We start from the raw sequence: 72,089 nt of genomic DNA on the forward strand, positions 1-72,089 counted from the left end.
TCCTCCAAACTAAAGGAGTTGCCATGGGCACCCGCATGGGCCCCAGCTATGCCTGCCTCTTTGTAGGATATGTGGAACAGTCCATCTTCCGCAACTACACTGGCACCACCCCCCACCTTTTCCTCCGCTACATCGATGACTTTATCGGCGCTGCCTCGTGCTCCCATGAGGAGGTTGAACAGTTCATCAACTTTACTAACACCTTCCATCCCGACCTGAAATTCACCTGGACTGTCTCAGACTCCTCCCTCCCCTTCCTAGACCTTTCCATTTCTATCTCGGGCGACCGACTCAACACAGACATCTATTATAAACCGACTGACTCCCACAGCTACCTGGACTACACCTCCTCCCACTCTGCCCCCTGTAAAAACGCCATCCCATATTCCCAATTCCTTCGTCTCCGCCGCATCTGCTCCCAGGAGGACCAATTCCAACACCGCACAGCCCAGATGGCCTCCTTCTTCAAGGACCGCAGATTCCCCCCAGACGTGATCGACGATGCCCTCCACCGCATCTCCTCCACTTCCCGCTCCTCCGCCCTTGAGCCCCGCTCCTCCAACCGCCACCAAGACAGAACCCCACTGGTTCTCACCTACCACCCCACCAACCTCCGCATACAACGTATCATCCGCCGCCATTTCCGCCACCTCCAAACAGACCCCACCACCAAGGATATATTTCCCTCCCCTCCCCTATCAGCGTTCCGCAAGGACCACTCCCTTCGTGACTCCCTCGTCAGATCCACACCCCCCACCAACCCAACCTCCACCCCCGGCACCTTCCCCTGCAACCGCAGGAAATGTAAAACTTGCGCCCACACCTCTACACTCACTTCCCTCCAAGGCCCCAAGGGATCCTTCCATATCCGCCACAAGTTCACCTGTACCTCCACACACATCATCTATTGCATCCGCTGCACCCGATGTGGCCTCCTCTATATTGGTGAGACGGGCCGCTTACTTGCGGAACGCTTCAGAGAACACCTCCGGGCCGCCCGAACCAACCAGCCCAATCACCCCGTGGCTCAACACTTTAACTCTCCCTCCCACTCCACCGAGGACATGCAGGTCCTTGGACTCCTCCACCGGCAGAACACAACTACACGACGGCTGGAGGAGGAGCGCCTCATCTTCCGCCTGGGAACCCTCCAACCACAAGGTATGAATTCAGATTTCTCCAGTTTCCTCATTTCCCCTCCCCCCACCTTGTCTCAGTCAAATCCCTCGAACTCAGCACCGCCCTCCTAACCTGCAATCCTCTTCCTGACCTCTCCGCCCCCACCCCACTCCGGCCTATCACCCTCACCTGGACCTCCTTCCACCTATCCCACCTCCATCGCCCCTCCCCCTAGTCCCTCCTCCCTACCTTTTATCTTAGCCTGCTTGGCTACTCTCTCTCTTATTCCTGATGAAGGGCTTATGCTCGAAACGTCGAATTCTCTATTCCTGAGATGCTGCCTGGCCTGCTGTGCTTTGACCAGCAACACATTTGCAGCTGTGATCTCCAGCATCTGCAGACCTCATTTTTCACTCCTGTTCCAAGGATGCCTACCTTGAAGAAGTTCTCCTCCTCTCTCTACAAAGATCTCAGTGAGTCCTTATATTCCCTGTACTCCCCAAGCCCTCTCCTCTGCCTTGAAGCTCTTCACCCATGTCCTCAAGCAGACTCGTTACCACAGCCACATCTCCTTCCTCAGTAACTGCCTGCAGAACAGTTTGACTCCACCTGGACTCCGGACCACATTCAGACCCACCCAGTCTGGACCTGAACAGGATACCCAGTACAGGGAGAAAGTGAGGACTGCAGATGCTGGAGACCAGAGTTGGAAAATGTGGTGCAGGCCAGGCAGCATCCGAGGAGCAGCAGAATCGACATTTCGGGCATAAGCCCTTCTTCAGGAATGAGGCTGGGGTCCCATCGGGCTGAGAGAAAGGGTAGGGGGGAGGGAATTTGGGGGAGGGGCGCTGGTAATACAATAGGTGGAAGGAGGTGAGGGTGATAGGCCTAAGAGGGGGTGGGGGCGGAGAGGTCAGGCGAGCGACTCAACACGGACATTTACTACAAACCAACCAACTCCCACAGCTACCTAGATTACACCTCCTCCCACCCTGCCCCCTGTAAAAACGCCATCCCATATTCCCAATTCCTTCGCCTCCACTGCATCTGCTCCCATGAGGACCAGTTCCATTACCAAACAACCCAAATGGCCTCCTTCTTCAAAGACCACAATTTCCCCTCAGACATGGTTGACAATGCTCTCCACCGCATCTCCTCCACTTCCCGCACCTCCGCCCTTGAATCCCGCCCCTCCAATCGCCACCAGGACAGAACCCCACTGGTCCTCACCTTCCACCCCACCAACCTCCAGATACGTCATATCATCCTCCATCATTTCCGCCACCTCCAAACGAACCCCACCACCAGGGATACATTTCCCTCCCCTCCCCTATCAGCGTTCCAGAGAGATCACTCCCTCTGCAACTCCCTCATCAGGTCCACACCCCCCACCAACCCAACCTCCACTCCCGGCACCTTCTCCTGCAACCGCAAGAAATGCAAAACTTACGCCCACACTTCACCCCTCACTTCCCTCCAAGGCCCCAAGGGATCCTTCCATATCCGCCACAAATTCACCTGCACCTCCACACACATCATTTACTGCATCTGCTGCACCCGATGTGGCCTCCTCTACATTGGGGAGACAGGCCGCCTACTTGCAGAACGTTTCAGGGAACACCTCTGGGACACCCGGACCAACCAACCCAACCACCCCGTGGCTGAACACTTTAACTCCTCCTCCCACTCCACCGAGGACATGCAGGTCCTTGGACTCCTCCACCGGCAGACCCTGACCACACAACGGCTGGAGGAAGAGCGCCTCATCTTCCGCCTAGGAACCCTCCAACTACACGGGATGAATGTAGATTTCTCCAGCTTCCTCATTTCCCCTCCCCCCCAACCTTATCTCAGTCCCAACCCCCGGATTCAGCACCGCCCTCTTGACCTGCAATCTTCTTCCTGACCTCTCAGCCCCACCCCCTCTCCAGCCTATCACCCTCACCCTCACCTCCTTCCACCTATCGTATTCCCAGCGCCCCTTCCCCAAATTCCCTACCCCCTACCCTTTATCTCAGCCCGCTTGGCACACCAGCCTCATTCCTGAAGAAGGACTTATGCCCGAAACCTGGATTCTCCTGCTCCTCGGAGGATACCCAGTACACACTACAAACCCGAAACATTCAACAACGATTCTCATTCCGGATCCTCCGCTCCATGCTATCAGCCATGCGCTGCCATCTACTCTACATGCAGTCAGTTCTGCCCCAGCTCAGAGCCACACTTTCCCAGACCTGCAGTGGTCCTCTGTATTTCTACATCCTCAGAAGGATACATGCGCTCAACAAATAGTGTTTCTCCACTGCATCGGACATAAAAGAATGTATGTTAAACAAACTTTCATGTACTTCCCTCCATACATGGGTTTCCTCAAACCTTCTACAACCTTCCCCCACCTTCTGGAACCGCCCAGATGCCATTAGCAACGGGGCTGCTCCTTCTATGGCGCTGGGGCAATCGGTGACGTCACTTCCACCCCTGACACCTCCACATGGCCCACAGCCACTGCCGACCACATCACCTCCGAGATTGCCATCCACCCAACTACCTCCGTGATTGCCGAGAAGACTACAGGATCCACCGGCACTGCTAGATTCACCAGCACAGACGTGATACCTACCTTGCACATCATTTCCGCCCCCACAGTTGCCATTGCGGCAGCCACTTGCGCCCCACTGGAAGGTTCTATCACTGACATCACTTCTGCCGCCAGTGACATCACCAGCCAAGTACCCAACATAAACCTTGCCCTCATCGCCAGTGACACCACTTCTGCCTCCATTAACACAGCCATAAGCACCACTTCCACCCAGTTTGTGAGCATCACTTCTGTTGGTAATGTCAGTACTGACCCTATAACCACGCCCACTCAAGCAACTGTCTCCACCCCCACCTCGAGCTACTCCAGGTCCTAGCTCCTATCACTGCTGTGTCTTCACCATTCCCCTAGACCTCCCCCTCACTGAGGACAAATGTTTAGTCCTCAGTAAAGCCCTCACCTTTCTCACTCTACAGTCCCAGATTAATGAGTTCGACACACGTTGCGACACTGAACAATTCTTCCGCTGCCTCCACCTCCGTGCCCATCTATTTAACCAAGACACTTGCCCTCCCACCAAGGATCCCTTCTCCCACCTCCAACATGCCCTATCCACATGGACACCCTGTGCAGGCCTGTGCCCGCCCTTGACCTCTTCATTTCAAACTGCCGCTGTGACATTGACCGCCTCAACCTGTCCACCCCCCTCAACCAATCCAATCTCTCAACCTCACAATGTGCAGCCCTCCACTCGCTCTGCTTCAACCCCAAATCCCCAATCAAACCCACAGACAAGGGGAGGGGGGTGCAGTAGTAGTGTAGCACACCAATCTCTACACTGCTGAAGTCCAGCGCCAACTCACAGACACCTCCTCCTACTGCCCCCTTGATCATCCAGACCACCCACAACCTCATCACCTCTGGGGATCTCCCATCCACAACCTTCAACCTCGTTGTCCGTGAACCCCATACTGCCCAATTCTACCTCCTTCCTAAGACTCACAAACCTGACTACCCCGGTTAACCCATTGTCTCAGCCTGTGCCTGTCCCAGCGAACTCATATCTTCCTACCTCAGCACTGTCCTGTCACCCTTAATGCAGGAACTCCCCACCTACATTCGTGACACCACCCATGCCCTTCACCTCCTCCAAGAGTTTTGTTTCCCCAGCCCCCAACGCCTCATCTTCACCATGGACATAAATCAGCCACAACAAAGATCTCCATACCGACCAGATATCCTAAGTTAGTCTTGTTCCATTTGCCAGCACTTGGCCCATATCTCTCTAAACCTTTCCTATTCATATACCCATCCAGATGACTTGTCAGTGTTCTAATTGTACTCGCCTCCACCACTTCCTCTGACAACACACCACACTCTGCATGTAAAAGTTGCTTTTTAGGTCCCCTTTTAAATCTTTCTCCTCTCAACTTAAACCTATGTCCTCTAATGTTGGAAGCCCCACCGCAGGGAAAATACCTCGCCTATTTATCCTATCCATGCCCCTCATAATTTTACGAACCTCAGCAAGGTCATCCCTTTGCCTCCAATGCTCCAGGGAAAACAGTCCCAGCCTATTCAGCCTCTCCCTATAGCTCAAAGCCTCCAACCCTGGCCACATTCTTATTAATTTTTTCTGAACACTTCTAAGTTTTACAACATCCTTCCCAAAGGAGGGAGATCAGAACTGCGCACAGTAATCCAAAAGTGTCCTGCACAGCTCCTGAACTTTAATTTCAAAGAATCTGACATCTGTGTTTTCACAAATCATCAGAGTTAATTTAAAATAAACTAGTATACAAAGAAGGACACCATCAAATGTGAAGTATCTTGAGAATATCACAGTGTTACATATGAAGTCATCATGAAATCACTATGGAATCTTTTATCTTTTAGACAGCGAGTCAGATATTCAACCATGGCTGAACAGCCTAAGGGTTGTCCATTGATCTAACATCAATAAAACAAAATAAAGGAAAATTATACTCTTGACCATGTCGACCAATCATCATTGGTAGTGCAACTTAAAATGCTTGCAGTCAGTGTATATGCTGCCATCTTACTGAAGGACCCTAGTCTTTTGCTGTATTCTCTTCCTTCAGATTCCTATTTCATTCTTCCTCCTCATGACGCATTCAGGTAATTCCCCTTTGTATAAAAAGATTGTGATGCACGGAGAAAACTCTGGAGTTGGCCTTAGCTTTAGCTGTGGTTTTTTAAAAGCTATATTTCCTTGATAAGTTTGCAAAGGTCTTCTTGCTAAAAAGCTTTCAGTCTCTGTTTTAATCAGGCATATCCAGTCTTTTTAAATGAAGGATTTAATTAATTTATTTTGTTTGGTGTCTGTTTATTCTATTGTAGCTCTATCACTATGATTAAAATTTTGTATCTAGCGTTCAAGTTAAATTTCTGTTTAAATTTACATTATTGATTTGCTCCTATTTGTTTAATGGAAAGCCGTAAGTTGACTTTGATGTAAAAAGAGCAATGGCACTACTAATCAGATTGAGATGTAGTGAGGCTGCTGTTAAAGAACACAGTAGACAGATTGTAAATTCAGTTGCTCACTTGTTTGGTGTTATATTGTGTTTGTGTATTGACTGTTTATATGCTCTGACTCACGCCTGTAGATACAGTTACAGAGAAGCAGAACTTAAACAGTAAGAATGGGAAAGCAAATGTTTTAAAAGCATTGTGTGAGCAAGGTCTTTATTCATGTAACTGGTGTGTATTATCTTAGATATCTCTGAGGCATATGCACAATAACAGGAAACAAAGATATTGTCTCTAGCATCTTTCCTTTCTTTACTTGAACATCCATCCAACACATTTATATCATCACAAATGATAAAGCACCAAGTCATTCTAAGGAATATTCCATCAAGATCATGGGGATCACACTCCATCAATGTTGATGCAAAAGTATCAATATAGTGACCAGCTACACCATCATTATTTTTCACAACCCTTTCTTGAACCCATAACAAGCACTGTTCAAACTTGTGATGACTCTATTATTCTAGTTTAGGGAACAAATTCAGAACAGCTCATGTTTTAAGTAGCCAGAGGAGAAGCCTTAAAGTGGCAAATCAATTTTATTCTTGGGGAAGACAAGGTTGAGAGTAGAGGTATTCAAAATCAGAAAGGATATAGATGAGAAAGAGAAAATCTTTTGCTATGGGTGATCAAAACGCCAACGACACAGGTTTTGATACGATTGACAAATACATCAATTGCAACTTCTTGCATGCAGCAAAGTGTTGGAGAACAGCTGCATCAGAGGCAGGACAGGCTCAGCAGGCTGACTGCCCTCCTGGGTAAAAACAATGCCTGCAGATGCTGGAAACCAGATTCTGGATCAGTGGTGCTGGAAGAGCATAGCAGTTCAGGCAGCATCCAACGAGCAGCGAAATTGACGTTTCGGGCAAAAGCCCTTCATCAGGAATAAAGGGAGTGAGCTGGAAGTATGGTTCTAACAGTTTGATTCTCTGAAGTTATTTTGCCATCTGTCAAAGCTGTTTTCAGGTATCACTGACAGAGCAAAGTCACACCGTTCAGGTTTACATACTTATGCTCACATAATGATCTATGGACTAATTTCAGAACCAACACATTCCAGTAGATTGTTTTTTTCTGACTTCTCAAATGTTTAGGGACACTAAACCTGCTTCATGCATTAATCCTTAGAAGGACAAAGCAGAACAGAATTGATGTATTCACTCGACTTACATAATACAACTTGACGGTCAAGGAGGCAAATTCACGTTCTGTACTCCCAAGAGTGACTTTCTAAGGTACAGTGTGACAAAATGTGGTATAAAAACAATATGTGAAAACATCAAAGCTATTTGTGCACCTCCTGTCCTATCTAATATGGAAATATTGCTATTTTTTTCCTTTCTGTTATGTGCTTTTTATCACAAGTTCATTCCTAAAGATGGAGAAATCCTGAATGTTCTTCAGCAGCAATTGTGTGAATATGAACAACTCGGATGGACAAGAATACAGCAAACAACTTTTGGTATGCTTTAGGTGAAGATAGAATCTCTGCTGTCCTCACAGTTTCCCATCCAATGTACATATCTGGCAGCATATATGACAACAGAAGTTTCAGCAAATGTGCTTGGTGCTGTAGTCTCACTTTACATTGAAGGAACTTAATGAGAAATTGTTTAGAGTCCATATCCATTGTTGGAAACTAAACACAACTTTTCAACGTGGAGTGTGAGAAGTATTATCCTGCACCTACACTTGTGAACATTGGCATATGTATTTCTATCAATATGGAACATTGGAGCAGGAGTAGTCCATTTGGCTCTTAGTCCCTGCTCTTAGTCATGGCTGATCATCAATTTAATACTCAAAATCCTTCTTGAAAACATTCTTTGGTTTTGCCTAAACTGCTTTCTCTGGCAGGGAGTTTCTCAAGTTCACCACTCACTGGTTGAAGAAATTTCTCCTTATCTCAGTCCTAAATGGCCTGCCCCATATCCTTAAGCTGTTTTTCAATTCTCCAGTTATTGGGAACATCCTTCCTGTGTTTAGCCCTGTTAGAAATTTTATAGGTTTCTATGAGATTCCCCCTCATTATTCTAAGCTCCAGTGAATATGTGTCATACTTCAGGCAATATATGTCTTTATATGTCAGTCCTGCCATCCCACAAATCAGTTCAGGAAACTTTCATTGCACTCCTTCAATAGCCAGAAAATCCTTCCTCAGATGAGGAGGCTAAAACTGCACATAATAATCCAGGTTAGTCTCACTGAGGTCCTGTACAATTACAGCAAGACATACCTGCGCCTGTATTCATTCTCTCACTATGAAGGCCAACATATCATTTGCCTTCCTCACCACCTGTTGCACTTGCAAGCTTAGTTTCACTGACTGGTATACAAGCACACCCAGATCTTGTTACACCATCCCCTTTCCCAATTCTTTCACAAATCAGATAATAATCTGCCTTCTTATTTTGCTTCCAAAGTGGATAACACCACACTGATCCACATTATACTTCATCTGCCACTGAATAATGAAGCATTTTTGCACCCTCCTCACAGCTCACCCTCAGACCCTATGGTTGAAAGCTTACCAATCACCGCAGACTGACTACATTGTTGGTTATGACAGGATCAGGTCATATATATCCACAAATGGTCAAATTGTCTTCATCAGTATAATTATCAATTGAGTGTCCTACAGATTCACACCACTGAGTGATAGGTTTGCAGTTGGAATCATGACCACAAGCTACCTCATCTCAATCCACATCACCAGAAACACTAGAATACTCAACTAATATGGACTCTTGAAATTATTTTGCATGCATACATTTTACATATTGCATATTTGTATTTTTAATATTGAAATTCAAAGAAAGTGTAGAATGTACATGCTGCTTTTGAAAGAAAATTAAATTGCATGGCCAGGTGGCATTTTTCACTTTTCTGTAATATACAGAAACTACGCAACACCCTTGAAGCTAACATGCAATTTCAGACATTAAAATGCTCACAACCTTCAGAAACATTACAATGAGAAGGTTTTAAAATGGAACAGACCTTGGATTAATGGGTTGCCATTATGAAATTATTCACAAACTAGTTCACAGTGTAGTTGCAGAATTTTGAAAGTGGAGTAAAATTCTAAAGAATGAGAGTGAGAAGAATCCCATTTTTTTTCTCATTCAGAAGACGTTATGGTGTAGAAGCATTGTCATTGGACTGGCAATCTGAGACTATAGCCTAATGCTGACAGAGATGTGTTTAAACCTTACTCTAGCAGATGGTGATATTTGAATAAAATCTGGAGTATAAAGCTAAACTAATGGTGACCATGTAACCATTTTTGAATAAAAACCCAGGTGGTTCATGAACTTCCTTACCTGGTCTGAGAACATGGGTAACAGCAATGAAAGCAGGATACTATGGTTACCTGACAAAAGCTAAGTTTCTGACAAAGCCACATTTTGGGAGCAGCGGGGAGAAGGAAAGAAAGAGTTCCAGAACAGCAAAAGAATAGGACAGTGCCAAAAATCCTTCCAGAGGCATTTCCTACCTGTTCTTTCCTGTTCTTAGGACTTGAGGCACTCAGGATGAGTTTAGCAAGTTTTTGTTTTAAACCCCATTTGTCTTTGTTCAGTGGAGAGGTGGAAAAAGTGGGAACCATCTTATTATCTGTCTTCAAGGTTTGTGCGATGATTTGTAGCTCGGGTGCTCGTTGTTGTGGTTCTGTTCGCCGAGCTGGAAGTTTTTGTTGCAAACGTTTCGTCCCCTGGCTAGGCGACATCATCAGTGCTTTGGAGCCTCCTGTGAAGCGCTTCTTTGATGTTTCTTCCGGTATTTATAGTGGTCTGTCCTCGCCACTTCCGGGTGTCAGTTTTTGCTGTCCGCTGTAGTGGTTGGTATATTGGGTCCAGGTCGATGTGTTTGTTGATGGAGTTTGTGGATGAATGCCATGCCTCTAGGAATTCCCTGGCTGTTCTCTGTCTGGCTTGCCCTATGATAGTAGTGTTTTCCCAGTCGAATTCATGTTGCTTGTTGTCTGCGTGTGTGGCTACTAGGGATAGCTAGTCATATTATCTGTCTTCCCTCTCAATAACAGGTGAATATAAAATTATGGAATATGAAATACTTGATAGGAAGCAAATCACAATGTTTTGAAGATTAAAATTAAGAGGAGACAGCTTCTTTTCCAATGAATGACTGTAATTTGATGCTGCCTCATCAAGAAGACCACGTGGAATTAAAATCTCATGTATGTAAATCTTGGCAGGGTCAAGAGCAATCATGCTAATGTCATACCATATGTCTCTACTTAGGGGAAATGGACATTCTAGACTCTAAGAAATCACTTGATGTACATATGCTTGTCTTTTAGGATGTTTTAACTAAAATAACGTCTTTTAGTTTTATGAAGGAGGTAAAGATGCTGTGTCAGTTCCATGTTTGCTTGTGTGTGTCTATTGACTGCTCACTGTGATGTAAGTCAGGCCTGTGCATATAATCTCAGGAAAATTAAAATGAAGCAATAATGCCTAGGTTTTAGCCACGACAGAAAGCCCCCAAAATATTTTCATGTCTTTAGGACTGTGAGAGGTTTGGTCAGGATTTGCTCAGGCTTGGCTCATGGAGACAGATGACTGTGTAAATAAATACTGCCTCATCTACAGTGTGATGTTGGTAACCTTGGAGTATGAAAATAAAAGTGTGTGGATAAGACCTGGAAAGAGCAGGTCTGAACTTTATGGATTCATTTGGACCACAAAGGAAAGGTAAGGTGGTGCCCCTTTGGATGTAATTCTGGGGCACCATTGAGAGAGCTAAGCTGTCCTTCAGTAAAGGTCATGTGCTTTTGGGAGTGCTAAGGTGACCATTGGAATTGTTAGCTGTGGTATAAATGTGCATAAAAAGTGAATCAACACATTGGTAGGTGGAGGGATATAAGTTGGCATGTTTTGTACAAAGTTGACATAGAAACTATAAAGGGTCACAGGATGGATGAACAGCCATAGGGTTGGTATGGAGGGTGCGTGAGGAATCCTGGTGGTGGAAATAGTTTGGTATTGAGGGAACGGTTGGCATGGCTAGGTAGGCTGAGGGCTAGAGGGGTTATCTTTTGTCTTTTTTTATTAAACTTCAGTGCTGATACACTGAGGCAAGCATTCTGTGCAGCCCACCTGCACATCTAATATCTTTTGCACTCTTTCTGCTGTTTCCATGTCCATCTTTCAGATATTCCATCTGCCATTGTCCATGCCACGTTTTATCAGGTTGGGTTTGTGAAACCAGGAAATGTTCCAACTAGGCACAACCCCTACCAAGTTAAAAGGGAAATCAGATGGAATGCTGAATTCTGCACCTCACTGACAAGTCAGTGCAACAGGGAACAAAACAACAAAAATGATATCAGTGAGGTTGGTGAATGAAAATTAGGAATGAAGTGGCATTAACATCATGACCCCATCCTCCACATTTTCCCTTGCCACCCTGCCTGAAGTTCACCAATACTCACCAGTCACAATACAGTAAAGAGACTGAATTGAAAACACAAAAAAAATGCATTAGGAAAATGGATAACATTTGCAGGCCTACTTTCTATGATTTGTAGATTATAACACAATCAATACAAACCTAAAGCTCAATATGGTTAGACGAGTCACTGGACAACATGGTGGCTGAATGTAAGCTGGTTAAACAGATTCACAAATGAAAATGAGAAATGATATGCAATTCACAAATTCTTCATTGTGACATTGTTATTATAGAACCATTAAAAAATCATTTATACCTATCATTGAATAATTCCCAATTATTCAGGTATACAATGAAATAAAAATGATATTAATACATTTTTATTAATGTATTAATAAATACATATTAATACATATGTATTATTATGTATATAATAATACATATGTATTCATATGTATTTATTATAATATAATATAATATTATATTGAAAAAGTTTTCCAATCTCTGGATCCTCAGAGACAATCAAATGAGGATGCATGTCAAAAAACAGTGGAAGTCCTTGCAATCAGAACGACATGAGAATTGCCCAGAAAACTTAAACTTCCATTAAGCAATTCCCTGGCTACCGGAGTCTTTAAGTTTGAGTTCAAGTCAGACAGATCTGCAGCATTTATTTGGATGATTACTCATGAAATATTTGATTAAAATTTAGAGTAATATCCGAGTAATTCCCTCATCACCTCTCAATCTTCGGATTATCCCTCTGACAATTCAACTATTCCCCAAACTCAACCTGGTTTGACAACCCCATCTGATGCAACTACCTTTTATCTCATCACAATTAGATTAGATTCCCTGCAGTGTGGAAACAGGCCCTTCGGCCCAACAAGTCCACACCGACCCTATGCAACCTAATGACCCCCAACCAACTAACTACTCGTGACTTGACTTCACTCTCAACTATCTTCCCTGACCCAACCATTCAACTTTAAATTACAGCATAGCAGCTAATGCAATTTTAGAAATGGTGTATTCTGTCTTCTCCAGCTCTACTGTGCTCCAAAGAATTCACTATGTACTTTTTTGACAGCTGAATCCCGATAGTGAAGATTGAGGTATTTGGTTCATTAGGTCTGCATTGACTTTCAAAGAGCATCCTATTCTATCATCCCACTTCTACCATGGCTAATCTGCCTGGCATGCACATTCCTAGACAATTAAGATGGCCAATCCACCAAACCTGCATATCTTTGGACGGCAGGAGGAAACTAAAGCACTCAGCAGAAACCCAGGCGGACACAGGGCGAACATGCAAACTTTACACAGTCACCCAAGGCTGAGATTGAACCCAGGTCCCTGATGCTGTGTGGCAACATTGCTGACCACTGAGCCCCCAGGCTTAAGTATTTCCTGGGGAAACAAAGTAACTGGGCTACTACTTGTATGGTCACATGCAATTCTTCAATTAAACCATTGTAGCAATTCTGCAGGTTCACATTTCTCCCTTTTGAAATCTGAAGCAAAGATAGAAATTGCTGGAAATTTTTAACAGGTAAGCAGTATCATGATCATCTTCACATTTCTGTTTATGGGAGCTTGCTGTATATTAATTGTCTGCCAAATATTTTACGTTACAGTAGTGACAATGCTCCTGACATAGTCTCTGTAAAAGATGATCTGAGTTGGTGAAAGAAGCTATATAAATTTAATCAGAAGGATGTTGTGAAACTTGAAAGGGTTCCGAAAATATTTACAAGGATGTTGCCAGGGTTGGAGGATTCGAGTTATAGGGAGAGGCTGAATAGGCTGGGGCTGTTTTCCCTGGAGCATCGGAGGTTGAGAGGTGATCGTATAGAGGTTTACAAAATCAGGAGGGGCATGGATAAGATAAATAGACAAGATTTGGAGATGTCGGTGTTGGACGGGGGTGTACAAAGTTCAAAATTACACAACACCAGGTTATAGTCCAAAAGGTTTATTTGAAAGCACTAGCTTTCGGAGTGCTACTCCTTCATTAGGTGGTTGTCAGAGGAAATGGTGGAGGCTGGTAAAATTGCAACATTTAAAAGGCATCTGGATGGGTATATGAATACAAATGGTTTAGAGGAATATGGGTCAAGAGCTGGCAAATGGGACTAGTTTAGGTCGGGATAGCTGGTCGGCATGGATGAGTTGGACTGAAGGATCTGTTACCTTGCTGTACATCTCTATGACATTTAAATATTTCTTTCTAAAAGAGAAAAGTGAAAGAAACAACTAGTTTGGTCGATAATTGCTTTCATAAATGTTGCTAAATTACTCCCATACAATAGTTTATCAGGGATACGATGTGCTAAGCTCCATTTGACACCAATTGAGCTATGATACATTTAAGAAATGTCAGTTGAAGAAGGCAGGTCATATATTATTTCAGAACTATATGTAGTTATTTGCAAGGAAACTAATCCAGTGATAAATTGTAGTCAAAAAGCACAGAGCATTGAACTGGCATAAATCAACAGAAATGATGATTAATTGCAGAGCATGCCAAGGTAGTTTAAATATATCATTGATTTTTTTTTCTCCATGATGAACTAGTTTGTCAAGAATGGGTGGCATAACAGATTGAGTAACGAAGAGTGAATAATTATACCCTGTTATTTTCTGAGTCTTACTACTGAAAACGGAACACTTCTATTGGGTTATTTTTATAGTGCTAGCCTCAAAATGGTCAGGCTGGTTATCTTCCTGTTGTTTGCTTTCCAAGTTTCAGTATAATTTAAAAGGGAAATGCCTTCATGAGAAAAAGTATTTATTAATTGTTTGTTTATACAATAGTGACATCATATTGCAATAGGTGCTAATTATTGTAATTTGCCAGACAATGTTGTCCAACTATTTTGCTTGCTCCTGCTGAAATAAAAATAAATTGACTATTATTATTACCAAATATTAGTAATTTATCTGGTGGTCACCTGTCTGCTATTTTACCAGCGGCTTTAATCTCTTTTAATTAAACAAAAGTAGCAATGCCCAGCAAATGAATTAAGCATTCACCTGCTACCTTGAACAGTATCCTTTCTAACTTAAATGTCTTTTCACAATTATACTGGTATTTTAAAAAATATTCCAATCATATGGCTTTCAATACTGATACAGGTGTGTGACTAAATTATTCATGATCACTGTAAATATTTATATCTGTAAAGAAAGATCTGATCTCATGTGGCAGGATAAATAGAAGGCAGTCCTACAGTTTCCCACATGATTTCCTGCCTCAGTGCATTTTTTTTTATGAAGGCACGATTGATGGGATGATGAAAATATGAATGCAAGCAGTGAGTAGGTAGTCATTCCTATTATAAGATCTATTAAGCTCGACACACACCACCTGACCCGAATCTCCAGTCAGCTGACTGTACTTCTTTGAGGCTGAGGGTTGATGGCAGCAGATGTGGATAGTTTGGACACAGCAGTCCAGCTCCCAACATTATATAAAGGCCCACAAACTTCCCACCCTATCAATTTCCCTGGTCATTTCTCATCCCTCAGAGCCCCCATGTTGTTTTTAAGATAGCTTTGGAGAAGGATAAGACTGGTCCTCAGGTGAAAATACTTCAACAGTATTAGGCAGGAAATGGAGAAATTAGATTGAAGACAGCTGTTTGAGGGTAAATCCAGATCTGACATTCAGGAGTCTTTTAATGGCTGACTTTAGGACTGGGCATGTTCAGAGTTTAGGACTGGCATGTTCCTATGAGGATGGCAAGATTTGGGAACATTGGATGACAAAAGATATTAAAGTTTAGTCAAAAACAAAAAGAAAGCATATGTAAGGTTTAGGATACTACAGTCAAACAGAGGCCTTCAGCAGTTTAAAGAAAGCAAAAAAGAATTTAAACCAGAAATTAGGAGGACTAGAAGGGCTATGAAATGGCCTTAACAATTAGGATTAAGGTGAATCCCAAGGCATTTTATACATTTATTAGGAAGAAAAGGGTAACAAAGGGAAGGGTAGGTCCACTCGAGGACGAAGGAGAGAATTTATGCATGAAATCAGAGAGAGTGGGTGAGGCTCTTAATTAGTACTTCACAACCATATACATCAGCAATCCTATTGCCATTTAATGGTAGGATCAAGGCCTACAAATGAAAATCCAGCCCACTGATTTTGTTCTTTTGTCATGTTTAAAGAATTTCCGAATGTTGCACTTTGTAACATTGCCTGGCATACTGGGCTGCTTTGCACTTATGTTTCCTATTTACCTACCATTAATGCTCATTCAACAGACATTTGTGCATTTATGTGATATTATGGGATTGGTGTTTGTCTCTATGATAGGCAAAATATGTTCCCCTACCTACAATATCTTCAACTGGTAAACTCTACTTTCATTCCCATGTGCTTTGCATATTTTGGGAGTAGTTTTATGTACTAAAATGCCATGTGCCAGACCTTTATCCCGTTATGAAGCATCATTCAGTTTGCAAAAGGCAGCACATTGGGTTTTCCATGAAAAAAAATTCTTCAGTGTTTCCCCAATTCTAAAACAATGTTCATGGGTTGGGGGAAACCTTGTATACAGAATGTACATGCACCTCTTCCAAGGTCAGGGTACCAATTGTGAGAACCTCACGAAAACTGCACATTTCATGTACACCACTTTCATGTGCTGTGAAGGTTTTGAAAGTCCAAGTGCCTCCTTACTGATGACAATTAGAAAAGCCTGATGATGTATCACAAGCATTTTAGCAGGTAAATGTAAAATATTTTGGTAGCTTAAAATGTCACCATTAGAGTACTATATCAAAACAGAGATGAGCTTTTAATGCAATGATACAGCCCAAGGCACTTCCCTGTGTTCTGAAAGTGCTGGCATGCATTGCAGTGTTTTATTTTCATTTAGAATGCATTATTACAACGTAGAAAAATGTATTGATGAATTCTCCTGGCATTGTTTTGTTTGTTCCTTTAAATATACACACGGTTCAAAATTGAAAAGCAAATCCCTTGCCAATGAACATGAAAAGATATTGAAGCACCTGTGCACTCCATTTATTGACAACTTGCTTTCAAATGGAAAATAACACAATCTGTTCTTTAAGTCTGTTTCAGGGTCTTCTAGCTGTAATGATATACTTAGACAGTTGTGGCTATGAGGAATGTTTGACTCAGTCCCACAAACTGAAATGGCTTGAGCTCCAACCAGTAGTCTATTGACACAACTGCTCAGAGAAATAATGTAAGGTTTGAAGAAATTGTAATAATATTGTATGCCTTTGATGAGAGAGTACATGGTTGTTTGTTTATACAATTTGTGACCACATAAATGATGAAGTTTTTTTTGCAGGACTACAGCTTGCTTTGCAATATCAGCGATAGATTTCTGAGCATGTTTTTTTTTATGAAAACAGATTTGCTGTTTTAATCTTGGTACTTAAAAGAGGATTGTGATGGGAGATTGAGATGGCCTGGAGATCTGAGGGGAGGGAGAGTACCATGAGGGATCCAGAGGAAAGTTGAAAAGGCATGTCAGGGTACATAGAAACAGCATGGACAATGCAAGGGTCATGGGATTACATGGAAGGTGGACAGGAATGTGAGTGCCAGAGTTGAACTTTGTCAGCCTTTAAAAAATGTTGGGAGCTGGACTGCTGTCTCTAACCAGTCCACATTTGAATCTGCACTCTTCCTGCTCGCTATCTGCTACATGAACCTGAAACCTGAATGATTTAAAAAAATTCCAGGTAAAACAATTCATGAGTAGAGTGTGTACTTCGGAAATCAGGAAAAGGTTGGACTCATTTCCTACATCCAACACACAAATTCAATCCCATGATTCCTAAGTTAATAGGACTGCAAGGATCTCACTTTCATTTAGGAGTAAAGTAATATAGACTGTTTTGTTAGACTGATAACCTGGAATTGAATAAAAGAAATTAGAAATACCTTGGAAATGTTGAATTAATAAAGATGAGAAATTAAACAAAGATGGGAGAGGTTATTACATGCAGACAATCTGACATATGATCATGTTTGGTATTTTACATCCCCAAAACCAAATGTTGACTGAGTACAAAATTACACTGTGATATGGGATTACATTTGTTTCTGATTCAGAAGGACAACATCTGAGCTTTTTTGGTTAAAATTAAGCTTTTTTTTTACTCTCATGGACATGGACAGCACTGGCTAGGCCAACAAATTGCAGGACATTCCTGTTGAAGGGCTTATGACTGAAACATTGGCTTTCCTGCTGCTCAGATGCTGCCTGACCTGCTGTGCTTTTCTAGCATCACTCTTTCAACTCCGACTTCTCCAGCATCTGCAGTCCTCACTTGCTCCAACCTGCAGGTGGTGGTGTTGCTATTTACTGCAGCACTGGTCCTTCTAGCTGGAAGTGTTAGTGAGTTTGGAAGGTGCTTTGAATGGGTCTTGGGGGATTTCTGCAGTGCATCTTGCAGCTGGTATGCACTGCTGCTACAGACTGCCAGTGATGGAGGGAGTGGGTGTTTATAACTGTGGTGCCAATCAAGTATGCAATTTTGTCCTGGCTGGTGTCAAGTTTCTTGTGTGTTGTTGGAACTGCACTCATCGAGGCATGTTGAAAGTATTCAATTATACATCTGACTTGTGCCTAGTAGATGGTGAAAAAGCTTCAGGAGTAAAGTTGAGAGTTATTTGATTCAGTATTCCTAGCCAATAATCTTCTTTTATACACATTGTATATATGTAGTAAGTCCAGTTCAGTTTCTGGTCAATGGTACCTCTCAGGATATTATTAATGTATGATTCAGTGATAGTACTGCCATTGAATGTCAAGGATCAATGGTTAGATTTTCTCTTATCAGAGATGATCATCGTCTGCCCTTCATGTGATATAAATGTTGCCACATTTTAGCCTGAAGAAGGGTTATACCTGAAATGTTGACTTCTCCAACTCCTGACACTGCCTGGCTTGCTGTGTTCTTCCAGCCTCCTGCGTGTCTACTTTGGATTCCAGCAGCAGCAGTTCTTTTGTCTCTAACCTTTCAGCCCGAGTCCTGGTATTGTCCAGGTTTTGTAATATTTGGATATGCTTTAGTACCTGAAGAGTTGTGAATTGTGCAGTCATCAGCGGCCATCCCCACTTCAGACTTTATGATGAAGGTAATGTCACTGATAAAGCAGCTGAAGATGTTGGCTATTGCAGACAGGATAATGGTCCTGAAAGGAGTGACAGTGGAAAGGCAATGGCAAATATCTAAGAGTGAAATTATGCTTAACAGATCTACTGGAATTTTTCAAGGATGTAATTTGTAGACATTATTGGGGAGCAGGTAGATGTGGTTTATTGGACTTTCAGAAGACTTTCTACAACATCCCTTACCAGCGATTAACGTGTAAGGTTTATGGACATGGGATTGAGATTAGTGTATTGAGATGGATAGAAAATTGGTTCACAGACAGGAAATAAAGTGTAGGAATAAATGGGTCTGTTTTCTGAATGGCAGGCAGTGACTAGTAGCACAGGGCTGAGTACTAGGACCCCAGCTATTCACAATAAGTATTAATGATTTGGATAAAGGAATTGAATAAAATATCTCCAAATCTGCAGGTGACACAAAGCTAGGTGGAGTGAAAGGAGGATGCAGAAATGTTGCAGTGTGATTTGTAGAGGGCTGAATGAGTGGGCAGATGTTTGACAGATGTAAAGTAATGTGGACATTGGTCTTCATAGTGAAAGGATTCGAGCACAAGAACAAGGATGTCTTGTTGCAATTATATATGGGATTGGTGTGGCCCCATCTGGAATATTGTGTGCTGTTTTGGTCTCTTTGTCTGAGGAAGGATGTTCACTGTGTTATGGATCAAGCCAGACCCCTTCGAAACATTTCAAGAAGGTAGCCTCGACCCTAACTTTTCTAATTATTTAATGCAGGTGTAAAATGGATATTTCAGAAGTAGCGCAGCTGGGCAAAACCCCTCAGTTTTAAACAAAGCTGAATTTATTTACAGAATACTAAATGAAACACAAACAAAAGTGAACATAATACAGAATAACTTAACCTATCTGAAATCCCAGCTAACTCTTATCACAATTTAGCAATGCTGGTTCACATATTTGCAACATCCCCTTAAACACTCCCATGGCAAAATAAAAGGTAAAACCAAACACAGATTCTTACAGGAGAGATGTCAGAGAGAGAGAGAATCAATGTGGAGCTGTTTCCTTAACCGCTGCAAATGTGTTGCTGGTCAAAGCACAGCAGGCCAGGCAGCATCTCAGGAATAGAGAATTCGACGTTTCGAGCATAAGCCCTTCATCAGGAATTTTTTACTCATTTTTTACTTTTTTACTTTTTTACTGTTTCCTTAACCAACAGTCTCAAAAACTCACTGCTTGCCAAAACCAAACCCAACCAGAGAAAAGCTGAGCTGGGAGAACTAGCCACTCTCCTTTCATTGTACAAGTGTTTTTTTTAAACCTAAAAGCTTCTTCAAGTAGATAAACCCCCAGACATTTTGAATCTCTATCTTTATGACCCTGAAAAAAAAAACAAGGACAACATAGCTTTGTTAAAAATGCAGTATGATCACACCTGCTATGGAAGGAGTGAAGTGAAGGTTTACCAAATTGATTCCTGGGATAGTAGGACTAACAGATGAGGAAAGACTGAACCAGTTAGAATTATATTCACCTGAATTTAGAAGAATGAGGGGGCTTCCATAGACACCTATGTGAGCAACATTTTCAAGCAGAGGGTGGTGCGTGTATGCAATGAGCTGTCAGAGGAAGTGGTGGTGGCTGATACAGTCTGGATGAGTATAAGAATAGGAAGGATTTGGAGGGATATGGGCCAAGTGTTAGAAAATGGGACTAGATTAGGTAAGGATATCTGGTCCGCATTGACACGTTGGACCATAGAGTCTGTTTCCGTGCTGTACATCCCAATGACTCTATGAATCTAATAAAGACAACATCCAAACAGAGTTTGACTTCAGTCTTCAGCTAAAATGGCTTTCAACTTCCAGATTGGTCAATAACATGATAGAAAAGGAAGTACTTACATTGAGAACCAGAATTAAACAATGTATTCTAATTAAAAGCACTTCCACTTCATAGAAAAACAAAATTAATAAAAAGTATACAAATGATGAAACAATCGCTGACCAGTGATGTTGGAAATATAATATAACATTTTCCTACCTGTTGTTCTTCAGCAAAGAATTTTTTTCTGTCTTGCAACGATGGGCGCCTTTCATGAATTGGCCTTTCAAACGAAAATATGGCAGAAGAAGAACCAATCATAGTTTTCCAAAAGAAATTAGATATATAATGGGTGGAGTGGGTGAATGGAACAAATTTGATAGCTCTTTCAAAGAAAATTTAACAATGGATGAAATGGTCTCTTTCTGTGCAATATAATTGAAGTGGTAAGTGGAATTGAAACGCCCATCAGCCATGATTAAATGGCAGAGTGGACTCGATGGGCTGAATGGCCTTGCTTCCACTCCTATATCTTATGGTCTTATAATTATATGATCCTATAGCTTAATCCTACATCCAATTACTTGTAATTGTTACATACTCCTTGATATGTCTAACTAGTTTACATCCATTGGTCTCAGTCAGGTAAATTTCAGCTGACCCAATTCCTTCAACACATTAGGGAAATAGTTCTAAAAAAGTTCATGTTGAATGGTCAGGACTAAAGGAGTGTAGTGAAACAGGGGGATCTTGGACTTCAGGTTCACACTTCTCTGAAAGTGGAGTCACAGGGTAGTGAAGAACGCTTGTGGCACACTGGCCTTCATCAGTCAGGACATTAAGTGTAGAAGTTGGGAAGTTATATTGCAGTTGTACAGGACGTTGGTGAGGCTGCACTTGGAGTTTTAGTCACCTTGCTATAGGAAGGATGTTATTAAACTGGAAAAAGTGCAGAAGAAAGTTACAAGGATGCTGCCTGGACTCAAAGATCTGAGTTTGGACAAGCTAGGAGCTTTTCTTTAAAGCATAGAAGACTGAGGGGTGACCTTATCGAGGTGTATAAGATCATGAGAGGCATGGATAGGGTGAAGTGACAGGGTTGGGGATTTGAGGGCTAGAGAGCATCTGTTTAAGATTATAGAGAAAAGAATAAAAGGGAGTCTGAGGGGCAACATGTTTACACAGAGGGTGGTGCACATATGGAATGAGCTGTCAGCAGAAATGGTGGAGATGGGTACATTAACAATATTTGAAAAGCATTTGGACAGATATATGGATAGGAAAAGATTAGAAGGATATGGGCCAAGTGCAAGGAAAGGGGGTTAGTGTGGAACAACATTTTGGTCAGCATGGACAGTTTGGGCCAATGGGTCTGACTCCATGCTGTAGGACTCTATAATCCATAACCTTTTAGGTGAAAAAGTCTTTCCTATTTTCATACCTAAGTAACCATGTTCTGACTTTAAGATTATAAACTCTTATTAATTTTGAATACCTCAATTTTATCTCGTATCAATTGTCAAATAATCAATCAGATTCAGTTTCTCACTACTCTCTGTTTCTTACCTCGCTATCAATTACAGTACTAACCAAATGTTAAGAAAACATTTACCCCTGAATATTGTGTGCCTTCATCTTGTGGAAAACCTTACCAAACAACTTCTGGAAGTCCATATAAATGACATCAAAGAGACTCCCTTTTGAATGTTAAAAATTACAAACATACGTTCGATGCCATACAGATTGATGTCAGAGAAGACTTCCTAAAGATTTTTGAGTTCGCAAATGCACATACTGTTCGTTAAACAGTACTTAATGATCAGGTTAATATACAGGTAAAGCAACATAAATAAAATATATTTTACATTATAAAACACCAAATGACTTATTAATCATCCATCTGGCAGTCCACAACAATAAATTGTATAACTTTATACTTGGAACATGCAGTGGAAATTCAGTCAAGAACCTGCCGAGCTTCACATTTCAAAATACATTAACTTGTTCCTTTTAATAGCTTGCCTTATAATGTATTGCTGTCACACCATCATTACTGTTGTCATCTCTCTGCACACTTCTAACTGCGTCTAACCGCCTTCCTACTGGAAATCCAAAATAACAATTTTCTAGATGGACTGATTTTTGCAATACGTTGGCCTGTATACATGCTACATCTCTTTTCTCTGCATTTCAATCTTTTTAATCAACCTGTTCAGGCATGTTATGACACAATTACAGAATAGGTAGGACTTGATTCTGGGCATTATAAGCATTTATACTTCATATTTCTTCTGTTCTTCAAGCACTAGCTCGTTGGTGGAGAGATTTGGTAGCCTGGAATGAAAACAGAAAGTGCTGGAGAAGCTCAGTAGGCCTGCCAGTATTTGGGGAGAGGGAACAAAGTTAACATTTCAGTGACCCTTCTTCAGAACTGGAGTTCAGTTCAGGTCAGTTGCTCTCCAAGGGCTTATGCCCGAAATGTCGAATTTCCTATTCCTTGGATGCTGCCTAACCTGCTGTGCTTTAACCAGCAACACATTTTCAGCTCCACAGATGATGCCAGACCTGCTAAAGTCTTCCTGCAATTTTTGTTTTTGTTTTTGTTTTCTCTCTGTCTGGGCAGGTTAATCAAAAATGCTTCACTTTATTTTAGTAGAGCTCAAAAGCTCAAAACTTATCTACAATTAAGATTATCCAAAGCAAGCATCTGAGAAATTCATATTTAGAATGTTTGATTAACTCATATATAGAAACAAAAAAAAATACAGATGCTGGAATCCAAGGTAGAGAAGCCAGAGGCTGGAAGAACACAGCAAGCCACACAGGAGGTAGAGAAGTCAATGTTTTGGGTATGAACCTTCTTCAGGACTGGGAGTGGGTGTAACGGGAGCTGCAGATAAAGTGTGGTCGGGGGGATGTTTTGGGTGGGGAGGGGGCAGGGCCGTGAGGTCAAGATAGATGAACACAGATAGAGGATATGACCTGATTGGTCAATGGGAGAAATGAATCCGTTTGGTAGCTGGAAGGAAGAGTCAATCAGAGGAATGGAAGGGAGGGGGAGGGGCTAGAAAGGGAGTTGGGAATGGCCAGTCACCACCCATTTTAATTCCCCTTCTCATTCCTTTTCCGACATGAACATCCTTGGTCTCTGCCACAACAAACCAGACCGCAAATTTGGAGAAACTACACCTTGTCTTCCACCTGTGCTGCCTACAGCCTGGAGGACTCAACATTATCCAATTTGAAATAACCTCCTTGCTATCCCCTGACACCCTTTCTAGCCCTGCCACCTCCCTTCCGTTCCTCTAACTGGCTCTTCCTTCCAGTTACCAAACGGATTCATTCCTCCCATTAACCTACCAGGTTGTACCCTCTACCTGTGCTTATTTATCCCTACCTCACCACCCCGCCCTTCTCCTTACCCCATCCCCCTTTATCTGCAGCTCCCTACACCCATCCCAGTCCTGAAAAAGGGTTAGACCCAAAGCGTTGACTTCCCAAATTCCTGATGCTACCTGTTTTGTTATGTTCTGCCTGTCTACTTTTGATTTCCTCATACTGCATGGGTGCACACTCACTCCCCATATGAAATGCCAAAATGATTTGCATGTGTACGTAGGAGTTATAATTAGTAACTTTGCAGATGACACCAAAATTGGAGGTGTAGTGGACAGCAAAGAAGGTTACCTCCGATTATAACGGGATTTTGATCAGATGGGCCAATGGGCTGAGAAGTGGCAGTTGGAGTTTAATTTAGATAAATGTGAGGTGCTACATTTTGGGAAAGTAAATCTTAGCAGGGCCTATACACATAATGGTAAGGTCCTAGGGAGTGTTGCTGAACAAAGAGACCTTGGAGTGCAGGTTCATAGCTTCTTCAAAGTAGAGTCGCAGGTAAATAGGATAGTGAAGAAGGTATACTTTCCTTTATTGATCAGAACATTGAGTATAGGAGTTGAGAGGTCATGTTGTGCCTATACAGGACATTGGTTAGGCTACTTTTGGAATATTGTGTGCAATTCTGATCTCCTTCCTATTGGAAGGATGATGTGAAACTTGAAAGTGTTCAGAGAAGATTTACAAGGATGTGGCCAGGGTTGGAGGGTTTGAGGTAGAGGGAGAGGCTGAATAAGCTGGGGCTGTTTTCCATGGAGCGTCAAAGGCTGAGGGCTGACCTCATAGAGGTTTATAAAGTCATGAGGGGCATGGACAGGATAAATAGACAAAATCTTTTCCCTGGGGTTGGGGAGTCCAGAACTAGAGGGCATAGGTTTAGGATGAGAAAGGAAAGATCAAAAAGGGACCTAAGGGGCAACGTTTTCACGTGGAGGGTGGTGCGTGTATGGACTGAGCTGCCAGAGGAAGTGGTAGAGGCTGGTACAATTACGACATTTAAAAGGCATCAGGATGGCGATATGAATAGGAAGCATTTAGAAGGATATAGGCCAAGTGCTGGCAAATGGGACTAGATTAGGTTGGGAAATCTGGTCAGCATGGATGAGTTGGACTGAAGGGTCTGTTTCCATGTTGTACATCTCTATGACTCTATGACTCTAAGTTTGTTTGGTAGAGCCAAGATTCAGGGTCCATAAGTCCACATGGGTCACTGTTGGAGCTTAGTCAACAAATTAAGCATTGGTAAATTCTGCTTTGTTCACCTCGGATCAGTGTGCCCTTTAAAGGTACCAAGGGCTGAATGGAAAGTATCCTGACCCCTAATAAGCAACCTACCCCTTTCAGTTTCCATTAGTGTACAGACTGACTGGTCAGTCATCAGCTATACAGTAGCATATTGTCATTCTGCCTGGTTTAGGTATTAAATTAGTCAATTACAGCACTTGATTTGATTCCAAACTTTCATTGTTAAGCATACGACCTTGGAGTTACCTTGCATCTAAAAGGAATTCACTTCAGAGTGAGCTCCAGCAAACACAATATTGTTATCATTTGGTTTTTTGACAGCTGCAAAAAGTGCATATTTTAAAAACCAGTTTTTCCACTCTGCATGATAATTAATTCCCAACAGAAAGTTAAGCCACCAGACAAAAACATGTTTTAATAAGTATTTTAATTAAATGAACTAGCCAGGAATAATGTTATTGACCTCTTCAGTTAACAGATGGTAGCAGCAACAGTAGAATGAAATACAAAAATCCTATATTTCACAGACATATTCACATAATACAAATCAAGAGTTAGCTAAGATTTACCACTTACAAGAAAATATGAAAAAAAATCATAGTTATGTTGCTTAACTAACTAGGGCAGCATAGTAGCACAGTGGTGAGCACTGCTGTGGCATACTGGTTAGCACTGCTGCCTCATAGCGCCAGGGACCTAGGTTCGATTCCAGCCGTATGTCAATGTGGAGTTTGCACTTTCTCCCCGTGCTTGTATGGGTTTCCTCTGGGTGCTCTGATTTCCTCCCACAGTCTAAAGATATGTAGGTTAGGTGGATTAGCCTTGGGAAATGCAGGGTTATAGGGATATGGTGAGTCTGGATGGGACTCAATGGGCCAAATGGCCTGCTTCCTCACTGTCGGAGTTTGATTCTGATCCATAGAGTTTGTATACAAACCTCCCATGACAGCTTTTAAAGTTTGAGTTCAGTTAACGAAATTGGGAATTTTAAAAAAGGTAAATTAAAAAATGCCATGTGATTTCTATTATTTTAAAAACCCAAGTCACTAACTCCTGTTATCAAACAGAGCATTCAAAATTTATCCATTCTGGTCTATGTGTCAATCTCTAGTCCACTCAAACGTGGCAAACACTAAAGTGCACTGTGCAGAGGTCTAGGAGGCCACTCAGTTGTATAAAAATAGCACAAGTAGTTTGACACTTACATCACACCGACTACCCTAGAGAAGAAAGTAACTTGTAATCACGTCTTCAGAAAGATAACAATGTGCACTCAACATAAATTCTGCCAGTTAAGCATACATCCTGAATATTTTTTTACAACAACAGCAATTGTGAAATCAGAATTCAATTTTAATGCTGCGAATGGCTCATCTAAAACTAATCCTTGTATGTTGACCTAAGGAGAGTAGTATAATAACTGAATTTAATCCCATACAATTAAAAAGAAAGTCTTAGGATGTCTGGAAGCATTCATTGATATTAAAGATTTTGGTCAACCACTGAGCTCTTGCTAATTTTTGCATTCTGAGGTCTTTAAAAGCCAGTATAGCAGAATATTTTGCAAAAAATGTTTGCAAAGCAAATTGGGGGTTTGAGTTATTGAGAGAAGCAGCCCTTGTATTTTTATATTACCAATACAATAATATTGTATGAAGACATCCATTGAGCTATCTTAAATAGAAAAACTTAGAGATACGAGCCATAGCCAACAAATTTAAGGAAAATGTAAGACAACATGCATATATTGAAGAATTAATAATTAGGAGAAACTTTAAGAACAACAGTAGGCCATCTAAGCCCTGGAGCCAATTTCATCACTCACTCAGGTCACTGCATTCTCTATCTCATCTCCATCTATCTACATTTAATCCATGTCTTTTGATATAACTTCCAGATTTCCACTGCCCAGGCTGGCAAAAGGGGTCAAAAGCTGAAATGAAAACTATAAACCTCAATTTTCAGCAGATCAAGTCGCATCTGGGGAGAAAGAAAAAGTTAATGAGCTGAATTATCCAAGGAGACTTTGCTATGGATAGAAAGGGACAAGGGTATCATTTTGCTGGCAGCAGCCAATTAAGTAATTTCTACTAAGGCGTCCATCCAATACACACCACCCTGTTCCAACGTCTCTGTCTCAGGCTTGCTACAGTGCCCCAGTGAAGCTCAGAACAATCTGGAAAAACAGCACTTCATTTTCCACTTGTGAACTCTATGGCCTTCTGGACTCAATACTGAGTTCAACAATTTTAGGGCTTCAGGCAACTTCTCCTAGAATGAAGTATGCTTCAAATGGGAAACTGTAGTGATGTTACTGTCGTCCATGACCTTCTAGGTGTTATAGAACATAGGTTTGGAAGCTGCTGTCAAAGGAGCCTTGATGTATTTCTACAGAGCATCCTTGTAGATGGTATGCATTGTCAGTGTGCGTCAGTGCTGTGCATCAGCAGAAAGTGATAGATGTGATACCGATCTCTTTGTCATGAATGTTGTCAACCTTTTTGAGTGTCATTGGAGCCGCACTTATCCAGGAAATGGAAGGTATTCCAACATACTGCTGACTTGTACTTTCTAGGTAATATACAAACATTGAGAAGGCAACAGGTGAGTTACTTGCTGCTAGATTCCTAGTCTCTGATCTGTCTTTATAGCCGCATTATTTATATGGCTGGTCCAGTTCAGTTTCTGTTCAATGGTAACAATGAGGATATTGATAACATTGATAATGAGATTGAAATGGGAATGTCATTGAAGGAGGTCAAAGTGTGATGGTTAGATTATTTTGTTGATGATATTCATTGTCTGGCACTTGCATGCCATGAATGTTTCTTGTCACTTATCAACACAAGTCCAGTTGTTCTCCAAATCTTGCAATATGTGTCCATGGACTGCTTCAATATCTATGGAGTTATGTATGCTACTGACCATTGTGCAATCATTAGCAAACATCCCTACTTCTGACTTTATGTTATAGGGAAGATCATTGATGAATCAAATGAAGATGGTTGGGCCTGAGACATTGTCCTGAGAAACTCCTGCAGAGATGTCCCCAGGCTGAGATGTCTGTCCTCCAACAACCATGGCCATCTTTCTGCCAGATATGACTCCAACAGTAGTGCTTCCCCCAATTCCCATTGATTACAGTTTTGCCTGATCACCCCTTATCATTCTACATAATCAGGCAAGCCAAGTTTATTCAACCTGCCCTCATTATTCCAACTTTTAAGTACCATTGCCTTACGTCTCTGTGTTAATTTTAACAGTACAGTAATTGCAGTAATTGTGAGTAAGCGAAGTGCATGACTTGTAACAAACTAACAGCTTTTCTTGGGATCACTACATTATATTTTGCTCCTATATTATGTAAAAGATTGTCTTCAACCATTGATTTTTAAGATGCTTCCAAAGCAAACACAAATTTGTGCAAAACTTCTGTAAGAAAACATATAAGTAAAAAGTGAGTCCTGAACATACTTAAGAAAATATATTAGTCAGCTAAATAAATGGAAAGTCTTCTGATTATTGATTAGAATTGTCCATAACCTTTCTCAAATCAACAGCATCTAATTTATAATTTTGGTTACATTATAAGAACATAGAACATAGAAAAATACAGTGCAGTACAGGCCCTTTGGCCCTCGATGTTGCGCCGATCCAGGCTCACCTAACCTACACTAGCCCACTATCCTCCATATGCCTGTCCAATGCCCGTTTAAATGCCCATAAAGAGGGAGAGTCCACCACTGCTACTGGCAGGGCATTCCATGAACTCACGACTCGCTGAGTAAAGAATCTACCCTTAACATCTGTCCTATACCTACCACCCCTTAATTTAAAGCTATGCCCCCTCATAATGGCTGACTCCATACGTGGAAAAAGGTTCTCATGGTCAACCCTATCTAAACCCCTAATCATCTTGTACACCTCTATCAAGTCACCCCTAAACCTTCTTTTCTCCAATGAAAACAGCCCCAAGTGCCTCAGCCTTTCCTCATATGATCTTCCTACCATACCAGGCAACATCCTGGTAAACCTCCTCTGCACCCGTTCCAGTGCCTCCACATCCTTCCTATAGTATGGCGACCAAAACTGCACACAATACTCCAGATTGATCAGCTCAGGATTTATTCCCTTGTGGAAGCAATGAGCTGCCTAGAAAAAAAAATGAATAGGTTTAAACGTGCATGGAGATAGAAAGTACCAATTTATTTTGATTTTGAAATAATTAAAGTGACAGCTGGTTAGAGTGGCCAAGACAAGCTCAAAGAATGGGAAGAACTAACTAGCTACAACAAGTAAATTAGATATTTGGAACTGATATTAAAAGAAGGAAATAAACTCATGGTTCCAATTTTTATAATAATTTAGAAAAACATAATTGTGTCCGTGAATATAAGGCTAAGTGCCAATTACTGGATCTGAAAAGGTGATACACTTAAAACATTGGAAATGCAACAACAAACTTGGGATGTGCGCAAAGTTTAGGTTGTGTAGTGATTGTAACAAGGTCAGCCAGGTGCACCTCATAGAATATGAGGTTAGATTGAGGGAATCTTTGAGAATAGATTGAGACTGTTAATCTGGTCGAATCAGGGAACCCTAGCTGACAGATACAAACAGGGGTGTCAGACATCCTGTTCGCGCTAATAGCAGGCTCTGAGGGAGCTGGATCAGTGTCAAGGACTCTCCATGTGTAAATGAAGGTGACTTGGTGACAGTGTGGAGTTATTTCAGATAGTTATCTTAAAATGTTCAGTCAAGGTTACGTATCACTGCCACTGTTTTGATGTGCTCCAACACCCACTATCATGAAAAGGGTAGATGCCATAATAAGAGGCTGGACTTCTGGTTTTCAATCAAGTCCAGCAAGTTGCAACAAAACTTCTATGATGAAGCAACATAAGTCTAAAATATTGCAAATGATGGAAATCAGAGATAAAGACAAACTATGCTCAAAATTGTCAGCTGATCTGGGAGCATCTGGAGAAAAAGAAACTGTTAGAGTTTTAGTTCTGTGATCTTACATCAGAACAGATCCAATAATCTGCGTTTATATTAATTATTTTGATTTAATTGTGAATCTGAACGTTTATCTTTATTTTGGGGAGTAGGGATTATAAATAGTTAAAATATTTTATTATTTCTTCATTTTTTTCATTAGTCAGTTCTGAGACAAAACAAGGATTTTGATGTGTATCATTTTATTTTGTTATATTTTACTTTCTGTGCTTATTCTTCCTTTGTTTCTTTGCTTTCTCTCTCTCTCTCTGTCTCTGGATGCACAGACACCAGGATGCAAAATTGAACCTCAGTAGCAGAATAAATGGTACTGAAACAATGGACGGATGTACATCGTACATATAATTTCTCTAACTCCATCCCCACCCATCCATGCATTGAAGCTCAATTTCAGCCTTCATAATATGAATTGTATCATAGTAAAAATGATAACTGTTCTTAGAAGCAACAACATTGAATTCAATTACCAATTTTAATTAGCATAACAATGGAACCTTTCTTGCATTGCAATTCCACACTAGATTTATTTCTAAAATAACCTCCTTCTTTCTTTGTGCCAAGTAACATTCCAACCTAGCAGACATCAGTCTCTAAGGGAAAAGTGAGGACTGCAGATGCTGGAGATCAGAGCCAAAAGGTGTGATGCTGTTTCCACACTGTAAATCATCTAATCTAATTTTTAAAAAAGCACAGCCAGTCAGGTTTTCAGGAGAAATTGTTGAGGGTGAGGACCAATTCAGCCAATTGAATTTTTAAGGAAAAGTTGTTGAGGGTGATGACCGGCTCTGCTTTTCCAGTGTCACCCATCAATCTCTCACTCAGGTTCTACTAATCCTTTTCCTTTGAAATCATTTCCTCCTTTATAAAAATGTCTTTTCTGATAAATTTTCCAACAGATGATATACCATATCATTACCATAGTATTAATTACTTCATTACCATAGTTTTAATCCTGAATCAGACCAGCTACAGCCACACCCACTTCCCCTTCAACACCTGTATCCCTCTTGTCTTTTTCAGTAACACTGAACTCTGTCTGGGAACAACCATCCCACAAACCCAAATCCTTTACAATCATATTTTTAAATTATGCTGTCTTTATTTCATATTCTGTAGCTGTTGGTTTGCTCAATCACTCTTCCATAAGTACATTTAATGCCCATTCCTGACATTTATACAATACAGCTAACGATGAACCATATGGCAAGAGCTAGCATCTGAAAGGTTTGATGAAAGCTCTGAGATTGCCATTTTAGCTCCACACTCCAAAATATTCCCTGGCTTGGAAATTGTGATAGAAGTTTTGGCAGTGTCTCAACTTCCCTGAACTCTGATTTCTTCAGAATAAAGGGATCACTGAGACACAACCACATGAATGACAGATGTTGCCTCCTCCCAGAAAGATTTCACACCTGCTTCCATGTTACGCACTCAACTGCTGGGTGAAATCCAGGTGGCCCTGACTGACATGGGTTCTGTCCAAATACTGCAGTGTGTATCTGCACCCTTCATGACAAGAATAAACAAAAGAACATGAGGAATAAAAATAGGAGTTAGCCAATCAAGCCTGTTTCACCTTTTAATCAATCCATGCTGAACTCATACAACACCTGCAGAGTGACTAATAAAGGGAAAATGGAGTATAAGGGGAACATAAAAACTGACTGTGTAAGTTTCTGCGCAGATATGAAGAGAAAACGCTTGATAAAGACTCCCTTACAGTCAAAAATAGAGGAATTAATAATGGAACTAAATAAGTGGATGACCAACTAATACATGCTTTGCATCTGTGGACACAAATAGCCTGCCAGAAATGATAGAGAACACAGTGTTTAGTGAGAGGGGTGTACTGAACAAAATCAGTATTAGTAGGGAAACATGTTGGGGAAATTGACAGGATTGAAGGCTGTCAACTCTCCAGCTACTGACAATCTATACACCAGATTACTTAAGGAAATGGCCCTAGAAATAGTGGATGCATTGATGGTAATCTTCCAAGATTCTATAGACCCTGGAACATTCTTACAGATGAGAGAGTAGCTAATGTGATCCCCACCCTACCTCTAATTAAAATGGGAGACAGAGAGGAAACTAGGAATTACAGAACAGTCAGCCTGATGTCAATGGGGAAAATGCAAGTGTCCATTGTAAAAGAATTAATGTTGTGGTTCTGTTCGCCGAGCTGGAAGTTTTTGCTGCAAACGTTTCGTTCCCTGGCTAGGGAACATCATCAGTGCTATTGGAGCCTCCTGTGAAGCCTTCACAGGAGGCTCCAATAGCACTGATGATGTTCCCTAGCCAGGGAACGAGACGTTTGCAGCAAAAACTTGCAGCTCGGCGAACAGAACCACAACAACGGACACCCGAGCTACAAATCTTCAACCAGACTTTAAAAGAATTAATAGCTGAACATTTGGAAAACAGTGATAGGATCAGGCAGAGTCAGCATGGATTTATTAAAAGGGAAATCATGCTTGACAAATCTAGTGGACTTCTTCAAGGATGTAATTAATAGAGTTAATGAAAGGAGCAAGTGGATGTAGTCTACTTAGATGCAAGGCTTTGAAAAAAATTCACACTACATAAGCATTGTGACCATCTTAACTAGGAGATAATCTATATATAGCTCTTCGACATTCAATGGCATTACCATTGCTGAATTGTCCTCTACCAAAATCTTAATGGTTTCCACTGACCAGAAACTGAACTGGACAAGCTATCTAAATACTGCAGCTAAAAGAGTAGGTCAGAGGTTAGAAATCTTGCAGTACCTCACCACCTGATTGCGCAAAGTTTGTCCAAAGCACAAGTATAAAGTGTGATGGAGTACTTCCCACTTGCTTTGATGAGTGCAGCTTCAATAACCTTCAAGAAGCTTGACACCATCAAGGGCAAAGCAATACATTTGATGGCAGTAGATGCACAACTATCACTCCCTCCACTACCAATGTTCAGTTATAGCAACGTAGATGATCTATATAGGCTCCATAGACAGCACCTTCCCAAACCATCTGGAAGAACAAGGGCAGCAAAACATAGGAACACCACCACCTGCAAGTTCTGCTCCTAGCTACCCACGATCCTGACTTGGAAATAAACTTGCTGTTCTTCTCGTGATGCTGGTTGAAAATCCTGTAACTCCCTCTCTTCATGGCATTGTGGGTCTCCCTTCTCAAGGACAACTCTGGATGGGCAAGAAATGCTGACCAGCCACTGTCACCCAATTAATTTTTTTTATATCTTTCTTTTGGTTCTCTAGTTCACTGTGGATGTACCACATTAACTGTGCATTTTGCCTCTCAATAAAATATGCAGTTGAGAATTCTAAGTTTTATTTGATGTTTGTATTGCTTATCTATTGTTATATCTCTAAATCAAATTCCCTAACCTAATTAGCCAATTCAATCAATAAAGCTCAATTTTTTAGTTTTGTTTAATTCAATGCCCAGGTTTTATATTTAGTCACACCAATCTCAAACTTACTATGAAATTCTACTAAGTTACAATCAGTTTTCCCCAGAGGATCCTTCACTATAAGATAACTAATTAACCTTGTCTCATTTCACAATGTTAGATTTATAATAGCCTGCCCCTAGCTGAGTCCGTGATGTGTTATTTTAATTACTTTTATGTTCCTCAACAAAACCATCTCAGGAGCTCTCAAAAGAGGTTTCTCCAACTTCTACCTCTCTTGTCGAAGCTGGTTGAGAATGCTTTAGGTTGGACCTGAAAAGGTAAGCATACAAGACAAGCACTAGAGGCTGAATGTTCAAAGAATCATGAGGTAAGGGCCTTTGGAGGCAATAATTAAAAATCGCAGTCCTGAAGATCATCTCAGTGTTCGATCTCTCTGGAATAGTTCTGAATTTTCACAGGAGTGGTGAGGGGAAGGAACAGGGAATGTAGTTGTTGCCAATTAACTGCCCCTTAAAATCTTTACACATTTCTTAAGGATCTATCTGGCTTGACAATTTTCAAAGGGCTGAATCTAGCGCTTTTTTCTCTCAAAGTCTGAGTTGTACTGAGGTGTTTACAATGTTTTCCGCCTTGGAGCCCAATGAGATTTCTTGCCATATTTTATCAAACTTGCCTCATTAACTACCCAGCCAATTCATAAGGTATCTCTCACATCCAATTCTGGCCCCATCTTACTACACATCATTCCCAGAATGACTCGCCATTCAGTGGATATTCTAGAATTCACCAGTATTCCATGAATGCAAGCCACCTTTAAAGGCCTGAACAAGCACTGTCAATCTGGATCTGCCTGACACAGTTCCTGATGTTTGCCCCACACATGGCAGACAGGACGATTTCAACATATCACATTTTGTGGGGCAGGGACCTCATGGTGGTTGGGTTGGTGCAAGAGTTCCTATTCCCCCGGGACCAGCAGTGACATCAAACAATGCCACGAGTTGGTTCAAGGTTGCTACCTGGGTTAAAGCAGTCTCAGCTGTCTGGAGAAATGCCCAGCACTGTAGGAAGAAGGTCAATGACCTTTTCAACTTCTCCAGCATAAGCTTCAATACCTCACACACACCCACTTGATCTTGCCCCTGACTTACTATAACAGGATCCCCTGACTGAAGGCAATCTTCCTTGACATGGTTCAGATCTAGGCTTACTTTCTTTACATCTGCACTAAACGACAAGACAAGACAGAAGCAATGTGAGTCTGGTATCTCTAACTGAGGAGAAAAAGTGCACAAAGGCAAGCACAGCGATGATGCTGAGAGCATCCGAGTAGGCTCAGAGTGAGAACACTGCGACAGTGATCAAAGAGCCCATCTGGCATCACATCCACAAACATGAAATGTAGCCTGTTCCAGCCATGGACTGGATCTAAGTCCCTGAGCACAAAATGTATATCCTGCAATAATAGTTGTTGGTGCAACCCAAACTACAGCATTGAAGCATGGAAGTATCCTGTAAATAGATTGGCAAAGTGACGTGGGCTCTTAGTGACCGGAACATGTTGGATGCTAATGTCCATGGACATGGATGCATATGGCCGGTGCCTATGGATTATCCCCTGAGACGTTGGTGTCTGGGGTCCACTGGATTCCTTCAAAACAAGCAGTGAGCTGAATTTAACAGGCTTCCATGTTGAGATTTCTGAATGCATTAATTGTTTTGTGAGTTTCATAAGATAAAAAGTAAGATAGAAAGCTGAATGGGATGGGGGCATTGCTGACTTGACCAATGTTAGTTGTCCGTCCCTCATTGCCCTTGGGAAGATGGTGCTGAGCTACGTTTTTCAACTGCTGCTGTCCATGTGTTATAGTAAAGCCCGCAGTTCACATGAAGTTCCAAAACTGTAATACAGTGACAGTGAAGGAACAATGATGTATTTCCAATGCAGGATGGTGAGTGACTTGGAGGGGAACTTGCAGGGAGTGGTGTCCACATGCATCTGCTTCTCCTTCTGGATGGAGGTGGTAGTGAATTTGGAAGGTGATGTCTGAGGATCTTGGTGATTTTCTGCAGTGTATCTTGTAAGTAGTACACATTGCTGCTACTGAACGTTAATGGTGGAGTGACTGAATATTTATGGATGTGATGCCAGTTTGCCCTGCGTGACATTGTGCTTCTTGGTTGTACAGGATTAGATTTTTTTCTGATTTAATTGATAGATAAACTTGCATTTGTTCTGATTCAGAAGGGAGACCTCTGACCTTTTTTGGTTTAAATTAATCCTTTTTTCAATCATGGAACATGGGTGTCACTAGCTAGGCCAGTGTTTATAGCCTGTCCCTACTTGCCTTTGAGAAGGTGGTAGTGAACTGCTCTCTTGAATGCTGTAGAAAGATCCATAATGCTGTTAGGGAGGGAATTCCAGGATTTTGACCCAAAAACACTGAAAGTATGACAATATATTTCCAAGTCAGGATGATCAGTGGCTTGGAGGAGAACTTGAAGGTGGTGGTGTTTCCATGTATCTGCTGCCTTGGTCCTTCTTTAAGGAAGTGATTATGGGTTTAGAAAGTGCTGTCTAAAAGGTCTTAGTGAATTTCTGCAGTGTATCTTTTAGATGGTACATATTGCTCCTATAGATTTTCTGTAATGGAGGGATAGATGTTTGTGGATGTGGTGAAAATCAAGCGGGCTGCATTATCCTGATTGATGCCAATCTTCTTGAATGTTGTTGGAGTTGCACTGTTGAGGCAACTGGGGAATTATCCATGACACTCCTGACTTGAGTCCTTGGGGAGTCTGGAGATGGGTTAATCGTTACAGTATTCCTAGCCTCTGACCTGCTGTTTTAACAGTAATTGCACTTGTATAGCCAGTCCAGTTCAGTTTTTGGTCAGTGGTAATGCCCCAGGTTGCTGATAGGGGGGAGATTCAGTGATAGTAACACCATTGAATGTCAAGGGGCAATGTCTAAATTTTCTCACATTGGAGATGGTCGGCACAGTGGCACAGTGGGCAGCACGGTGGCACAGTGGTTAGCACTGCTGCCTCACAGCGCTAGAGACCCGGGTTCAATTCCCGCCTCAGGCGACTGACTGTGTGGAGTTTGCACATTCTCCCCGTGTCTGCGTGGGTTTCTTCCGGGTGCTCCGGTTTCCTCCCACAGTCACAAAGATGTGCAGGGCAGGTGAATTGGCCATGCTAAATTGCCCGTAGTGTTAGGTGAAGGGGTAAATGTAGGGGAATGGGTATGGGTGGGTTGCGCTTCGGCGGTTCGGTGTGGACTTGTTGGGCTGAAGGGCCTGTTTCCACACTGTAGGTAATCTAATCTAATCTAATGGTCATTGCCTGGAATTTGCGTGGCACAGTGTTACTTGCCTTGTTCAGCCTAAGCGAAGATATGGTCCAGATCTTGTTACATTTGAACATGGAATGGCTCAGTATCTGATGAGTCACAAATCATGCTGAACATCATGCTCTCATTTTTTTGAATACTTACAGCATCGAAGCAGGTTGTTCAGTCCATCAAGTCCACGCCAATCCTTGAAATAGCATCCCACCCAAACCCATCTCCCTATTGTATTCCTGTAACCCTGCATTTCACGTGGCCAATTCATTTAACCTGCACATCTTTGGACTGTGGGAGGAAACTAGAGCAGCTGGAGGAAACCCACGCAGACACGGGGTGAATGTGCAAACTCCACACAGACAGTCGCCCGAAGCTGGAATTGAAACTGGGTCCCTGGCGCTGTGAGGCAGCAGTGCTAACCACTGAGCCACTGTGCCACCTTCATCAGCAAGCATCCTTATTTCTGACTTTATGATGAAGGGACGATCATTGATGAAACAGCTGAAGATAGTTGGGTCTAGGACACTACCCTGACGAATTTCTACAGCGATGTCCAGGAGCTGAGACGACTTACCTCCAACAAGCACAACCATCTTCCAATGTGCCAGATTATGTCCCTGTCCTAAAGAAAATTTGGCCCTTGAATCCAATTTGCTAGGACTCCTTGATGCCACACTCGGTGGAGTGGAACCTTGATGTCAATGACTGTCATTTTCACCACACTTCTGCGTTTCAGCCTTTTGGTCAGATTTGAACCAAAGTGCTGAGTGGCACTGGCAGAATCTGAAGTGGGTGTCAATGAGCAGGTTATTGCTGAGCAAATGATACTTGATAGTGTCTTCCATCCCTTCACTGATGATTGAGAGTAGACAGATGATGCAGTAAATAGCCAGGTTGGATTTGTCCTGCTTTTTGAGCACACGATATACCTGGGCAATCTTTCATATTAACAGAGAGATGCCAGTGGTGTAGCTGTGTTATAATGGGGTGAGCTGGATGTCAAAAGGCACTTAACAAGCAACAAACCTCCTTAATTATGGCTCACGAGAAACTCACTGCTTATGACAAGTCTAAAAGATGGAGCAAAATGTTCCCTACATCAATATGGGCCTTGCCAGATTTCTTGTCCAAATTAGCAACAAATCTCACCATATTATATGTCACTCACTCCCTATAAGCTTTCGCCCAGTGTTTTCTCTTTTGAACAAGTCCAATCTTGTACAACTGCCAAGAACTCTGAGAGATAGCACTTACTTTGAAGTACCAGCTTCCCAACTTCCATCTTCCTTTTTCTTATCAACTTTTTTATTTGTGATTCTGATACATGATCCTTTTCCAAAAAAATGTTGTATAAAATGCAGCACCTAAAAGGACATCTTAGCATTTATTTATACATTCTGAGGGGCTTGATAGGATGGGTACTGAATGGAGATTCCATAACTGGTGATCAGAATATTTGGATAAGAGATAAATAATTTAAGACTGAGGTAAAAAGAAATTTCTTCTCTCAGAGGTTTGTGAATCCTCAAAAGAATTTTGACCTCAAGGAGTCTTAGTTGTTGAGTATATTTAACACCACGATAGATTGGTTTTGGATGCTGGGAAATCAAGTATTTAAGAAAACTGTTAGAAAATTGATGTCAATGATGAGTCGTTATTTTACTGAATGGCAGAGTAGGCTCATGGAACCATATGGCCTACTCCTGTTTCAAGTTTTTATGTTGTGGAGACATTCAAACCTTTAATTCAGAAGTATGGTAGACCTTTATAAAAGTCTGTTTCAGTGAGGTTCCCATTGCTTCATGACATGAGGCTGTATCCAGGTTAATAACAGGAATACAAAGCCAATCATTTAGGGGACTATTCTTGTCTACAAGCAATCAGCTTGACAACTCATAGTCTGGGTCAAAGACAAAGTATTGCTCACTGCCGAAGGACATAGGCATTGCGACTACTGCCAGGATATCAGGTATAGATCCATATAATTTGATGCCCCAAAAAGCATACAGTTAGATAGTTCAAAAATGGAGTCCCTTCCTATAGTAACGCAAGGCTTGGTCTTGTATGGAAGCAGACAGGGCCATGTGACCATAATAGGATAGAATATTACATTCTATTTGAAGTGAGACAGTTGAAACTGAAGCAAGGGTATTAAATTTGAAGAAGTGAAATTATGAATGCATGAGGTATAAATTTCCTGAGCTGAATTAGGGGAAAAAGATTAAAAGGCTAATGGAAAGTTAGCATTTATGGCAAGCGGATTTGTGTACAGAAGTCATCATTGGCAGTCCCTCACAAACATGGATGACTCTCATCCATTCTCATGGTAATTCTGTATATGGCTTCTGCAGGTTGTGTTACACTTGGGGCAGAGGGTAGCTGCGGTCAGGGGAGGGATGGGGCAGTGATGCAGCAGCTCATTCCTCACATTGTTTCGTCTGGCTTCTCCTTTTTCCCATTGACAGTTCCCAAGGTGCTCCACCTCTACTTCGGACTGTTTTGGGCCAATGATGTGGTACATAATGAAGTTTTGGTTTAATTATATAGAATAACCTGGAATACTATATGCAGTTTGCTCTCTCTACCTTATGAAAGATAACTTTGCATACATGGAGTACCACATAGGTTCACGAATTTTTCCCAGGATAGTGAGACTGCCCTGTGAAGAAAACTTGGACAAACTTGGACCTGTATTCTCTGGAGTTTGAAAAATGGAGAAGTGATTTCATTGAAACTTGCAAAATATTTAAAGGGATAGATCGGATAGCAGCAGGTAAGATGTTTCCCCTGGTTGCGAAGTCCAGAACCTGGAGGCACAATTTAAAAATTAGGGGTTGCCATTTAGATGCGAGATGAAGAGGGTTGTGAACCTTTGGAATTCTCTACCCCAGAAGGCTGTTAGAGCTCGGTTGTTGAGTATGATCAAAGTAAAGATTGATGGATTCCTAATCACCAAACCCATTATGGGTTTGCAGATAGTATGAGTAAAAAACATTAAAATGGTTGATCAGTCATAATCATATTGAATGGCAGAGCAGGCCCAAGGGGCTGAAGGGCCTATTCCTGGTGATTTGTTTCTACGTGAGTGCAGTTGATGACCTCTGTGCCCGAGGATTTAACAAGCAATTCCTCTCACATCCTGCTATCCAGCATCCACTGGGAAGGTGGTGATTTCATGGCACCTAGAAAATGCTGTTTCTGTGACATTTTTCACTGTAGCATGCAGAACAACTAGTGATACTACTCAAGTTACCCATTGAATGGTGGTAGGAGCCTTATGCGTCAAAGATAAGGGTCGTAGTGCAGTTACAGATGACAGTGAATGCCCAGGTTTGAAGCTGAAATGCTTGATTGAGCTGGTGGCAGAACTCATTATTGCCAGATTAATTTTTGGGCTGACTAAAATATAATTTTTTTTCAGATACAAACCACAGTTATGCTTTTGGGTATCAAAAGTAGACATGTCTCAAAGAGGATCTACAGGGTATTCACTTTAATCAGAAGAGTCACTTAAGGTGGGTTGACGATTGTACAGAACCGTACCTTTCTTCCTACCCCCCTCATGTTTGGAACAACCTATATAAATTCAAATAAATACAAGCTGCAGCAGCCTCTATTATTAGCAAAGTTGTGAAATTGAGTACAATTCCCCCCATAAGGCTGTTTCATTAAAATCTTTACAATGTGCAAAACACCCTACAACATTATCCAAGCAGGTAAATCATTACCATACCTGTTGAGTCAAATGTCAAGCACAAGGACCTGTTGGCAAGCACTGGATTTAATAACATTGGCAGTAGACTACAGGAACAATTTGTATGAATAGCAATAGATTTTACCAAACGAATAAATGATCCAGACTATGTATATACATCTATATATATAAAGTATATATATTTTAAATTTCATGCCTTTGCACATCCTTACAGATGAGAAAAGAACCCATTGACCTCACTTCAGGTCCTTGATAACTCACTTAGCCTCATAATATGCTGTATGATACTTGCATCAGTTCTTCATTGCTATTGGCAGACTTCAAATATCCTTAAACTTACAATCCTGTAATCTGTACAAATAATTTTTATTGACTCATCCACAAGCATATTATTACATTTATCTATGTTAAATGCCATCTGCCTGTCAAGAGCCTATTACTTCATTACCCTACAGCATGCTCTCACTGTTATCTATTTTTCTTATCAGAGCTCATGACTAATACCGACACAAATATTTGTTTCATCTTGCAACTTGCAAACAGTTTCCCAATGCCTTTGTACAGATAATTGTGAAACATCCATCCATTATTATTCATTCATGGGATAGGGGCATTACTACCTGGACCAACATTTATTGCCAATTCTAGTTGCCATTTACAAGGAGTGCTGAGCTGCTTTCTGGAACTCCTACAGTCCATTTGGTGTTAGATATACCCATAATGCCTTGAAGGAGGCAATCCAAGATTTTAATCCAGCGACAATGAGGAAATGGCAATATATTTCCAAGCCAGGATGGTGTGTGGTTTGGAGGGGAACTTGCAGGTGGTGTTCCCATATATTTGCCACTGTTGTCCTTTTAGACAGTCATGGTTGTAGGTTTAGAAAGTGCTGTCTAGACACGCTTGGTGTTTTCTGGCAGCAGTTCTTGTGGATGGTATAGACTACTGCTGTTGAGCGTTGGTGATGGAGGGAGTGAATTTCTATGGATATGGTGCCAATCAGGGGGGATGATTTGACCTGGATGGTGTCAAGCTGAGAGTCATAGAGATGTCGAGCACAGAAACAAATGCTTCGGGTAAACCCGTCTAAGCCAACCATGTATCCCAACCTAATCTCGTCCCATTTGTCAGCACTTGGCCCATGTCCCTCTAAACACTTCATATTCATGTACATATCCAGCCTCCACCACTTCCTCTGGCAGCTCATTCCATACACGTACCACCCTCTGTGTGAAAAAGTTGCCCCTTAGGTTCCTTTAATATATTTCCCCTCTCACCCTAAACCTATGTCCTGTAGTTCTGGACCACCCACCCCCAATACCACCCCACAGAGAAAAAACTTTGTCTATTTATCCTATCCTTGCCCCTCATGATTTTATAAACCTCTCTAAGGTCACCCCTCAGCCCCCAGCGCTCCAGCAAAAACAGCCCCAGCCTGTTCAGCCTTTCCCTATACTTCAAATCCTCCAGCCCTGGCAACATCCTTGTAAATCTTTCCTGAACCATTTCATGTTTCACAACATCTTTCTGACTGGATGGAGACCAGAATTGCACGCAGTATTCCAAAAGTGGCCTAACCAATGTCCTGTACAGCCCGCAACATGACCCCCCCAACTCCTGTACTCAATACTCTGACCAATAAAGGAAAGTATAGCATACGCCGCCTTCACTATCCTATCTGCCTGTGACTCTACTTTCAAGGAACAATGAACCTGCACTCCAAGGTCTCTTTGTTCAGCAATACTCCTTAGGACCTTACCATGAAGTTTATAAGTCCTACCCTGATTTGCTTTTCCAAAATGCAGCACCTCACATTTATCTAAATTAAACTCCATCTGCCACTCCTCAGCCCACTGGCCCATCTGATCAAGATCCTGTTGTACTCTGAGGTAATCTTCTTCACTGTCCAATACACCTCCATTTTTGATGACATCTGCAAACGTACTACTATAACACCTATGTTCACATCCAAATCATTTATATAAATGATGAAAAGCAGTGGACCTAGCACCAATCCTTGTGGCACACCACTGGTCACAGGCTTCCAGTCTGAAAAACAACCCTCCACCACCACCCTCTGTCTTCTACCTTTAAACTAGTTCTACATCCAAATGGCTAGTTCTCCCTGTATTCGATGAGATCTAACCTTGCTAACCAGTTTCCCATGAGGATCCTTGTCGAACGCCTTACTGAAGTCCATATAGATCACATCTACCACTCTGCCCTCATCAATCCTCTCTGTCACTTCTTCAAAAAACTTAATCAAGTTCGTGAGACATGATTTCCCACACACAAAGTCATGCTGACTACCCCTAATCAGTCCTTGCCTCTCCAAATACATGTAAATCCTGTACCTCAGGATTTCCTCCAACAACTTACCCTCCATTGATGTCAGGCTCACTGGTCAAGAGTTGCCTGGCTTTTCCTTAACTTCTTTTTAAAATTGTGGCAACATGTTAGCCAACCATCAGTCTTCTGGTACCTCACTTGTGACTATCAATAATTCAAATATCTCAGCAAGAAGCCCAGCAATACCTTTCCTAGCTTCCCACAGAGTTTTAGCGTATACCTGATCATGTTCTGGGAATATATCCACTTTTATGCGCTTGCAAGACATTCAGCGCCTCCTCCTCTGTAATATGGACATTTTTCAAGATGTCACCATCTATTTCCCCACATCCTGTATCTTCCATGTCCTTCTCTACAATAAACACAGGTGCAAAATACTCTTTTAGTATCCCCTCCATCTCCTGTGGCTCCACACATAGGCTGCCTTACTGACCTTCGAAGGGGCCCTATTCTCTCCCTAATTATCTTTTTGTCCTTAATTTGTTTATAAAATCCCTTTGGATTCTCCTTAACTTTATTTGCTAAAGCTATCTCATGTCCCCTTTTTTCCCTCCTGATTTCCCTCTACAGTTCTTGTTGCATTTAGACAAGGACTGTTTCCACATCTGAGGAGTTGTGAATGCTGTTGAACATTGAGCAATCTTTGGGTAAACATCATCATTAATGGTGGGGGGTGGTCATTGATGAAGTAGCTGAAATGGTTGGGTGTAGGTCAACCTGAGGAATGCAGGCAGAGATGTAGTGGAGCTGAGATGACTGAACCCCAGCTAGCACAACTATCTTTACATTGATTCCAACCAGTAGAAAGTTTCCTCCCAGATTTCCATGGGCTCTAGTTTCAGTGGGGTTCATTGATGCCACACTCAGTCACTAATGGCTTTAATGCCCAAAGGTAGTTATTCTCACTTCATCTCTGAACTTAGCTCTTTTGTGTATGTTTGATTCAAGGCTGTATTGAGGTCAGGAACTGAGAGGTCTCATGGACCCCAAACTGAGTGTCTGTGAGCAAGTTATTGTTGGTGGCATGATGATCATGAATAGACAGATGGTACAGTACTTGGCTGGATAGATTTCTCCTACCTTTCTGTGTGCAGGACACACCTAGGAATTTCAGATTGTCAAGTGAGTGCCAGTCTTATCATTATACTGGAACAGCTTGACTAAGAGTGTGGTAGGTTCTGAAACACACAGCTTCAGTACTACTACAGGAGTGTTGTCAAGATCCATAGCTCTTGCAGTGTCCAGTCCCTCCAGTCGTTTCTTGATGCCACACATTTTCAGTTTCTCCTACTCCTTGGATGCTGCCTGACCTGCTGCGCTTTTCCAGCAACACATTTTCAGCACTTCTTCGAAGACAGCAATATCTCCCCAGGCGTGGTCGATGATGCTCTCCACCGCATCTCCTCCACTTCCCGTTCCTCCGCCCTTGAGCCCCGCCCCTCAAATTGCCACCAGGACAGAACCCCACTGGTCCTCACCTACCACCCCACCAACCTTCATATACATGGTATCATCCATCGTCATTTCTGCCACCTCCAAACAGACCCCACCACCAGGGATATATTTCCCTCCCCTCCCCTATCAGCATTCCAAAAAGACCACTCCCTCCGTGACTCCCTCGTCAGGCCCACACCCCCCACCAACCCAACCTCCACTCCCGGTACCTTCTCCTGCAACCGCAAGAAATGCAAAACTTGCGCCCACACCTCCCTCCTTACTTCCCTCCAAGGCCCCAAGGGATCCTTCCATATCCACCACAAATTCACCTGCACCTCCACACACCTCTCCGCCCCACCCCCACTCCGGCCTATCACCCTCACCTTATCACGCTCATCATAACCTCCTTCCATCTATCGCATTTCCAATGCCCCTCCCCCAAGCCCCACCTCCCTATCTTTTATCTTAGCCTGCTTGGAACACCCTCCTCATTCCTGAAGGAGGGCTCATGCCCGAAACGTCAATTCTCCTGATCCTTGGATGCTGCCTGACCTGCTGTGCTTTTCCAACAACACATTTGCAGCTAATGGAGTGAATCAAATTGGCTGAGGAGAGAATCTGTGATGCTGGTGACCTCTAGTGGAGGCTAAGACAGATCATCCACTTCAGGCTGAAGATTGTTGCAAATGCTTCAGCCTTAACTTTTGTGTTGATGATCTGGGCTCCCCAGCATTGAGGAGGGGATATTTATGGAGTCTGCTCCACCAACACTTATTTGAATAACCATTGATACCAACCATCTGTCAACTGTCTTTGAGAATGTTATCAATTCCTCAACCAACACAATATCTGCCCACCAATCTCAACAGCTCCATTTTATTACATAGCTGTTGTGTGACACCTCATCAAAGAGTTTTGAACATAAAGGTATACAGTGTCAGTCTGACTGCCAGCCCTATTATGTTTCCAAAGTTCAACTTGGGACTGCTACTTGGCATTTTTTACCAGAAATTACATGATCTTCTCCAGTAGTATCTTACTTTTTTTGGCTAATTTTGAGTTGCATCACATTTTTGGGGTTTTTTTCACCAAGAGGATAAGTGAGGCTTCTCACCATATCTTACTAAATTCACCTCTTTAACTGCCTACCAACCCCTATGGTACCCCCATTGTCTGACTCCAGACCAATCATGAGCCATTCCCAAACCAATTCACCATTGATGGAATATCCTGGTACTTACCAGAATTCCCTTGCACCTGTGCCATATATAAAATTGTACACCTGAACAAACACAATCTAGAGCTGCCCTGCATGACACGTGGCATTTGCCCCGACATGATAGGCAGGGGTAAATCAGTGCCCCGGCGTAAATCTTTGAGGTCCTACTGAATGGAATGGTGCAGAATAGGATTTCACCTTCCTGCAGGATCAGCAGTGGAGTCCATAATAGAAGCCCATGCTCGGCTGGTCTAAGGTTGCAACCTGGGTTAAAGCTGCTTTGATTATCTGGAGGAATTGCCAGCAATATAAGACGAAGGTCAATCACCTTCTTAAGTTTGCCAGCCTAAGTGCCAAATCTTCTCTCTGATACCTCACACTGGCTCTGTCTCTGCTACTGTATCATTTCCCACCAAGGCTCATGCTCTACCACTGTCATTATTGCCTGCAACATCTTCCCTATTTAATCTCAGCTACCCCAACCTCTGACACCACTAACTCTGAATGCATGCTGTACTATCTAATCACTCAGGCCACCTTCACAACTACACTGAATGTAAAATTGGTGCCTCCCACTTCCATTTCCTGTAATACCTGCCTGTCTCTCATTCCAAGATTAAAACAGACCCCTATAGGGTAGCCATGAGTCAAGTGTACTGCCTGACATGTGGCTCTTACCCTTTATGTAAAGAGAATTCTGGCTCTTACCACCCCACGCAGCTGACAAACTATGTCCAAGCCCGTGAATTGGTATTCAAGGTTGCCATAAAATTACTGTACTAGGACCTCTTGACTTGACTTGATGATCATGACAAACTTCCTGTTTTCATGATTGTGCTTCATGGCCCAATGGCTCTGGCTGAGAGGACAAAATGCACAAAGACAAAGCAAGATAATGCAAGGTAGTGATGCTGTAGCCATCTCAGAGTGACTGATCATTATGATAGTGAGCAAATGGCCTAGCAGTGCAGCCTTGTCCAGTCCATGAATTGGGTGCATCTTCCTAGCTCACAGTGTTCTCACTGCAGCATTACAATGATAGTTGCCAGTGCAACCCAAGGTATAGAAATGGGGTGCAGAAGTCCCCTGTAAGTGGATCAGAAATGTAGCATGTGAGCTGTTAGAGGCTAGCATACAGCAAATGCCAATGCCTAAAGATGAATGTGGCTGGTGCCGTTGGAGCACACCCTGAGATGTTAATGCTAGTATCTAATATGGAGGTCCATCAGAGCAAACGGTGAGATACATTTGCCATTTAACTGCTCTGGTTTCCATGTCAAAATTTCTGGATGTGTAACTTGTTTGGTGATTTTAAAAGGTAGAAAGCTAATTTTAACAAGGCAAGTTGGGGCATTAAAAAGGAGCTTAACTATCAGTAATCTGCCTTTATTGTCAACTTGCCACTACTTAGCGAGAAATTCATCATGAAGTTTCCAAATGCAAGAACAGATGATGTAAGATGCTCCCAACATTGAGGTGGATTTTTTTAATGGAATGCCAACAGTATGGAAACAGGCCCTTCAGCCCACCAAGTCCATACCAACCCTCCAAAGAGTATCCCATACAGACCCATTCCTCTACTACTCTACATTTCCCCTGACCAATGCACATAACGTAGCCCTGAACTCGATGGGGCGATTTAGCATGGGCAATTTAGCATGGCCAATTCACCTAACCTGCACATCTTTGGATAGTGAAAGGAAACCGGAGCACCCAGAGGAAACCCACGTAAACACAGGGAGAATGTGCAAACTCCACACAGTCAGTCACCCAAGACTGGAATCGAACTCAGGTCCCTTGCGCCGTGAGACAGCAATGATAACCACTGAGCCACCATACATCACTGACATTACTCAGGTGCCTGTAAAATTCTGCTTCACTTTTCTGGAAGGTTTACATATCTTTAATGATTTGTTCTAAAAGCCTAGCCTATAACAGAAACTAGTGTCTTTATGGTTTCTAGGTTCTGATCACTTGAGTTTTAAAATATTGGTGCCACATATGTCATCCTTCAAAGCATGAAAACAATCCACTACTTCATTGGGCTACTAAATATATAGGGATTGGAGGTGAGAGCATAGCCTCACATTTTTGAGAACCTTTTAATGCTGTTGATGGAAACAATAGCTCAACCTATCTTGAGATCCTTCGTTTTTGCCAGGATTACATCAGCATTTGCGTAAACATTTACAGATTTAGCATCAAACCCTACAATGTAATATTAGTAACTCAGCATCATCTTCTGCAGCTAACAGTGATGTGACATATCTATTAGCAAACTCTGCCATTTTTTGGATCTGTCTTGAGGATTATTCAATGATTATATACTGTCCTTGATGACCTTGTAACTCCAAATCTAAGTGACAAATACCTTTAATTTCTACTGCAGGTGTCCACCACCTTCTCCAATGCCCTTTTTGACTCCTCTTAGAGCAGTTTTTGTAGCCTTTAGTTGAGATTAATAAATTTTCTTGTTCTCTTCAGAAATATTATCTATAATGCTTAACTATGATTTTTGCTTCAATATTATTACATTATTGCATATATCTTCCTTTTAGCATTTATATTCTATTCATGACATGCAGCACCTATTTTTAATTTAGGCAAAAATGACACTAATTTGTACAAAGTAAGACCAATGATGAGATGAACTTCTGGCTATAATATCAGAAGAATTCCGTTCTTTTCTTCAATTAATGTCATGAAATGTTTATTACCCACCTGAGACACTGAAAGTTGCAGATAAGCTTTTTTTTTCACTTCAAAGCCAGAATGTCTAACAATGTTATAAACAAGTGCTGCCAGAGTCCTGTACTGGAGTACTATATTTTCCAATCAGCCTGTTCAGTGTTGCATATTACAAATTTCTGGAGCACGTAGAATTTGAATCCAGACCTTCTGGCCAGAGGCAGGGATTCTACCATTGCAGCATAAGAGCTCTCTACCTGGACTACTCTATTTCTTTTTTTTCAATTAGAATCAAATTCTACCATCTGTCGTGTTGAGATTTGAACCCAGGTTCCCAGAACACCACCTGGGACTTTGGATTAGTAGTCCAGATGACTATTAAACCGGACTATAGATATAGGATGGACTCATATAGATATTTTCCAGTCAATCTGTTTAGATAGTTGTTATGACACACCTCTGAATTAGATCGGACTTTTCTGGACTACTATAGATTATGAGCTCTAGTTGTGCACAAGCTGGTGGAATATATACTACTATCTTTAACTACAGTGAGACAGTTAAATCTGCGCTAATCCATCACTACATATTGTAAACATTTACAGGAAAATAGACAGTTTCATTTTAGCAATAAATGGAAAATGCAATTTAAAATAATCTGTAAATTTGACTTCTTGTTATATGCCAAGTTTCTTTCCTCTTCACGCTTTGTGTTCGACCCTCTCTGGTACTAAAATGGGATAACACAACATGTACAACACAGTTGCTTTTCATCTTCTTCATTGTAATCTGAAATGCAACAGCAGTTCAGAACAGTTATAAAAATAATTTTAGTTGCCTTTCTACCCTCTTTGGAGAATGCTTTCAATAAATAAAATTTGTTAATAAACAAGTTAATTAAGGAACAGAAATTGACAACGAATGGTATTATATAATGAGATGGGTGCTTTTTGTATCTGTCTGGTTCATGTTCAATTTGCAATTCAGCCTAACAAGCAAACATAACAACATAGAAACACATTTAAATGTCCAGGAGGAGAAATGTTACTTAGTGACCAAAGCAAGTCACTTGAGTGTTAGCCTTTCATGAAAAGGATTTAAAATTGCACCTCCAATTTTGGAAAGCAAATAGAAGAAGGGCACATGGGTAGTCTAATTTTGTATCGCAGTTTATAAATGAAGATCCAAGTGAAAAGGGTGCATTTCAGCATTTCTAAATGAGGAGTGAACATTGTTGTGCCGTCAACTTGACATTTTTGTTAATATGACATATACTGTGGTATTTGACAAGATGTATGTTAAAAGTAATTGTTCACAACAGGTGATGCTGAATGTTGTTATACAACTGAAAGAACTGTCTCTTCCAGTTTCTGTTGCACTCCAGTATATCTGTTCCACAGTGTAAGATTGAGAGCTTATGTACCAGTCTTCATTATGCAGTCTGAACCATAAGCTGCTTTCTGGAGTACGTGGCTCTCTGCTGTTCCTGTTTCCCTCTGCATTGATGTCAATGCGAGAGAAGCTAGCAAGGATTGTAGCTAGATAACATATGGCATTGTAAGAGATAGATGAAGCTTTAAATAAATTGTTTTTTTTCAAAATGATGTAGCAAATTATTTTGGGATGTGCATTGTGATTCATCAAGACCGTGGAACTGGTCCATTGATGAGTGTGGAGGTACCTTGAAGTGGGGCAGGAAATCTTCAGTGAAGGTCACAGTACCTGATGATTTTGAGGTTAGTTGTTGCATTGTAACAGCCTGCATATTATTTATCATAAATGCAATACAGTAAAATTCTTCAGTCACATTTGGTGTCATAATTTTGTATATTTAATATTAACTTTTACAAAATATGAAGATTGAGTGAAGTATAATATCTTTCAGTTTTATTTTGCAGTATGTTGTCAGATCATCACCACCTTGTTTCAAGCTAACCTGCTGCCAGTACTGCTGTTCTCTACTTCACTGTAACATTAACTACTTACAGAACTCACCCATATTTTTCTCTATACATGAATTCTGATTAAGTGAGTAGCAACTGGATATGTTAAGAAACTAGAGTTGATAACTATTCCCACATTAAAAGTCACTCAGGATACCAGCTTGCACAATTTGAAAATCTAACAATACATGCACCAGTTTGAGTGAAATGATTCCTCTTAGTTATCTACCTGTTAATGTATTGTGCCATGATCAGAAATGTTTTAACTTTTCATTTCTTTCCCTCCCTCTCCAGAACTCAAATGTCCATGAACTTACATGACTCTGATCGCCCTATAGAATCATAGAATTTATAACTGAGAATTGATGAACTGAGAAAGAGCCATCCAGCCTAATCCCACTTTCCAGCTGTTAGGCTGTTGTGAATATACAAGCATATTTTAAATGGAGTAAGGGTTTCTTCATCTGTCATGCTAATCAGCAGTGAGTTCCAGACAGCCACCATCCTCAGGGTGTGAAATAATTCTTCCTCAACTTAACCCTAATGTTTCTATTATCTGTTTGAAATCTTTGCTAATAAATATTTACTTGTCCTGTAGCTTTATAAATCAGTGAATATGCACTCCAAAGCCCACTTACTCCTCTGCACATTTCTGTATCTTCCAATTTATCATGTACCTATTTGCCTTGTTTGCTTTCCCAAATGCATCGCCTCATGCTTCTCAGAATTCTATTTTCCACTCTTCTGGCCACCTGACTAATTCATTGATAGCTCCCTCCAGTGTATCACTTCTTCCTCACCATCAACCATGCAGCCATTTTACACACTCTGCAAACTTCTACATTGGTAGGAAGGGGTGAAAAAGTGAATGATCATCAACAGCTGGTAAGACTGTGCAGGAAGTAGATCAGCAGTTCTGTACAGTTCTGTATGAATGGTACAGTAGCTTACTTCTGGTCCTCATACATATGTTTCTATGTATGTATGTTCATAATCATGCTTCCTAAATTCAATTTTAAATCGCTGATATGTACTAAAAATACCACGGGACCTCACAGGATTCTAGTCACAAAAACACAAGTCAGCCATTATCTTTCAATTCCTACCACTGAGGTAGTTTTGGATCTGTTTTTCCATCCCCTGTATTCTCTGGGCTTTTATATTTATGATCAGTCTGTGGGACCTCATCAAATATCCTACTAAGATCTACTTAGATTACATTAAATACGCTAATTAATTTCTTCAACCCTCCAAGTTATCTTCTCAAAACCTTTGTATCAAGTTAGTCATAAATGATCTTCTCTTTACAAATCCAAATGGAGACATGCATAAGAAATCCTAGAAGTATGGCATTCCAACCTGAACTCTATCAATAAACACATTGAATTGGACCCCATTTACCACCCCCTGAGAACAGGAAATGATATCACCACAGAAAATGATACCATGAGCCCAAGGAAACCTAAACACATAAATAGAATGCAGGCACTATAACTAGTGCTTCACTGGAGGCTCACTGATGATGTTAACTAGTATGGTGATGAAATGTCTGAAAATGAACCTTCCACCTCAGGGAGCAAACTTACATCCAATCCATGCTGATTGTCCTGACCTAAATTGTTGTCTTTCTAAATGAGTAACACCATTCCTCAGAACTTTTCCCAATGATTTGCTCAGCACCAAAGTTATTCTGATTGACTTGTAATTACTCATGCCATTCCCTTCACTCTCAAGCATTGGTGTAATAGTAAAACCCTCTGCTTGTAGCCAGAAATGATTGGAAAATAATAGTGTGAGTCTCCATTATTTCTTCTCTTGTTTCTCTCAACCGACAAGGATACATTTCATCCAGGACTGGCATTTTATCTGCCTTAAAGTTGCTAGACACCTTAATATTTCCCCTGGCACTCTGTTTATAATATCTGATATTTCATACTCCTCCTTCTTAACTATAATTTCTGTGTTGTCCTCTCTTCTGTGAACACACACAAATACCTTAACTGAGAATCTTGTCTATATCTTCCACTTCTATACATGAATTTCCTTCTTAATCTTTAAGTTCAACTTCTCTTACTAATTGCTTTGCCTATTATTAATGCATAAATTATCTTTGAGTTTTACATCCCAATGCTGTGTTAAGTGCTGTGGAACCAAAGCAGATTAATGCAATTAAGTTACATGATCATCCATGTTGGAATGAGTTTGAGGAGTAGAATTTCCACTCCTATTCCTAGATTCCTATGTATCTTCGGATATTCAATGAAGTAAACTGAAAAAAATACTATCAGTTTGATCCAATTTTTTCGTGAAAAATGTCTGATAGAAATCTCCATTTACAAGGTTTCATTCCAGACAGTAGGATGATGATGACAGCACCAGCTGCAGAATTTCCAACGTTCCAATTTGTACAAGTTGGGTGGCACAACCTCAATGAAGCATTCTACATTAAAGAGAACAGAAATACAATATGAACATTGACTAGCTAGGCAGTTCCGTCTCAGTGCTGTGCTTTGTATTTGCTAAGTGTAATTACATTCCGAAGTGAAAAATTGAGCTTCTGTAAAATGAAACGTAAACATACAAGTTGAGCTATTTCCTCCACTCCACAAGCTTTTCTCTTCAGGTAACAATTTTCACTAGTGATCTGGAGTAAATTTATAATTTGATATTCTAAAAGTAAATTATGGTTAACATTTATAAGACTAGGTAATATAGGTAAGAAAGATGAATAACATTCATTAAAGATCTGGACTATTTAAGCAAATGGATAGATTTTAATGTAGGTAAGTGAAAGGTAATACATTAGAAAGCAGATAGTAAATGTATGTAATGAAGAAATCTTCTTTGAAATAGTCCAGTGTACAGTGTCAATAAGTAACCACTGACTGTTAACCTGGAATATCAATTCAATAGAAGACACCAAGAACTGTCTCAAGATTATCTGACTTACCCCTGAGCTCACATACGTACATTGCTTGATGCTCTTACGAGTGTCACTTTGCAGTGATGACATGGTATCGCTTACCCGACTCAGTGTAGTAAACCATTTATTATCTTTTAGCACTGCTCTTAATTTAACCTGGGGCAGTGTTTGTCGAGGAATAAGATGGTGTTATTTTCTGGGTCTGTAGATTGTGAAGGAGCAAAAATGGCCTTTGCAGTGAGATGTACTTCTTGTCAGATGTGGGAGTTTAAAGAGAGTTTAAGGGTTACTGCAGATTATTTCTGCCACAACTGCTGTTGGTTGCAAATCTTATCAGATCGAGTGGATCGGTTGGAGAGACAGATAGAATCGATGAGGAATTTGCAACAGCAACAGTATGTGATGGATGGCAGTTATAGGAAGGGGAAAAAGTCTCAGATACAGTCACATAGGAAGGGTGAGAGAGGTCGGCACCTAGGGCAGGAGTCTTTTGTAGATATACCCATTCATACAGGTATGCTGTTTTGGAAAATGTCGGGGGTGATGGATTCTCAGGGGAATGTAGCACGAACAGCCACAGAGTTTCTGGTGTTGAGACTGGCTCTAATGCAATGAGGGGTACATCGGCTTCCAAGAGATCAATTGTGTTAGGAGATTCTGTAGTCCAAGGTACAGACAGACGTTTCTGTGGCCAGCAGATAAAAAGCACAATGGTGTGCTGTTTTCCTGGTGCCAAGATCAGGGATGTTTCAGAGAGGGTGTAAAATGTTCTCACAGGGAGAGGGGCCAGCAAGAGGTCACTGTCCACATTGGAACCAACGATATAGGAAGGGAAAAGGTTGAGATTCTGAAGGGAGATTACAGAGAGCTAGGCAGAAATTTAAAAAGGTAGTAATATCTGGAGTACTCCCAGTGCTACCAGCTAGTGAGGGCAGGAATAGGAGGATAGAGCAGATGAATGCACGGCTGAGGAGCTGGTGTATGGAGAAGGATTCACATTTTTGGATCATTGGAATCTCTTTTGGGGTAGAAATGACCTGTACAAGAAGGACAGATTGCACCTAAATTGGAAGGGGACTAATATACTGGCAGGGAAATTTGCTAGAACTGCTTGGGAGGATTTAAACTAGTAAGGTGGGGGGATGGGACCCAGGGAGACAGTGAGGAAAGAGATCAATCTGAGACTGGTACAGTTGAGGACAGAAGTGAATGAAACAGTCAGGGCAGTCAGGGACAAGGTAGGACTAATAAATTAAACTGCATTTATTTCAATGCAAGGGGCCTAACAGGGAATGTAGATGAACTCAGGGCATAGTTAGGAACATGGGACTGGGATATCATAGCAATTACTGAAACATGGCTCAGGGATGGGCAGGATTGGCAGCTTAATGTTCCAAGATACAAATGCTACAGAAAGGATAGAAAGGGAGACAAGAGAGGAGGGGAGGTGGCATTTTTGATAAGGGATAGCATTACAGCTGTGCTGAGGGAGGATATTCCCAGAAATACATCCAGGGAAGTTATTTGGGTGGAACTGAGAAATAAGAAAGGGATGATCACCTTATCGTGATTGTATTATAGACCTCCTAATAGTCAGAGGGAAATTGAGAAACAAACTTGTAAGGAGATCTCAGCTATCTATAAAAATAATCGGGTAGTTATGGTAGGGGATTTTAACTTTCCAAACATCGACTGGGACTGCCATAGTGTTAAAGGTTTAGATGGAGAGGAATTTCTCAAGTGCGTACAAGATAATTTTCTGATTCAGTATATGGATTACCTACTAGAGAAGGTGCAAAACTTGACCTACTCTTGGGAAATAAGGCAGGGCAGGTGACTGAGGTGTCAGTGGGGGAGCACTTTGGGGCCAGCGACCATAATTCTATTCGTTTTAAAATCGTGATGGAAAAGTAAAGTAAAAGTTGAAGTTCTAAATTGGAGAAAGGCCAATTTTGATGGTATGAGGCAAAAACTTTTGAAAGCTGATAGGAGGCAGATGTTTGCAGGTAAAGGGATGGCTGGAAAATGGGAAGCCTTTAGAAATGAGATAACAAGAATCCAGAGAAAGTATATTCCTGTCAGGGTGAAAGGGAAGGCTGGGCAGTATAGGGAATGCTGGATGACTAAAGAAATTGAGGGTTTGGTTAAGAAAAAGAAGGAATCATATGTCAGGTATAAACAGGATAGATCGAGTGAATCCCTAGAAGAGTATAAAGGCAGTAGGAGTATATTTAAGAGGGAAATCAGGAGGGCAAAACGGGGACATGAGATAGCTTTGGCAAACAGAATTAAGGAGAATCCAAAGGGGTTTTACAAATATATTAAGTACAAAAGGGTAACTAGGGAGAGAATAGGGCCCCTCAAAGATCAGCAAGGCAGCCTTTGTGTGGAGCCATAGAAAATGGAGAAGATACTACATGAATATTTTGCATCAGTATTTACTGTGGAAAAGGATATGGAAGGTATAGGCTGCAGGGAAATAGATGGTGACATCTTGCAAAATGTCTATATTACAGAGGAGGAAGTGCTGGATGTCTTGAAATGGTTAAAGGTAGATAAATCCCCAGGACCTGATCAAGTGTACCCGAGAACCCGGGAAGCTAGAGAAGTGATTGCTGGGCCTCTTTCTGAGATATTTGTATCATTGATAGTCACAGGTGAGATGCCGGAAGACTGGAGGTTGGCAAACGTGGTGCCACTGTTTAAGAAGGGCAGTAAAGACATGCCAGGGAACTATAGACCAGTGAGCCTGACCTCAGTGGTGGGCAAGTTGTTGGAGGGAATCCTGAGGGATAGGGTGTACATGTATTTGGAAAAGCAAGGACTGATTTGGGATAGTCAACATGGCTTTGTGCGTGGGAAATCATGTCTCACAAACTTGATTGAGTTTTTTGAAAAAGTAACAAAGAAGATTGATGAGGGCAGAGCAGTAGATGTGATCTATATGGACTTCAGTAAGGCGCTCAACAAGGTTCCCCATGGGAGACTGATTAGTAAGGTTAGATCTCATGGAATAAAGGAAGAACTAGCCATTTGGATACAGAACTGGCTCAAAGGTAGAAGACACAGGTGGTGGTGGAGGATTGTTTTTCAGACTGGAGGCCTGTGACCAGTGGACTGCCACAAGGATCGGTGCTGGGTCCACTACTTTTTGTCATTTACATAAATTATTTGGATGCGAGCATAAGAGGTACAGTTAGTAAGTTTGCAGATGACACCATAATTGGAGGTGTAGTGGACAGCGAAGAGGATTACCTCAGATTACAATGGGATCTGGACCAGTTGGGCCAATGTGCTGAGAAGTGGCAGATGGAGTTTAATTCCGATAAATGCGAGGTGCTGCATTTTAGGAAAGGAAATCTGAGCAGGACTTATACACTTAATGGTAAGGTCCTAGGGAGTGTTGCTGAACAAAGAGACCTTGGAGTGCAGGTTCATAGCTCCTTGAAAGTGGAGTCGCAGGTACATAGGATAGTGAAGAAGGTGTTTGGTATGCTTTCCTTTATTAGTCAGAGTATTGAGTACAGGAGTTGGAAGGTCATGTTGCGGCTGTATAGGACATTGATTAGGCCACTATTGGAATATTGCATGCAATTCTGATATCCTTCCTATCAGAAAGATGTTGTGAAACTTGAAAGGGTTCAGAAAAGATTTACAAGGATATTGCCAGAGTTGGAGGGAGAGGCTGAACAGGCTGGGGCTGTTTTCCCTGGAGCATCAGGGGCTGAGGGGTGACCTTATAGAGGTTTACAAAATTATGAGGGGCATGGATAGGATAAATAGACAAAGTCTTTTTCCTGGGATCGGGGAGTCCAGAACTTCTGGTGAGAGGGGAAAGATATAAAAGAGACCTAAGAGGCAACATTTTCACACAGAGGGTGGTATGTGTATGGAATGAGCTGCCAGGTGATGTGGTGGAGGCTGGTGCAATTGCAACATTTAAGAGGCATTTGGACAGGTATATAAATAGGAAGGGTTTGGAGGGATATGAGCTGGCAGGTGGGACTAGATTGGGTTGGGATATCTGGTCGGCGTGGACAGGTTGGACCGAAGATTCTGTTTCCATGCTGTACATCTCTATGACTCTATGACACTGCACCAAGTTGTGGAATTGACTCAATAGGTTTTAACCTGTGATGCAACCTCTGTCCAGTCTGCCTTTTTCAGGAGGAAACCCTCCTTCTGCCGTACCTGGGAAACAGGACCTCTTGTCTTTCCTGGTCAACCTGGAAGAGAACCTGCTGTGAGCCATTTTTGTACTCTGGAGCCACTCCTTGGCCACTCTAAGGACTGGGGTTAAAAAAATCCAAGATTCAACTGTAGCCCTGATGTTCCCTTAGACAGACAGACTAATGACAGGGAATAAATGGCAGTCTGGGTCGCCTTAGAATTAGGCACCATTCAACCCACGAGCTAATAGTGTCACCTTCCTCTCTGTCTGCCATATTATTCACTGTGCTGCTCAACTGTGTATCGCTAATTAATTAGCTGTCATATGGTCATGCATTGCCAGCCACCACTCCCAAGCAGAAGTTTTGCACATTTCCAATGGTAGCTGCTAACAACCTTACCGTAACCAGAAAGTTCCACCATTCCAAGGGAGACACACACACACTGTTACGTAAAGCTCCAGAACAGAATTTTCACTGCTTACAGGGAATTGATTGAACCAGAGCATCATAACATTCCAGTATTACTGTGTCATTCATTAATTAACAGTTTGATAATAAATTCCACAAATGTTCTTACAATACGAATTTCTTTTTGTATAGCCGGGACAGGGAGATAAAAAGTCATTCTGCACGAATACATTATGTTTGAAATGCTATGCACGGAAATGCAAAGATATGGATTATCGACATAACACTGAAATTTGAGAGCACTCTTAAATCCAAAGCTGTTCCAGAGAGTTATTTGTTTAAAGCACACCTGTCACTTGATTGTATGTTATTTGGGAATATAGTCTCTATGATACCTATTTCATTCAGCCTCAGGTCTATGTCTGGCAGTTGTGAGGATCTACAAAGAAATCCAAAGGACTTTTCAAACTTATCAAACTGGTGATGGCACAAGATCAAGATGGACACAAACAACAAGACAGGTAGGATGAAAGAGTGTTCACAGGAAAAGAACTATTAACTGAAAAAAAATACCAACTGATCAAAGAATGTTTATTGATATGAGAAAACTATTTGATTGAGGAGTATAACTGACTAAGGGTTACTAGTAATCGAAAAGACAATAAGTGGTAAGGCAATTCTAACATATTAGGCAAAGTTAAATAATTGGCACACTAGCTAATGCAGGTTAGAAGAACAACAACCAATGAAGGAGTGTATTAAAATTGTACCATATGATATCATCAAATACATATTATCTGATAAAACAGTCTCACTGATGTGAGTGTCAACTTATAAATGATTCTGAATGTTAAAATTGTTTCAGAGAAACACAGAATTATTATGATTTGGAAGGAAGCCATTCGGCCCACTTTATTAACATTGGTTCTTTGAACATTTTAATGTGATAACAGTCTCCTGCCTTTTCCCTGTAACCATGCACATTGTTTTTATTTAGAGTTATAGAGATGTACAGCACAGAAACAGACCCTTCAGTCCAACTTGTCCATGCTGACCAGATATCCTGAAATAATCTAGTCCCATTTGCCATCACTTGGCCCATATCCCTCTAAACCCTTCCTATTCATGTACACATCAAGATATTTTAATAGTTTTCCCATATCAATGAGCATTCTTTGATTAAATGGTGTAATTTTACCAACCTCCACCATTTCCTCTGGCAGCTCATTCCAAACACACACCACTCTCTGTGTGAAAAGGTTGCCCCAAGGCCCCTTTTAAATCTTTCCCCTGGCACTTTAAACCTATGCCTTCTGGTTCTGGACTCCCCCAACCCAAGGAAAAGACCTAGTGCATTTACCCCATCCATGCCCCTCATGATTTTACAAACTTGTCAGGTGACGTTCCAGGGAAAATATCCCCAGCCTATTTAGCCTCTCCTAAGACCTCAAACCCTTCAACCCTGGCAACATCCTTGTAAATCTTTTCTGAACCTTTTCACATTTCACAACATCCCTCCTATAGGAGGGAGTCCAGAATTGCACACAATTTTCCAAAAGTCGTCTAACCAATGTCCTGTACAGCCACAACATGACCTCCCCACTCCTATACTCAATGCTTTGACCAATAAAGGAAAGCATTCTAAACATCATGTTCACTATCCTATCTGTCTGTGATTAAAATCTGATTGAAGATTTGTAGCTCGGGTATCCGTTGTTGTGGTTCTGCTCGCCAAGCTGGAAGCTTTTGCTGCAAACGTTTCGTTCCCTGGCTAGGGAACATCATCAGTTTAAAATCTGATTGAAGATTTGTAGCTCGGGTATCCGTTGTTGTGGTTCCCTAGCCAGGGAACGAAACGTTTGCAGCAAAAACTTCCAGCTCGGCGAGCAGAACCACAACAAATATCTGTCTGTGACTCCAATTTCAAGGAGCTATGAACCTGCATTCCAAGGTCTCTTTGTTCAACAACACTCCCTAGGACCTTACCATTTAGTGTATGATACAATGCCTTCTTGATGCATTGATTGAACCTGCCTCAGCCACACTCCCAGGCAATGTATTCCTAACTGCTTGCTGAGTAAATAAAAAAGTCCAACCTTGCTTTTGTTTCTTTTACAAAACACTTCATTCTGAATCTGTTTGGGAGTAGTCTCTCACTGTCCACTCTGTCTAAATCCCCTCATGATTTTGAAAACTTCAATTGAATCTCCTCTTAGCCTTCTTATCTCCTAAGATAACAATCCCAACTTCTCCAGCCTTTCATCATGACTTAGGTGTCTCATTCCTGAGACCATTCTCAGAAAGCACTTCTGCACTGCATCCAATAAATTCATCTCCCTCCTATTCTGTAGAACCAAGAACTGTACATAATACTCTAACTGATGTCTAATTAGTGTTTTATGTAAGTTAATCATAACCTCTCTGCTCTTGTACTCTTTGCTCCTATTTATGATGCCTAGAACATGGTCTGTTTTATTATCAGTTAAATCTCTGTGTCTTGCCACTTCTAATGATGTATGTACATTATCTCCCAGATTTCTCTGCTCCTGCACACCCTTAGAATAGTAGCCTTCATACAATCTCTTCATGATTTTTATATATGACCTCAAACTTCTCTGTGTTGAACTTCATCTGTCCTCTCCACTTTCCTGTCAGTGGTTTTTTTTGAAGCACTACAATTTGTAGCACCTCAATACTGTTTGAAATCTACTTCCTTCAAATTAGTATTCTTGTATTAAATCAATGTCTTTTTGAATTCTGGCATAATTCGGTGGGTCGAGCAGCATCTTTGGGGAGAACCAGAGTTATGCAAAAATGCAGAAAGCAAAGACTGCTTTCTCCCTACAGATGCTGCCAGACCTGCTGAGTTTCACCAGCAATTTGAATTTTTCTTTTGGATCTCCAACATCCACAGCTATTTGTTTCATTTTAGATTCTGTTGCCTTAAAGTGTTCAGAATTTAAACTGTTACAGCAACACACTACAATATTCTTTCAACAAATCATTAAATTCTGTTAACTATGAATACTGAATTATTGTACTTTTTTCAGTTTAAAATTATACTAATTGGCAATACTAAATCTCTGTACTGCTTGCAAGGAGTTTTTCCAATTATTTTAATGATTGAGACAGTGATTCTCACCATCTAGAGGGCTTTCTTAACTTTTTGAACTTAATCTTTTCCACTTCTTCCAGATAAAGAGGATGCTTTTCAAGGCCTAAGCACAAAGCATATCCTCTTGTTTTTAAAACAAAGCATTTTATTAACAGTCTTGATAAATCTTTCAATTGAAGATGAAGTCCCAAGTGTCCCACTTATTAAAAAAGTCTCAAAACTGGCAGGTTTTGAGAAGATTTGTAGCTCAGGTTGGAGTTCTGTAAATAGGTTTGGTCACTGAGCTGGAATGTTTGTTTCCAGACTTTTCATCACCATACTAGGTAACATCATTAGTGAGTCTCCGTGAAGTGAAGTACTGGTGGTATGACTTGCTTTTTATTTATGTTATGATTTGGAGATGCCAGTGTTGGACTGGGGTATACAAAGTTAAAAATCACACAACACCAGGTTATAGTCCAACAGGTTTAATTGGGAGCACTAGCTTTCAGAATGCTGTTCCTTCACCAATTGGCTGTGGAGTACACGGTTGTAAGACACCGAATTTATAACAAAAATTTACAGTGTGATGTAACTGAAATTATACATTGAAAAATACCTTAATTGTTTGTTAAATCTCTCATCTGTTAGTATGACCATTTTAGTTTCACTTCTTTCATGTGTAAATCGCAAAACTTTTCTCTAAAAGTTACATTCTCAAGTGAACTTTAACAATTGGTGTCAGCCCAGATAATGTACTGGGTATTAGCATCTCTGGGTGCTGCTGTCTGTGCTATAATGTTTAGACTGATTCTAATCTTTAAAAAATGAATTAACAGAATCTTACATGGATTCATGCAGTTTTTGAGCAAAGTACAAATTCACCCCACAAGCTTATATGTGTATGTGTGCATGTGGGTGTGTGGGGGGTGCATGGAGGAGAGTGGGTGAGGTTGTGAGTGTCTGTGGGAGAGAGTGTATGTGAGTGTAAAAGGGGTATAAATCTGTGAGAGGGTGTGTGCATGTGTGTGTGTGTGTGTGTGTGTATGTGTAAACATATAATATATAAATGCCAGATTCATCAGCCATACCCACAAGGTAGAGCAAAATATCACCCGCTCACAGCGCAATGCCATCCATGCTCTCAAAACCAATCACAACATTGTCATCAAACCAGCAGATAAAGGAAGAGCCATCGTCATTCAGAATAGGACAGATTACTGCACAGAAGTGTCCCAACAACTGAACAACCAGGAACACTACAGGCAACTACCAGCTGATCCGACCAAAGAACACATCCGGCAACTAAACACATTGATCAGGACTTTGGATCCAGTCCTTCAGAGTTCCCTACACACCCTCATCCATGTACTTCTCATGTAGGCGACTTCTACTGCCCTCCAAAGGTACACAAAGCCAACACACCAGGTCGTCCCAATGTATTGGGCAAGGGGACCCTGTGTGAGAACCTCTCTGGCTATGTCAAAGGCATCTTGAAACCCATTGTCCAGGGGATCCCCAGCTTCTGTTGTGACATTACGGATTTCTTATAGAAACTCAGCACCCACGAACCAGTCAAACCGGGAACATTCCTCATCACAATGGACGTTTCCGCACTCTACACCAGCATCCCCCACATTGACAGCATTGTGGCAACAGCATCAGTACTCAACACCACCAACTGCCAATTTCTAAGCACTGTCCTACAACTGATCCACTTTATCCTCAATCACAATGTCTTCACCTTTGACAACCAGTTCTTCATCCAGACATATGGAATAGCCGGAGGGACCAAATTTGCACCCCAATATGCCGTTTTCATGCACAAGTTTGAACAAGACTTCTTCTCTACCTCCAGCCAACATTATACACATTGACAACAGGTACGTTGACAACATTTTCTTCTTTTGGACCCATGGCGAGGAGTCACTGATAAAACTACACAGTGATATCAACAAGTTTCATCCCACCATTAAACTCACCATGGACTATTCTCTACTAACTGTCTCATTCTTGGACACATGCATCTCCATCAATAATGGGCACCTCAGCACCTCACTCTACCACAAACCCACAGACAACCTCACAATGCTACACCTCTCCAATTTCTACCCAAAACATATTAAAACAGCCACCCCCTATGGACAAGCCCTAGGCATACACAGGATCTGTTCAGATGAGGAGGAACGTGACGGACACTCAGACGTACTCAGGGATGCCCTCATAAGAACAGGATACGATACTCAACTCATGAACTGCAAGTTCGGAACATGCCACAGCAAGGAACTGCAATGACCTCCTCAGGAGACAGACATGTGCTGCAAATGACAGGGTACCCTTCATTGTTCAGTACTTCCCAGGAGCCGAAAAACTACACTATGTTCTTCGTGACCTGCAACACATTATCAATGAGGATAACCACCTTGCCAAGATCTTCCCCCTCCCCCCTCACTGCTCACCTTTAAACAACTACCAAACCTCAAACAGATCATTGTTCATAGCAAACTGCCCGGCTTTCAGGACAACACCATATAGCCATGTCACTGTAGGCGTTGCAAGACGTGTCAGAGTGTGGACATGGATACCACCATTACGTGTGGTCTCACCTCCCACCATGTACATGGCAGGTGCTTATGCGACTCAGCCAACATTGTCTATCTCATACGCTGCAGGCAAGGATGCCCTGAGGCATGGTACATTGGGGAAACTGAGCAGACACTACAGCAACGGATGAATGAGCACCACACAACAATCAACAGACAGGAGTGTTCCCTCCCAGTTGGAGAACACTTCAGTGGTCCTGGACATTTGATCTCTGACCTTTGGGTGACCATCCTCCAAGACGGGCTTCGGGACAGGCAGCAGGAAAAAGTGGCCGAGCAGAGGCTGATAGCTATGTTCGGTACCCATGGGGATGGCCTCAACTGGGACCTTAGGTTCATGTCACACTACACTATACACACACACACTCACAAAGGCACTCGTATACACACACATACACACGCATGAAAGAAGTGAAACTAACATGGTCATTCCAACAGATGAGACATTTAACAAACAATCAAGGTATCTTTCAATGTGTAATTCTAGTTACATCACACTGCAAACTTTTGCTATAAATTCTGTGTTTTACAATCATGTACTGCACAACCACCTGATGAAGGAGCAGCACTCCAAAAGCTAGTGCTTCCAATTAAACCTATTGGACTATAACCTGGTGTTGTGTGATTTTTAACTTTTCATTTATGTGTTTAGGTTTCCTTGGGTTGGTAATGCCATTTCCTGTGGTGATGTCATTTCCTGCTCCTTTTCTCAGGAGGCAGTAAATGGGATCCAAGTCAATCCAAAGTGTCACAATTGACTGAACGTCTTTCTTCTGTTAGATTCCTTCTTCTGGGATGGTGTTCTCACCCTCCTGCTGCTCCTACAGTGGAGCTGACTGTTAAATTCAGTTACTGACTGACTGCCTGCGTCTTCTTAAAGTGCAAATGTTCTTAAATTGGTAAAGTCACTTGTCTTCATTTTTTATTTCTTCAGCATTAAATGGAATTTGAATCTGCACCACTAAATACATGTTATTGTTCTGTCTGCCAGCCAATAGTGGCTAGTAGCTGAAGTAGTTCACTGCTAGCGATCTTTTTTAAAAAAACTTAGGTCTGCTCGGTCCTCTTCCTAGCCAAATCCCTTTAACGGGGAATAAACAGCCCTTCAGTGATTTTTAGGTGCCCTGTTCAGACATGCAATGCCACATCTTTGGAGTAGGTGCAGCATGAACCCACACTTTCTGACCCAGAGGAAGGGACACTGGCACCTGCATCACAAGGGTCCTCACCCTTTCTTATTAGATATTTTAAATCATGTTTGTCAGACATGTTATGCCAGCCCTCCAAAGTAGGTGCAACTTGAATCCAGGCCTCCTGGCCTATAAATAGGGCCACTACCACTGCATCATGAGAGTCTTAATCTTCAGTTTTTAGATGTTTTCTAAGCAACATATTCAGATGTTGTGCTCACATGTATTTGGAGCAGGTAAGACTTGCTGTGAGACAGGGACACTGTCACTGCACCCACCCCTATATCCTTCCTTTTTTAGGTATTTTGTAACCAACCTGTTCAGAGATAACATGACACATTTCTTGATGGGACTTAGGCTGAGTCTAAGGGTCTGTCTAATTATCAGTGGTAGGGAATAGACCCTTCCAGAATCTTAACAAGAAAAACACTTGTCTTACACAAGGTATAATTTATTGTGTAATAACAATAGGTAAAATTAATATTATTATTAATTACCTAATAAGTAAAATTAATATTACTGAATTAGGCATAATAACAACTATCAGGAACCAGGTGTGTCATGTATGCCTCCCTTGGAGCCTCGTGAAAGACTAATTTATTTTAATTGCTCAAAGATTGTATGCCTCATTAGTTTGGGTGGAGCAAATGTAAATTCATCATCAACTTGTTCAGGACATGAATAAAACAACTACATTCTAGGTGTGGAGACAGGCAGCAGTGAGCTGTCTATTAAAGGGAATTATTGCTTGCTAATGATCATATTAACTGCAAATTTCTCCTATAAATATGTGACTTTCTATCCTACCATCTGCTGCAAGCAAATTAGGCATCAACAGTTATTGCCATGGAAACAGGAATGGTACTTGGCGATTCCAAATTGCCACCTACTCCAGAGGATATGCTGGTTGGGCACCAGCACTTGTGCATCACATGTCCGTAGGCATTGGCATCTGACATGTGTCAGACTCTAAGAACCCACATGGCACACTTCCATCCACATAGAGGACACATCTGCATTTCAGCTCAGGATGCAATTGCAAATAACACTTTTTCTGGACTGGGCCAGTCTGCATCTCCAGCCTCTTCACTCTGCCTCTTTGCACTCACTCACTTTGAGCCTACCTGGATGATGACAGCATCCCTGCTTGCCTTGCCCTGTCCTTTTTGCATGATATCCATCAGCCAGCATTACCAGGCTCCCAGTACTGCTGTACTTCCTTGCTGTTTAGTGCAGACATAAAGCCAAGAAGCTTGTTATGGTTGTCAGAAATCCTCAATCAACTCAAGGGGAACAGGCTTCAATAAGAGGGTCCAAGCACAATAAGTCAAGGGCAGTCCAGGAGATTCAGCACAGTCACTCAACCATTTAGAACTGTAAGGGTCAGGACCGTCACCCCAGAAGAGGTGAAGAGTTAAATATTGGTCAACCCACCACCAGTCTTGATTTTATCCGCCCTATTGTGGGCTGCCTTCCTCCTGGAATGAGAGTGAGGCAGAAATGAAGAAAGAAGAAAGTGGGTGGCAGAGATGTTACAGTGAGGAGGTATCCAAATGAGTGATTTGGCAGTGCAGAGGACATTCAGAGTTAGGGATTGAGGTTGGTGTCATTGAGTAAGGGAAGCAGTTGTCAGCAACAGTGAGAGGGATAGAGCATAAAAATTGGTGAGGTTGCACTTACATTGGTGGAGTCAAGAAGGTAATTGACTTCTTCCTTCAAAGCTAGGCATTTCTTCAGAAGGCTGCAATTGCATTAAACTGGGTGCAATCTTGGACTAGGCTGCATGGTCTGCTGTTGTGGTCTCTTCTGCTGGTTCCAGCGGGGAGGATGTCCATCTGTGCATCACCCTTTACACTAGGACTTTCAGATTGCTGCCTGCAAACCTGACACTTCATCATCTTCTACGTCTGGACTCCAGACTGATTGTGCATGTCTGGTGCACAGTCGCCTTTCGTAGATGGCGTGGATGCCAGGTTTGCAGGTCCTTGTAGGGATACCTGGTAGTAGCGAGCCATTCTGGATACATTATGTAGTAGAGTGTGACCAGAATCAGACAGAGGGGTGCCATAGGAATGGGACCAGTAGTTAATGAGGTGTATTTGGTAAGTTACAGTAAGAAAAATCCACTAAGCCTTGTGGAGAGGAACAATAGACAATAAACAATAGGTGCAGGAGTAGGCCATTCTGCCCTTCGAGCCTGCACCACCATTCAATATGGTCATGGCTGATCATCCTTAATCAGTATCCTGTTCCTGCCTGATCTCCATAACCCTTGATTCCACTATCCTTGAGAGCTCTATCCAACTCTTTCTTAAATGTATCCAGAGACTGGGCCTCCACTGCCCTCTGGGGCAGAGCATTCCACACAGCCACCACTCTCTGGGTGAAGAAGTTTCTCCTCATCTCTGTCCTAAATGGTCTACCCCGTATTTTTAAGCTGTGTCCTCTGGTTCGGCACTCACCCATCAGCGGAAACATGTTTCCTGCTGCCAGAGTGTCCAATCCTTTCATAATCTTATATGTCTCAATCAGATCCCATCTCAGTCTTCTAAACTTAAGGGTATACAAGCCCAGTCACTCCAGCCTTTCAGCTTAAGATAGTCCCGCCTTTCCAGGAATTGACCTTGTGAACCTACGCTGCACTCCCTCAATAGCCAGAATGAACTCTTCAACAAACATGACGAAATTGATAGTTAACCAAAACTCTTAAGTTCAGTCCATATAAAAAATCAATTAAGGGATCCTTAACTGCATTGGAGAGGTAAAGAATGTTTTATACGAGAAGAAATCAGACAACATCAGGTTCCAGATAGAAGCAGCAATATAAGAGCAGAGACTGTCAGCTTCACCTCCCTGGCAGGATTTCCTAAGATGCAGGATGTGATAGGTTGCATATTTCTGACAATCTATGTTTCCTCAGAATAAGAAGGTTCATTTGTAAACAGGATGGAATTCTATTCATTCAACATCCAGCTGTTTTGTGATCAATGTGAAAAGCTCATTCAAGTTTGAACCAAGAACCTGGGTAACTGCCATGATATTTCCATTCTGAGAGTCTCGGTTGTCCCAACACTTTGGCCACTGGGCAGTCTCTGTAGTTGGATTCTGAGTGATAAGGGGTATCTGTTAAGGCCATGTTCAATGACATCAGTCCAGAACTCCACCCCAAAGGCACAAAGAAAATGCAATCATTGTGACCACCATGAAGCAGGCCATGAGCCTGCTCAAAATGTACTTCTGGTGCTTTGAACATGCTGTGGTATTCTCCAATATGGCTGTCAAGATCCTCTTGCATTATGGTGGTCTGCTGTGCCCTGCGCAACGCAATGCTTCAGAGAAGAGTGGTTCTGGTGCCAGAGGTAATGGTGAGCACATGATTTCATCAGCAGAGCAGAGAGGGAAAGATGCTGAGTAGCTGGAGAAGCATGTCAGTGAAATAGCCTGGATGATACTGTTTCCTGTAGTCTAACATTGTGGAGATACTCACCTTATCCTTATGCAAGCATATTTCACATACAGCGGTACATTCTTGATGCCCAGGATCATTTCACAGAAAACCATATCAAACAGTCCCAAGAAGAGACAGCACCATGCCCTCTCAGCCTAACATGAAGAGCTCTGACACTAAGTGACTCATTAACTTTCCCACTGGATCAGAAGACACTTTGGCAGATAAATCATGCCAATAAATAATTCCATTTCAATAAGTACAAGTTGCAGTGACAGGAGTGTTGAACTCCTCTGGCTTGTGAAGCCTGTGAGGTGCTGCCATAGAGCTTTCCACCTATATCTATGGAGAAGCAACCTCTGTCATGAGAGCAAAACAAGGCATGCGTAACTCTGTCAGAGGAGCCAAGGACTCAGTCCATGATTTGGGACAATTTTGAGGAGAATCTCCAGTGCCATCATCCCCAACGTTCTTTTCCCTCTCAGGTAAAGGATCCACATGAACTTCATTTCTAGCCAAGTGTGGGAAAGCATTTAACCATATTTCTACATGGGGTTGAATGATCACTACATCCAGTTGATCAGTGCTTTAAATTCCTGATATGTTCTAAAGGCATTATTGAATGCCTCCACGCATAGCAAGGAATAGATAATTCCATGGAAATGATATTTGGTTCAAATTCTAAGATCTAGAACTCAAAGTAGAAAAGGACTCTGATTACCTATCCATACCCCCTCAGTTTCAGCTATCTCCTAGACTGCAGCCACTCTGCAGATTTACAGGGCTTTCTTCTCCATTGGCATCAGAGTTGCACAGGATAGCATCCAATCCTTGTGCCTCCTTCTCCTTCAATGATAAGAAAAAGGCCGTGAGGAAGAGTTACTGAACGTAAAATGTAACTCTACTTTCTCTCCACAGATGCTGCCAGACCTGCTGAGATTTTCCAGCAGTTTCTGTTTTTGGACCAAAAGAAAGTTGCTAGGAATACAAAGGGTCACATCTGCAGTCCAAAAGGCCCATTTACATTTGAAGAACATCACTGTGGGATGGGGAACATTCCATCAGAATGTTAGGAGTAAATGAGTGTGCGTTCTACATAGATTGTGTATTCTATTACAGCTTTAGAAGTCCATCTCCAGTGTGATGGCAAATATTGTGTAGCAGATTGTGAAAGAAATGAGAGTTTGATGGCTATAAGCCTGGACTTGTATGGTACTCACATTGTCAGTTGTCAACAGGAATCGAAGTGTTTCCTGAACTGGATCCAGGTCCCCTGAACCACACTCGAACTGTGTACCTTCTTTATTACCTGCAACCTTGGCCTGCTTGGGTAGGATGGCTGATCTCTATTGTTAGGTACTGTCTTTCACTTTTGAAAATCAAACTTCAGGACCTGTGCCGATATCAGCTTACATTCTGTGTAATCCTTAGAGTTAGGCAAACTGCTAGAATAAAGCATCAATCCTCTAGTGTACAGGCTGATTTCAGTCGCAAATATATACAGAAACATTGCTTGAAAAAATTAGGACACAGTATCAAAGTGCTGCAATTTAGAATAATGTCTCTGATGTCTTAAACATGCAATGAAACACATTTGTAAATTAAAAGAGAATACTTCAATTAATGTGGAATGTGAAAATTAATTTGCATATCCTCATCATTGCTCATGAATAAGTTAAACTAAAACATAAAAAATGCACAACTGCTTAATATTGAAACATTGATATATACCACTTACAGTACAACTAGTTAATCACAACTCCAGTGTCTCACCATTTGTTACTTACAGACTGATCCAAAATATAATTATCAGCTAACATACCTGTCAAAACTTTAAATTAAGTTAGAATACAATTTGTCATGCACAAATGCCAATCTGTCCCTCAGTCCTAGCTGCTGAAGATTGTCAATCGGCATTCATTGGATTGATTCACACTTATATCGTAGAATCCCCACAGAATGGAAACAGGCCATTTGGCCAAACGAGTCCACCATGACCTTCCAAAGAGCATCCCATCCAGACCGTCCCCCTACCTCTATCCCTGTAACCTTGCGTTTCTCGCGGCTAATCCACTCTACCTACTTATTCCTGAACACAATGGGCAATTTAGCATGGTGAATCCAGCTAACCTGTGCATCTTTGGACTATGGGAGGAAACCGGAGCACCCGGCAGAAATCCACACAGACACGGGAAGAATGTGCAAACTCCACACAGACAGTTGCCTCAAGTTGTAATTGAACCCAAGTCGCTGGTGTTGTGAGGCAATAGCACTGACCACTGAGCCACTATGTTTCCAACACTAAGCCACTGACTGGGAAACTCTCCAGTACTTATTTGTTGCCATCAGTCATACTGAAAGCATTTACAATACGATAATTAATGAATCTGTTCAGACATGTTATAAACACAACCTCCATGGCGAACAAGTCTTAGCGTGGGAATCAAACCTAGAACTTTCGTCCAGCGATAGAGACACCAGCACTGAACCAGAATCCTCCAAATAATATACATAAGTAAGACTAATCTTCATCTATTTCTTTTTTCAGAGTTACATGAAAACTCCCTGAAAGTCAGTAGGTGACACATTGGAATGTAGCGTGGATAGAAGTCAGAGTTGCCAAGATTGGACTATATTAAATGGCTTCAAAACTGCTTTATAAGCAAGTTGGTTCCATCATCCATTCAGATCTTTGTGTCATTTATTAGCTCATAAAGTTTGTCATTTGTAGGCAACTCACTTTTTTGTAAGTCTTACTCCATTAATCAAGGTAAAAGCAATACATCAGTTTCTGAAAGATGAATGTTAAAAGTGTATGTTGTTAAGGAGAGAGCATTCAAAGAGTATGAGAAGAACTGACTTGAATAAAAAAGACTGAACTCAACAGTATGTAATCATTCCACATTGATTGCAATGAATTATCATAATAAAATGGAGTGATGTGCTTGGCTTTTAATCAGTTAGAATCTGCCAAAAGATGCATTATGAGCGCTGCAGTATTTCACTGGGGAAAGTGAAACTTAATTGAGAATTCCCAGTGGTGACTTTGCATTATTGTGCTTATTTCCACTGATTAAGCTTTTCCAACCTACAAGTACTCTGTAATTTTCAAGTTATTGTTGATGACTAAAAACAATTAAATACACTTTTCAGAACTCAAGGCCAAAGAGGTTTCATTCCTCAGCTTTGACCCATTCCCAGTCGATAATGGCCTAGATCTTGTAGCCCACTGATCCTCAGAGGCAAGTTGTATTCCAAAAGAGAAACACTGGGATCCTTCAGATGTCTCAGTGCAATGACTCTGCAGGAATTGCCCACAAAGTTTAAACTTGGGTAATTAGTCAACTCAGCATTAAGGTTGAAGACTTTGGAGCTCCAAAGGGCTTTGATTCACTTACCTAGATAGTTACATAAAAAGAGTTGAGAAAATTAAAACCAATTGAAACTTCTACATAACTATACAGTTGACCTTCCCCACCTCACTGACTCCCCACTGGACCCTCTGACTCCTCACACATCTACAACTATCCCAGTCCAAGTACTTACCCTGGTCAAACCACCATCACTAACCACCTAACTACACCCATTGACATCACTCAAATGGTTTTCTGACCACTTGCCCTGACCTCACCCAATCATCCCATGGTTAGCTATCATCAACCCCCAATTTTGGCCTCTTTGCCCAACTATTCCTCCAAAGCCTGATACTTTGCAACCCAACCCAACTCAGAAGTATAACACCCTGAGCAGCTTACCCACTGACCACTGAACTAACCTCCTAATCTGGCACAATTATTCCCAATCTCCAAACTAACCCCATGATCCAGCATGACTTCCAACCCTCCCTTTGACTGCCCCAAACCCAAGCTAACTATCTGGCCTAGTCACCCCACT

Source organism: Hemiscyllium ocellatum, chromosome 11 (genome assembly GCF_020745735.1).
Source record: "Hemiscyllium ocellatum isolate sHemOce1 chromosome 11, sHemOce1.pat.X.cur, whole genome shotgun sequence".
Taxonomy (NCBI): domain Eukaryota; kingdom Metazoa; phylum Chordata; class Chondrichthyes; order Orectolobiformes; family Hemiscylliidae; genus Hemiscyllium; species Hemiscyllium ocellatum.